The sequence below is a fragment of the Triticum dicoccoides genome, chromosome 5B (assembly GCF_002162155.2).
Source record: "Triticum dicoccoides isolate Atlit2015 ecotype Zavitan chromosome 5B, WEW_v2.0, whole genome shotgun sequence".
NCBI lineage: Eukaryota > Viridiplantae > Streptophyta > Magnoliopsida > Poales > Poaceae > Triticum > Triticum dicoccoides.
This window is the reverse complement of record NC_041389.1, coordinates 183243725-183315813: the sequence shown is the minus strand read 5'-3', so window position 1 is coordinate 183315813 and position 72089 is coordinate 183243725.

Here is a 72089-nt window from a genome sequence, read left to right as displayed (position 1 = left end):
GTTTTTATGGCGTCGCGGTTTTCCATTGCCATCCCTTATTTCGGATGTGCCTGGATCGCTGGTGGCGCTTCGGGATAACCAACTGTCCTCGCCCGTGCAAAAGTGGGTCATAAGAGTTGTTAGGGCTGCCATTGTCCTTGGCTTTTCCTGGCCGAGGTGTCTGGCAAGCCTTTCGTCCCGGACACTGTGTTTGAAAGCTGCTAGGGCTTCGGCATTTGGACAGTCGACAATTTGATTCTTCTTGGTGAGAAATCTGTTCCAAAGCTTACGGGCTGACTCTCCGGGTTGTTGAATTATGTGACTTAAATTGTCTGCATCCGGAGGTCGGATGTATGTCCCTTGAAAATTGGCCCTGAAACGTCCTTGAGTTCCTCCCAACTTCCAATGGAATTTTTGGGGAGGCTTTTCAACCAGTGCCGCGCTGGTCCTTTCAACTTGAGGGGTAGGTTTTGATGGTGTGGAGATTGTCTCCGTGAGCCGTGAAGAATAAAGTCCTCAATCTAGACTGCAGGGTCTGTCGTTCTGTCATATGCCTCGATGTTTACGGGTTTAAACCCCTCTGGAAATTCATGATCCAGCACGTCATCGGTGAAGCACAGGGGGTGTGCAACGCCCCTGTACTTGGATGTGTCGTGGCATGGATCCGACGGTTGTAGTGCTCGCTGTTGATTCCAAGCTGGTAGTCGATCAGAATAGTCGATTTGGTGGTCGTGATCCTGCGTAGGAACATGTTTCCTAGATCCATAGATGGACCTGGCCATACCAGCTCTTTTGTCCAAGTGCTAACGTAGGTCGTGTGTTGACTTGTGTGCGGTGTCATTAGCCGCTCTGTCTCGGCCACGGGGTGGTCAGTCCGGTAGATCGGTCGTATTGGTTTTCGGCGGAATGGGCGCGATAGCCTCGTTGTCGAATTCAGGCAGCAGCTTGCGTTTTGGGTAGCTCTTTGTGTGGCGATCACCGCCGTATATTTCGTCAGTGTCGAGCACTTTGTTCCATCTGTGGTTGAGCGTATCCTGCACGGCTTTAAGCCGTTGCTTCTGCCTCTTCAAGCTCCTCGCGGTGGCGATAAGCCTGTGGAGGTGCTCTTGTTCCAAGTGCTTTTCTGGGATGATGTGTGCATCATCGTCCGGACTGTTCTCCTCTCCGGAGACAGGTTTGTAAGTTTTGTCTTCGGCATCGCTGTGCTCGGACAGCGGCCCCAGATTGTGTTCGCCATCTCCTTGCCCGTCCTGCTTCATCGGTGGGTCTGCGGGGTCGTCGTTGTCTTCGGCATCGTCTGGGGTGTTATTCTTTCTTGTACCAGTGTCGCTATTTTTGCTATGGCGGGGTTTAGAGTGGCGCCGCTGCCGTTGATGCTTTGGCTGCTTCTCAGGAGTTGTTGTATCCTTCTGCTCCTCGCCATTGTTTTCTTTGGGTGTGTCCACCATGTATATGTCGTATGATGAGGTTGTTGTCCAGCGCCCTGTGGTCGGTGGTTCCTGTTCTACCCCGGTATTGTCATCCATACTGTTGATGTCTTCGGAGTCGAAATCAAGCATGTCAGTTGAGTCATCGACAGTGGCTATTAAGTGGGTGGTGGGTGGGTAACAAATTCCTTCGTCATCCTCTTCCCATTAAAGCCGGACACAGTTCGGTCAAGAGTCTCCTGACAGGGAGAGAGATTTTAATGAATTTAGCACATCGCCCGAGGGCGAGTGCTGAAAAATTTCCACAGAGCTGAACTCCATGATCAGTGCACAGTTAGATTCGATGGGCACGAATGCACGCAGTTCGGAGCCTATGACCGGAGAGGAGTCTGAAGGTACGATGGCATAGACCTCATTGGAAGTGGAATCTGTGTTTGGCTCTATCGCTGTTGAGTGTGCGGCCTCCGCAGAGGGGTCCATCCACCCGTCCCCGGATGGCATGATCCACTCTGGATTTAAAGCCAGGGCATCTGCAGGTGTGATCTCCTGAACACCGTCTGAAGGCGGATCTAGGTCATGCTCGTCGCGACTGTAGGGTGCACCTGTCATGGGATCGAATTCGTCAAAGATCAAGGCTCCGCGGATGTCGGCAGTGTAATTCAGGCTTCCAAACCTGACCTGATGGCCAGGGGCGTAGCTATCGATCTGCTCCAGGTGGCCAAGCGAGTTGGCCCGTAGTGCGAAGCCGCCGAATACGAAGATCTATCTGGTGAGGAAAACCTCACCCTAGACCGCATCATTGTAGATGATCGAAGGGGCCATCAAGCCTTATGGTGACGACATAGTGGAACTCTCAATGAAAGCACCAATGTCGGTGTCAAAATCGGCGGATCTCGGGTAGGGGGTCCCGAACTGTGCGTCTAAGGCTAATGGTAATAGGAGGCGGGGGACACAATGTTTACCCAGGTTTGGGCCCTCTCTATGGAGGTAATACCCTACTTCCTGCTTGATTGATCTTGATGATATGAGTATTACAAGAGTTGATCTACCACGAGATCGTAGAGACTAAACCCTAGAAGCTAGCCTATGATTATGATTGTTGTTGTCCTACAGACTAAACCCTCCGGTTTATATAGACACCGGGGGGGGGGGGCTAGGGTTACACAGAGTCGGTTACAAAGAAGGAAATCTACATATCCGAGTTGCCAAGCTTGTCTTCCACGCAAAGTAGAGTCCCACCCGGACACGGGACGAAGTCTTCAATTTTGTATCTTCATAGTCCAACAGCACAACATAGGCATATAGTCCGGCTATCCGAGGACCCCCTAATCTAGGACTCCCTCACCCTCCCATTCTTCAAGCCGATGAAAAGGATGGGCCCGTTCAAGTGGACTCCAGAGGCCAACGCGGCTTTCCAAGACCTCAAGAAGTACCTCACCAGTCCACCGGTGATGGTAGCGCCTCACCCTTTTGAACCCTTGGTGCTTTACCTAGCCGCCACGCCTCACTCAGCTAGTGTCGTGCTCGTGGCGGTCCGCAGTGAGCATGCATCAAGATTGCATGGCACGGTGCCACACACCCGTCCAAGGAGCCGTGACCTTAGGACGGTGCGCCTGACGCATCGGCCGTACCATCAGGAGATGGGGATCCTAAAATCGGGGCCCCAGAGGCAACAGTGACCCTCCTAGATGACAAGGCTCCTAAGGCTCCGCCGCCTCAGGAGGAGTAAGACTCGGCGGACACTTCCTCCCTCATCGAGCATCCCGTTTAGTTTGTCAGCACCGTGATGCGTGATGCACGGGTGCGTTACCCCATGCCACAGAAGCTCCTCCTTGCACTCCCCATCGCTTCCAGGAAGCTGCATCACAACTTCCAAGGCCACCCCATCAAGGTCGTCTCATCCTACCCCTTGGAGAGGGTGCTCCGGAGACCCAATGTCGTTGGAAAGGTCGCCGAATGGAATATTGAGTTGTAGGCGTTCCAGCTGGAACTCAGCACCACCCGAGTCATCAAGGGCGCGGCCCTCGCCGACTTTGTGGCTGAATGGACTGTTGCATCGAGCCAACAGGTAGGTGAGAACCGCTCTCTCACCCCGGGAGACGAGGCACCAGATGGCTGGGCCATGTACATGGACGGCACGTTCGCGCGCCACGGCACGGGGCCCAGAGCCGTGCTCATCTTGCCCACCCAAGACAAGCTCTACTATGCCATCTAGCTCTGCTTCTAGCATGGCAAGAAGGTCTCCAACAACATTGCCGAGTTCGAAGGCCTGATCGCCGGGCTCAAGGCTGCGGTTGCTCTGGGGGTCAGGCGCCTCACCATCAGGGGCGACTCCTAGCTCCTCATCAACTTCTCCTACAAGGAGTACATGCCAAAGGACGAGCACATGGAGGCATACCTCGAGGAGGTACGCAAAATTGAGAGGCAATTCTTATGTTTGGAATTGCAGCATGTACCACGCGGCACGAACAAGGAGATGGACAACATCGCCAAGAGGGCGTCCCAGTGCCTCCCCCAAGAGCCCGGTGTCTTCGAGGAGCGGCTCTTTAGGCCATCTGCAGTTCCCCCCGTTGCCGAGCCGGCGCCTCCTCAGGAAGAGCTACCCACGGCACCCACCACAGGCGCCCCAGCCTCAGGGGCCCGTCTGCTCCTCGCGCTCGAGTCTCAGGAGGGGTCCTTGAATGAGGAATTCAAGGCGTACCTGCTTGAAGGCACCCTGCCGGAGAAGGAAGAAGATGCAGAGCGGGTGGCACGCCGGGCCACCGCATACTGTATCCAGGACGGCGAGGTCTACCGAAAGCGCCCGAACTATGTCTCCCTGCGATGCATCTCCAAGGAGCAGGGGTGCGAGCTGCTGGCCGACATACATGGTGGGGATTACGGGCATCACTCCTCATCGCGCACCCTTGTGGGAAAGCTGGCAAGGCGTTCCGCAGCGGATTCTACTGGCCCATAGCGCTCAACGACGCCCCTGAATTGGTAAGATCTTGTGAAGCCTGTTAATTCCATGCTAAGTAGATCCACCAGTACGCTCCGGGCCTCTAGACCATCCCGCTTTCGTGGCCATTTGCGGTCTGGGGGTTGGACATCTTGGGCCCGATTCCTCGAGCTTGCGGGGGCTACCACTACCTCTACGTCCCATCGACAAGTTCACCAAGTGGGCAGAGGTGGAAGCTGTCTTCACCATCCCGGCCAGCTCTACGGTCAAGTTCATCAAGGGCCTCGTGAGCAGCTTCGGCGTGCCCAACCGCATCATCACCGACAATGGCTCTCAGATCACGAGCAACCTCTTCAAAACATATTGTTCTAACCTTGGGCCGCAGATATGCTACGCTTCAGTGGCCCACCCGCGGAGAAATGGCTAGGACGATTGCGCCAACGCGGAGGTCTTGAGGGGCCTCAAGGCAAGGAGCTTCAAGAAAAAGCTCAATGCCTGCGACAGGGGCTGGCTCGAAGAACTCCTGTCCATGTTGTGGTCCATCCGCACCATCGCGACCAAGCCCATAGGTAAGACCCCATTCTTCCTCGTCTACGAAGCCGAGGCGGTTCTCCCTCACGAGGTCAGTAATTGGTCCCCGCGGGTCCTGGCATTCGACGAGGTGCGTCAGGATGCCTCGCGGGGGATGGACCTCGTGTTGGGGGAGGAACGCCGCCACCAAGCCTCGCTTCGAGCTGCGAGGTACCAGCAGGCGCTACAGCGGTACCACTGTCGCAGCATCCGTTCCAGGACCCTCGAGGTGGGTGACCTCATCCTGAGGCGGGTGCTCTCCACTGAAGGGCTTCACAAGCTCTCCCCCATGTGGGAGGGCCCATTTAGGGCCGCCCGTGTCTCCAGGCCTGGCGCCGCGCGCCTGGAGACGCAGGACGGGGTCGCCATCCAGAATGCCTGGAACACCCAACACCTCCGGAAGTTCTACCTGTAAAAGAAGGCTCCGCGCCTGTGAAGGTCTCCGCCCATGACACTCTCACGTAATAATGAGTTGGGGTTGTACACACCCGGAGTCTCCTGAGCATCACCCTTGGGCCTCACGTGGGCTCCCACCCACGCCCTAGTGGCAGCAATTAGCTCTGCACTGGTGAGAAGACTAGCATAGGTGCCGGACGTGACTGTTCTTTTGCTTGCTTTCTGTATCTGATTTGCAACTTCTTGAATGAAACTTGGAGTTTCATCGTCTCTTTTTAAAGGTTGGGAATTTTTTCTTCTCCTTGCCTCGTTCGTTCTCTCAGGCCTTGCCTCAGGAGGAGTGGCAGCTGCCCGTCGCTCCTCCTTCGCGTGTTCCGCGCGCGGGGGCTGGGCATGTGTGTGCGCTCTGGGCTTGCCCGCGAACACACCTCGCCAAAGCCTCAATCCCCGGCCTTGTGGCGTATTCGTCCTCGCACAACGCTCTCGAACGAGCTCACAGGCACTGCGCCTCCGGGGCTTTCTAGTCCTACAGTTCCAAGGGCGCCCCTGAGGCCTGGCGACCCCGAGTCACCTCTTGGCAAGGTGTGCTCCTGCGGCATGGAATTTCATCACAGGAACCCTAAGCTAAGTTATACCAATCAGAATCGATGGCAACATTGAGGCAACATAGAAATAATAATATAACGGCACAAGCGCCATAGTCCATTACACGCCCTAGTAGGGCCTCCTACTTCTTCTTTTTTTGTAGCAAAAAGAAAGGAACAAAAGCAAGTACGGGACGACGACAGCTCCTGAGGCCCGGCCCTAGTAGTGCTCGGGCTCACCCGGAGTCCTCCTCTCGCTTCATCGAGGCGTGGCGGCGATGCAGCTTGTCTCCCCTCCCCGTCCGGGCTCGGCGACGCGGCGGCTCATCGGAATCGTCGTTGCTAGAGCTTTCCGCGGAGGAAGAGCCGCCACCGCTGGAGGCGGCACGACCATCGCCAAGGGCGAGTTCATCACCGACGATGCCACCTCCCCTCCGTCCATCGTCATCATCACTGTCATCATCGATGTCGCTCTCGGGGCATCACCCTACGCATGGGCTGTCCTCCCCGAAGATCCTTAGATAGAGGGTCGTGACACTATCATACCTGAAGTGGAGGGTGCACCTCCCGTGCAGGTCCCATGCGCGGGAAAACAACTGCCATCCGTGGTTCAGGAACACGTTGCCGGCGGCTGTGACCTCAGCGTTCACCCATGAGGCCTTGCTGCAACAGCCATCAGCCTAAAAGCTAGAAGCCACCAGGCTCCCGGGCGGCAGCGCGCTCGCAAAGAAGCACGGGAGCCAGAGCCAGGCGCATGCGGGCCTCTCTGCCCACACCACAAACACTGGGAGCGTGTCGCCTGAGTGGACCGTGGCCGTGGCGGCCGGATGGCTACTGCGCACCTCACCTCCTCGCAGCGGCTTCCCTGATCGCGACGACTTCCACCACAGGAAGACGTGCCCCCAAGACCGCCAGAGGCAGTGCCATTCTTTGAGGGAGGACACCCACGCCCGCGGGGAGCCGCTGCCGGCATCACAACATACTTGTGGGGGCGCCCGCGGCCACTCTTGGACGGAGGCGAGTCTGGTCCCTCCTTGGGGGCCTTCCCCTTCTCCGCGGCGGAGAACCTCCTCGTCGTCACCATGGATGCTCTAGTGACATGATGGAGCAAGAAGAAGGAGAAGCAAGAAGCGAGAAGACGGAGATGGGCAGGGGGCTCCACCCGCTCCCCCATTTATAGCCGAAGGGAGGTCAATCGTCGGCCTCCCGCGATCTCGAGTAATGATGGCTTTCTCTGCATGCAGCAGGCATTTGTCAAAACAGACGATTGTCGTGGTAGCGTGGGGAAGCGGAGGTACCCACGTCCCATCAAGTGCCATGCATCGACTTGGTCCGCAGGCGATTGGGGCCCGGAGCACTCCGCACTTGCCCTTTGGCTTCACCTTGAAGCCAAGTGCGAGCGCGCCTTGGGCCCAAGGGTTACTCTCGGCGTTTTGGGAACCAGGGTACCCAGACTTTCCTGCCTGCGGCCTACGGCGTGGGTCCATCGACCGCCTGGTATGGCCCATGTTCAGCCATGACAAGATAAGACCCTCATGAGGGGCCGAGCCTCGCGAGGCGGACGACATCAAAACCTCCTGAAGGAGCGGCCTCCCCAGGCTGCCTCCTAAGGAGCAAAGATTTCTGTGCAAGCACTCACTTCATGAGGCTTGGGTGACGCCAGCCATGACGACTAAGGCCAGGCGCATGCCAGTGGGTGCAGAGTGGCAGGTTTCCTCTTTAGTCCTAAGGAGGCAAGCGCAGGTGTTGAGTCCCAAGGAATCAACCAAAGGTTGCCGTTTGCGTGCAACAAGACCAAGAACGCTAGAGCGGCAGGATAGATGTCATCGTCGAGCCCACCACGACGTCACGATCAGATGCTTTGCAGGAGAAGACCACCTTTCATCAGGACAAGATGTACTACTTGTCCCCTTTCAAAATTGGCCACCGTGTGATCCCTTCCCGCCTAAGTTTTGGGGGAAGAGGACCGAGGCCACTATAAGTATAGCCTACCCGCCACCATAGAAGGGATCGACCCCCGAAGACCGAATCCCTAGAGCTCATCACAAGAACAAGCATCCTGAGGCTGTTCTTCTCCGTGTACTAGTTCATCCTCAGCCCCCACGAGGCTAATCCACCACAAAGCAGGAGTAGGGTTTTACATCGCAAGGTGGCCCGAACCTGGGTAAACTGCCGTGTCCATTTCCTTCTCGTTCATCAAGCTAGGCCGTGAGGGCAGCGAGTCGATCGACTAAAGAGGTTGAGTTCTTCGCACATGCCCCAGAGTTTGAACCTTTCTTGGGTCTGCAAAGCCCGGAATGCAACAATTCTTTTTGATGTGCTTCAACTTTTTTGACTCTCATGCAATACATGAGCGCAAGCCATGGATATAACACTATAGGTGGAATAGAGTATGATGATGGAGATAATTTGGAGAGGACAAAAAAGGAGAAAGTCTCACATTAACGAGGCTAATCAACGTGCTATGGAGATGCCCATCAATTTATGTCAATGCAAGGAGTAGGGATTGCCATGCAACGGATGCACTAAGATCTATAAATGTATGAAAGCTCAAAAATAAAACTATGTGGGTGTGCATGCAACTTGCTTGCTCCTAAAGACCTCGGGCATTTGAGGAAGCCCATCATTGGAATATAAAGGTGAAGTTATATAATGAAAAATTCCCACTAGTTATATGAAGAAAGCATATGATTCTCTCTATATGAAAAACATGGTGCTACTTCGAAGCACAAGTGTGGAGAGGATAGTAACATTGTCCCTTCTCTACTTTTCTCTCATTTTGGGGCTCTTTTTGGCCTCTTTTTTTGTGAGCTCTTTTTGGCCTCTTTATTATTATTATTATTATTATTATTATTATTATTATTATTATTATTATTATTATTATTATTATTACATTTTTTCGTCCGGAGTCTCATCCCGACTTGTGGGGGAATCATAGACTCCATCACCCTTTCCTCACTGTGGACAATGATCTAATAATAAATATGGTGATCATCACACTTCTATTTACTTACAACTCAAAAAAATTACAACACGATACTAGAACAAAATATGACTCTATGTGAATGCCTCTAGCGGTGTACCAGGATGTGCAATCATCTAGCATAACATGTATAAAAAATGATGAACGGTGGCTGAGCCACAAATACCATGTTAGCTATATGATCATGCAAAGCAACATGACAATGATGATGTGTGCCATAATAATGGAACAGTGGAAGTTGCATGGCAATATATCTCAAAATGGCTATGGAAATGTCATAATAGGTAGGTATGGTGGCTGTTTTGAGGAAGATATAAGGAGGCTTATGTGTGATAGAGCATATCATATCACCGGGTTTCGACGCTCCGGCTAAGTTTGCACCACATCTCAAGGTGAGAAAGGGAAATGCACGGTACCGAAGAGGGTAGTAAATTGCGGAAAGGTGAGAGTGAGTATAATCCATGGACCCACATTAGTCATAAAGAACTCACATAGTTGTTGCACAAGTTTATTAGCCCTCGAAGCATACTATTACTACACATGCCCCTAGGGGGATAGATTGGTAGGAAAAGACCATCGCTCGTCCCCGACCGCCACTCATAAGGAAGATAATCAATAATAAATCATGCTCCAACTTCATAGCATAATGAGAGACTATACGTGCATGCTTCGGGAATCACAAACCTTAAACCAATATTCTTACTAAACCACAATTACTCACTAGCACAACCCACATGTTACCACCTTTATACCATAAAACTATTTCAAGGAATGAAACTTATCATTTTCAGTGGTCTACATGCAAGTTTTTATTATATCTATTTTGAACACCTATCATATTAGGACCAAATTCATAATTGTACTTGCCATTACTATTATAAACTCTCAAAAAGATATAAGTGAAGCATGAAAGTGAAACTATTTCTTTAATATATAACCACCGTCGTGCTTTAAAAGACATAAATGAACCACTATTGCAACTGCCTAGCTCCATAGATATAAATGAAGCACATACAGTATTCTAACAAATCACGAATAATGTGTGTCCCTCTCAAAAAAGGTGTGTCCAGAAAAAATTATTGTGGCAAACTAAAAATCAAACAAAGCAAATACTAATATAATACATGATGCTCCAAGCAAAACTCGTATCATGTGATGAATAAAAATATAGCTCGAAGTAAAATTACCAATAGTTGGTAGAAAAAAGAGGGGATACCATCTGGGGTGTCCCCAAGCTTAGATGCTTGGGAGTCCTTGAATATTACCTTGGGGTGCCTTGGTCATCCCCAAGCTTAGCCTCTTGCCACTCCTTAGTCCTTCATCCATCATGATCTCACTCAAAACTTGAAAACTTTAGCACACAAAACTCAACAAAAACCTTCGTGAGACCCATTAGTATAACAAAGCAAATCACTACTTTAGGTATTGTTGTAAACCCATTCATATTTTATTATTTCATTATACCTAGTGCATTCTAACTTCACCATAGCTTATATCCTCTGATACAATCCATAGATTCATCAAAACAAGCAAACAACACAATGAAAACAGAATCTGTCAAAAACAGAACAATCTGTAATAATTTGAACAATGACAATACTTCTATAACTCCAAAAATTCTTAACAATTAGGACAACATGGTAAATTTGTATATCAATGATGTGTAAAAATTTAGAATTTTGTTACGCTCCAGCCAATCTCAACAATTCTGCTACTGGATGAAACAGTTTCTGTTTTGGCGCAGAATCAGAGCAACTATCATCCATATCATGCCAAAGGCTCTACTTGGCACAAACACTAATTTATACACAAAAGTGCAACCATAATAGTAGCATAATTCTGTCCACACAAAAATCTAAAATTATAACTATTGGGATGTCTCCCAACAAGCTCTTTCTTTATAGCCATTAAGATAGGCTTAAGATTTTATTGATGCTCACATGAAAGATAATAATTGAGACACAAAGTGAGCATCATGTAGCATGTGAAGAAAACATTTAATTCTAACATACTTCCTATGCATAGGCATTTTATAATTAGACAAATTATCAAGGGAAACAAAAACTAGCATATGCAAGGAAGAAGAAAGAAACAATAGCAATCTCAAGTTCTCAACATAACGGGAGGTAATTTAGTTACATGAAAATTTCTACAACCATATTTTTCTCTCTCAAAATAATCACATGTAGGATCACGATACAATTCAACAATATATCTATCATATAAAAATTTCTATTCATGACCCACATGCATAAATGTTTTATAATCTTCCAAGATAGTGGGATCAACATCAACTAAAGTCATGACCTCTCCAAACCCACTTTTATCAAAAAATTCATAAGATTGAACACTCTCCAAATATGTGGGATTCTTTTTAATAAAGTTGACACCCTTCCAAACGCACTTTCAATATTATTGCAAACATTATTATCAATGACATATTCATCATGAGGCTTAAATCAATTTTCAAGATCATAGGAAACATTATCACCCCAATCATGATCATTGCAATAAGTGGTGGACATAACAAAATTATTATCCCTAAGCTTGTAGTTTTGCATATTATTAACACAACTGAAATTAATAGAATTTATAATAACATCATTGCAATCATGCTTTTTATTCGAGGAGCTATCATGCATCACTTTATAAATTTCTTCTTCTAACACTTCATCACAATTTTCAGATTCACGATCTTCAAGCAAAACTTCATAAAGATAATATAGTGCACTTAACTCACTAGCAATTGGTTCATCATAATTGGATCTTTTGAAAAGATTAGCAATTGGATGAGGATCCATATGTCTTTACTTTTCATGTTCCTTTTCTATTTTTTGGCGTGTTGACATGAAGGCGATAAAAGCAAGCAAACGAGCAAAAAGGCAAACACTTTTTTTGCGTGAAAATGTTTTAGAAGTGGGGGAGATGAAAACGAGAGGCAAGTGGAAAACAATGCAAATGCAAGGAGATGAAATTTATACAATGGTACTTGATAGATGTTGATGATGTCTCCCCGGCAATGGCGCCAAAAATTCTTCCTGCTACTTGTGAGCTGCGTTGGAATTTCCCCAAAGAGAGTGGATGATGCAGTACAGTAGAGATAAGTATTTCCCTTAGTGAAGAAACAAGGTTATCAATCCAGTAGGAGAACCAAGCAACACCTCGTTAGCAGTACCTACACACAAAATAACAAATACTTGCAACCAACGCCAACAACGGGTTGTCAATCCCTCGGCCATTAATTGCAAGTCGTAGTGATAGATAGATAGATAAAATACAAAATAAATAAAGTAAAGAAAATTGTAGCAAAGTATTTTTGGGATTTTAATATATGATAAAAATTAGTTCTGGGCCCTAGTTTTAACTAGAGGCTTCTCTCTTGAAAATAACATACGGTGGGTAAACAAATTACTGTTGGGAAATTGATAGAAAAGCGAATAATCATGACAATATCCAAGGAAATGATCGTGTATATAGGCATCATGTCCGAGATAGGTAGACCAACTCTTTCTTGCATGTATTACTATTACTCCACATATCGACCGCTATCTAGCATGAATGTAGAGCAATAAGTTCATAAAGAACAGAGTAACGCCTTAAGCAAGATGACATGATGTAGACGCAGTAAAGTCATGCATGAATAAACCCCATATTTTTATCCTTAATGGCAACAATACAAATATGTGTCTTGTCCCTTTCTATCAGTGGGATATAGATCACCGCAAGATTGAAACCAATACAAAGCAAGTCTCCCATTGAAAGAAAAATCAATCTATCTGGCCAAACCAAATCAACAGATCAGAGAGAAATACAATGCTATAATAATCATGCATAAAAGAGTTCAGAGAAGACTCAAATAATATTCATGGATAATCTGATCATAAACTCACAATTCATCGGATCCCAACAAAAACACCGCAAAAAGTGATTACATCGAATAGATCTCCAAGAAAATCAAGGAGAACATTGTATTGAAGATCAAAGAGAGAGAAGAAGCCATCTAGCTACTGGCTATGGACCCATAGGTCTGTGGTAAACTAATCACACATCATCGGAAGGGCGGGAAGGTTGATGTAAAGCCCATCCATGGTCGATTCCCCCTTCGGCAGAGTACCGAAAAAGGCCTCCAGATAGGATCTCGCGAGAATAGAAGCTTGCGGCAGCGGAAGAAGTGTTTTGGGTCGCTCTTTGTTGGTTTCCCGATTTTAGAGAATTCATAGAGGCGGATTTAGGTCAAATGGATGTTCATCGTCCCTACAAGCCATGAGGGTGCGCCGACCCCCTTGGGCATGCCCTAGTGCCTTGTGGGCAACTCCTTCATCACCTGGCCCTCTCACGATACTTCGAGGGTCTCTTATATCTAGGAAAATCTCCAAACAGTTTAGTGGCAATTGGACTTCATTTTGTGCTGATATTCCGGAAAACCAAAAACAGGCAAAAAAACAACAATTGGCACTTGGCACTAAGTTAATAGGTTAGTCCAAAAAATGATATGTAATGACATATAATTGCATATAAAACATCCAAGATTGATACTATAATAGCATGAAACAATAGAACATTATAGATACATTAGAGACATATCAAGCACTGGTCCACCCAGATATCAAATTATCAAAGTAGCAAACACGAACCAACTAAACATGATGAACGTGACTAGATGACAATATCCATGTGTCCTCGAGAACACTTTGCTTCATATAAGAGATCTTTCTGGATTCCCCTTTGCTATACAAAAAGGATTGGGACACCTTGATGCACTTTGTTACTCTTGCTACTTGTTACTTGTTACGAATTATCCTACTACAAAACTATCTATCAGCACTACTTTTAGTACTTGCAGAGAATACCTTGCTGAAAACCGTTTATCATTTCCTTCTACTCCTCATTGGGTTTGACACTCTTGCTTATTGAAAGGGCTACAATTGATCCCCTATACTTGTGGGTCATCAGTAGTATAGTAGCAGAAAGTATTTCCCTTTGTAAAGAACCAAGGTTTATCGAACCAATAGGAGATTCACACAACTGATGTTTAGCAATACGTACACACACAAGAGCAAATACTTGCAACCAACATGGGCAAGAGGGTTGTCAATCCCCTTGTACTCGTTAATTGCAAGGATTAAATCTTATAGTAGGAGATATATAAACTGCAAAATAAAAGTAAAGTAAATAAATTGCATCAAGGTATTTAGGGTTTTAGTAAAATGATTTAAGTAGACCCGGGGGCCATAGATTTCACTAAAGGTATCTCTCTCAAGAACATAGCAAATGGTGGGTACACAAATTACTATTTGGCAATTGATAGAATGGCGCATGGTTATGATGTTATTCATGGCATAATTAGTATAATGGCATTATGTCCGTGATAAGTAGATCAAAATGATTTTGCATCTCCTACTATTACTTTACCCTTCAACCGCTATCCAGCATGCATATGAAGGTATTCAGTTCATAACAAACAGAGCAATGCTTGAAGCATGATGACAAAATGTAGATAGAATAAAACCAATAAATATGATCAAACCCCGTCGGTAGCGCAATAGAATACGTGCCTCGCTACCTCTCGTGGAATTGTCACGGTAGATGCCCTGGCATAAGGACTTAGGTGTGGAGCCATCGCAACATAGTTAGCTTGAAGGGGTTAAAACGGGACAAGGGACACAAAGAGTTTACCCAGGTTCGGCCCGTCGCAACGAGGTAAAAGCCTACTCCTGCTTTAGGTTGTATTTCTTAGGTTTCGATTGCCAGGGAGCGAATACGCTTGACCTAGTTCTTGACTTGCTGTTTCTTGCCCTAACCCGCCGCCGAGTCACCCCTTTATATACACAGGCTGATGCCCGGTGGCTTATAGAGTCTCGGCCGACTCATACACAATGTGTCCGGCTCGGTGACAGAACTAAACCTTCCTTATCATACAAGTTAAACATATGGCGGTTTATGCCCGTGGGCCCTCAAGTCTCCTCCAGGTCTTGGTCCTTCAGTAAGCTTGCTTCATGAACTGTCATCTTCAACATCTTCTTGGGCCTTCTCATTACGACCCGCTAGTGGCATGACCCGGCCCCTCCTGGGTGGGTCGTACCCAATAGTCATATCCCCAACATTAGGCCCCAGGTTGATGTGAACTTGTTCATATCAATCTTCAACACTTAGAAAAAAATCATTCCTCGTTAGTCCTTGAAAAATCTTATAACCCGCTGTGACGTCAGCTCATAGAATCACGGTAAGCCACCATGACGTCATCTCGTATTAATATCACACGAAGCCCAAATCTCAATATGCCTTCACTTTTAATGAATCTCCCAAAATCGAGGCATCTTCATTATCACAATGTTTTTTTGGCCTCCTCGATTCCCGCACATGCCACTTATCCTTCTGCCTTATAAATAGGGCCAGGGCCCCCTTTCATTTCCCAACCTTGCCTCCTCGTCTTCGTCATCTTCCTCACAAGACCTCCAGTGCCCAAGCTCCGCCGCCGCCGTCGACCTTTGCCACTTCCTCAACCTCGGCCACTGCATCAACCTGAACGTACCAGAGCTCGTCTGCGCACCTCTGCTGTTCAACAGCCCCGGTAAGCTTTTCTCTTCCCTCGCCATAGATCTGCATTAGGGTTTTCTTCGAGTTATTCAGAGTTCATCTCCGTTCCTCTGTTCCTCCCTGTCTTTGTAGTTTTGATGTGAGGTTAAGTGCTCATCTTGCGTAGCATTAGTTTTAGCACTCATTTTTGATACTTGAACGCCTCCCCTCCGTGAGAGATCCCATCTGAGCACATGAACTGCTCTGCTGCTGCAACATAGGTTTAGAATTTCCTTCATTATTTGAACTGTTGTAGATCCAAAATTATAGCATAGATCTGTGAAAGCTGTTTTTGCAGCACTTAGCAATTTTTCCACTCATAAATCTGAAAATTGATAAATGTGTGGGCGGCTTAACTTATAAACCATAACCCACCAGGTACCATTAGTCCCATGTTAAGCCGCCAATAGTTTTCCTTGCATAACTCCACCACTATCCTCCGGCTTAACACAATGCTTGTAATTCTTACCCTTAAACCAATGGCCGGCTTAACAACATAATATTGAACCGGCAAAATTTTGTTTTTCAGACCATGATCAACAATGACTAAGACATTCACTCCCTGCAACTGGGCATCATCCTGGATCACCGAGGAAGATTTGAACAATTTTGCTGAAACTGGCATCTTAGCCAAGAAAGCTGACATCCACTGGAGGGTCCTAGTCCTCGAAAATCCTCCTGAGCCCAAGGAAGGAGAAGTAATTGTTTTTACTGATCATATAATCCGGGGGTTTACCCCGCCCGACTCAAAATTCTTTCGAGATATGCTAGACTTTTTCCAACTTCATCCTCAAGACATTGGGCCTAATTCCGTCTCCAATATTTGCAAAATACAAGTCTTCTGTGAAGCTTATCTCCAAGAAGAGCCCACAGTTGAGCTGTTCAGAGAGTTTTATTACTTAAACCGGCAGACAGAGTTTACCGACGGGCCCAGTTTGGAACTAGGCAGGGTTTCAATTCAGAAGAGTAAAGAGGCCTCCTTTCCATATGCCAAACCGCCCAGTCATCTCTAGGACTGGAACAAGACTTGGTTCTACTACCAAGATACATCTCCAGCGGGTGTGAATTCCCTGCCGGGTTATCGTGACCACCAGCTTAGCAACACATATCCACTCCTGCCACGGATCAGCACGAAGGAACGGGCCAAGTATGCGTCCAATTTTTCAAAGATCAGAGCCTTCATGGCTAACGGCTTAACCGACATCAGCCTTGTTCGGTGTTGGGTCTCCTGGAGGATCCTTCCCTTAAGCCGCAGACCCGGCTTAATGTGTGAGTACAACGACAACTTGAAAGATCCCCAACGTTAGTGTGAAATTCAACTATCTGATGCCGAATCACTGAAGCGACAAAGACTTAGTTGAATGAAAGCTGGGCAGAATGCAGTAAAACCAGACTTAGTCCTTACTGCACCTTCAACCAGCCGCCAGCTGTAAGTGTTACACACTATGTTTCCAGTCTGAATCATGTTTTCGTTAATACCATCCACTTATGATCATCTGACCTCAACAGGACGATTCTCCGTTTTGGAAGAAGAAGCCGCAGGATAAGCCGGCTAAGCCGACCCGGACCAAGACCAAGGCCACAAAGAAGCCTGCCAAGAAGAAGACCGATCCCTCCAAGTAACTAAACTTGGATGATGATGGTGATGATGATGATGATGAGTCGGAGGTAGAACCTGACTCTCTTGGCTCATTTTTTGTACATCTCATTGACAATGACTGTTATCAGGAGGAAGCGGAAGCCAGCCGTGCGGGTGACGAAGAGGTAATTGTTCTTTCCTCTAGCTCAGAATCTGTGCCAAAACAGAAAACTCGCCAAGCAAGCCGGAAAGTAAGGTTTTCTCATCCTTTGGCTTAGTTGGATCCCAACTTTATTTTGAAGAAGCAACAACAAGAAGCTCGCCGCACCACCCAGAACAGCAGAAGCGGAATCCTTTGCTCCGGCTTACCAAACACTCCGACTCCCCGCAAGCGTCGTCTAGAGGTCTCAAAAAACTCCGACTTAACTTATCCCAGGGCTGGTCTTTTTCGACAACCTCTTGATCCTTCCGATTCAAATTATCAGGGAACGTCTCATTCCTCCTCTAGAGACTCAACGGGGACTCACGTCCCAGTCTTCAAGACTCTTCCAGGGTAAAATATTTAACCTCTGCTCTCAATCATATATTCAGTTGTTGTACTATATTTAATCTTTGTGCTCTACTCACAGAGCTATGGCAAAGCCCAACAAGAAATCAAAGGTGACAAAGACCACTGACAATCCTCTTGAGCAGGAGCAGCAGTCAACAGAGACCGCCCACCATGGCCCTGAAGTCACAACCGATGAACTGCCAATGGTCGACCATGACATCTCCATGGATCAAATAGATATTGACCCAGCCGGCACCAAGCCGCCAAGACCCATAAAGCCGCCAAGCCCCATAAAGTCTACTGAAGAAAAGGCTGATAGCGTTGTCATCACTGGGCTTGGCTTTACAACACTAGGCAACCCCACCGCCTTGGCCAAACATAGCGCCAAGGAAGAAACTTCTGTTGCTAACCAAGGCAAATGGTTAGTCAACTTAGAGAGTTATGCCCACTTTAGTTCCCAACAGATCCACTCTAGGTACTTGAACTGCCTGCACACAAGCCATGATTTTGAAGCCGGCTTAGTGAACCTAATGAAAGAGCGCTTTGAGGTAAACACTATAGCTCTCTTCATATGAATATACTTCCATTATCCACCAAGTTTACTGGACATGATAGAATGGAATGTTCTGTAGGCCTTAGATAGCTTTGTAGATCAATTCTAGTAGCCCCCAAGGGTCGGCTTAATCTGTCAAGATGAGCCGGGACTTTGAATAGTAATGATTCAATTTCACCTGTAGCCCCCAAGGGCCGGCTTAATCTGTCAAGATGAGTCGGGTCTCATTACCATAGTTTTCCATAAAATCCAAGTATATGTAGCCCCCATGAATCAGCTCTAGTCATCATAAAGCAGCTGGGTCATCATAAACTTGTCTTGAAAAAGAGCAATGGGCATTAGCCCCCAAGTGCCAAGTGAAATACTTGTATTGTGCTTGGGCCTTTATAAATAAAATGATTGTAATTCGCCTATTGTTTATATACTGCAGGCTGAACTTACTGCAAAAGAATCCCAAGTCGCTGATCTTCAAGAAAACATCAAATCTCAGCAATTTGAAGCCTCCAAGGCCAAGGCAGAATTACCTACCGCCTTGGCAGAGATGGAAAAACTGAAGAAAGACTTCAGGGCTGACCAAGCTAGCTGGGATACAGAGAAATCATTTCTATTGAAGAGAGTAGAAGAAGTAGAAGCAGCTCTTAAGCCAGTGGCTGAAGAGCTTGCCGGTTTAAACCATCAAGTAAATGCCGTGACAGCTGCCATCTTCGGTAAGTAACTTTATCTCAAGTTGATACTACAAAGCATTGCAAGAATCTTTCATCCAGATTATAGATTTATTTATTGATATAGGCTCCAGGATCGCCCACCTCGGCTTAGATATGCGCAAGAAGCTGAAAGCCACCTACACCCTTGTAGAGCAATTATATACTGGCGCACAACGAGTCATTTGTACAGCTGCGCATAAGAAACAACCACCAACCCTCATCAAGGACACACTGGAGGAAGCTATCTGTGTCGCCCCTGTGATTCGAGGAACTGAAGCAATCAACTGCAAGAGCCGGTGCACTCACCGCGCTAACCTGGGCCAAAGCATGGCAAGCAGATCTTGACCCGGAAGACTTGGCTAACGGCTACCCCAGCGTGAAAGAGGACGGGTCTCCCTTCAGAGCAAAGGACTTTGCTTCAATAGCAAGGGAAATGCGTCCTCTAACAAGCAAGCTAGCTGAAGATACCGACCTGTCACATTACCAGGCGGTTTACGACGTTGACAACAAGAACGTCAAGGCGTCAGTCCATGATTCACAGGACCTTACTCCTCAAATCCGTAAGCACACTTTTGCTCCTGACATTGACCCGTCAACACTTATTAGTGATGAGGTTGTATTCAGAGCTTTGACTGGGATCAACTGGGCAACCTCTGATGATAGAGGCAAAGGTGTCCCGTCTTTCGATGAGATGGTGGCTATCATTCTGGAGGAAGTCGACTTTGACGATCCGACTACGAACGTGCGAGGACGTCGTGCCTTAGCAATTGCTAAACCAATTCCGAAAGGTTATTGACCACGCTGGAGCACGATCAACCTGACCACGAAGGTCTATTTCTTGCAGGAAAATGAAGAACAAGCAAGAAACTAAGATTGCAATATGGATATTGCGAATATAAGAGGAAAGCTTTATTGATTAAGGTGGGGTTGTGTGACGCCTTTGTCTGGTTGTTGAACACAAACGAAGTATGCGAAGTTGCAGCTATGGAGAACTTTAATATAAACAAAACCCAAAGTCTAAACGACGCCCTAAGGGTTGTATATATGGAGGAAGAGGGGGGAATTTTGTGGCCCTTGGAGGAGGGGTCTGAAATCAACCCTAACTCTTGTTTCCCCACACATACATTCTCTAAAAAACAACCTATACTCAAGTATTTCGAAATTACATGGGCCTGGCCCAATAATAAGGTGACGCAACACCTATAATAGCCTCTAGACAAAATTTATCAAGTGGCATCTTGTATATTTCGTCCAAGGCTTCACACACTCATTATGGTGGCTTCAAAGTCCTGAAATCATCACTTGTAACTCCGTTCTTGTTCCCCTTGCGCATGCCATCATCTCCATGCTTGATCTTGCTCCAATGATCATCCTTCTTGTCCAAGCTAGGCCCTTCATTTGTAGGAAAGACAAATGTATCCAATTTAGGCAACATCATATTCTCATGAACATTAGAATCATTACCAAGCAACAAAAGTACCTAGTAATTTAATTGGCGTGCGCGAGCTCTTGTAATTGGTCCTGTATATGTATCAGTAGGGGCTGTGGGTGTAACCTTGTTAGTGATGTCCTCATCATCCTCCCCTTCTGGAATTTAAGTCGTCCTCGACGGAAGCACATCTTCCTCACCCAAGTAACATTTTAAATCTGTAATGTTAAAAGTGGGACTAACCCCAAAATCTGCAGGCAACTCAAGTTTATAAGCATTATCATTTATTTTTTCTAACACCTTAAAAGGACCATCAACACGTGGCATTAGCTTTGACTTGCGCAAATTAGGAAACCTATCCTTACGCAGATGTAACCAAACAAGATCTCCAGGTGCAAAGACAACACGTTTTCTACCCTTATCTCCAACAAGTTTATATTTAGCATTCATGCGCTCAATATTTTCCTTAGTTAACTCATGCATCTTTAAGATCAATTCAACACGTTTTTTCGCATTTAAATTAACCTTCTCCGAATATGGAAGAGGCAACAAATCAATAGGTGCATGAGGTAGGAAACCATACACAATTTCAAAAGGGCACATCTTAGTAGTAGAATGCAGCGACCGATTATAAGCAAATTCAATATGAGGGAAGCATTCTTCCCACATTTTCTTGTTATTCTTCAAAATATCCCTAAGCATGGTAGACAATGTTCTATTGACTACTTCAGTTTGTCCATCAGTTTGGGGATGAAATGTAGTACTAAAAAGCAGTTTAGTCCCCAACTTATCCCATAAACATCTCCAAAAGTGGCTAAGAAATTTGGTATCACGATCTTAAACAATAGTATTTGGCACACCATGCAAGCAAATACTTTCACGAAAGAACAAATCAGCAACATTAACAGCATCATCACTTTTATGACATGGTATAAAGTGTGCCATTTTTTAGAACCTATCCACGACAACAAATATGCTATCCCTCCCCTTCTTTGTTCGAGGTAAACCTAAAACAAAGTCCATAGATATATCCTCCCAAGGAACACTAGGTACATGTAAAGGCATATATAAACCATGAGGATTGAGTCGTGACTTAGCTTTTTGACATGTAGTGCAGCAAGCAACAAAACGCTCAACATCCCGTCTCATCTTTGGCCAAAAGAAATGTGTAGCAAGTATGTCCTCCGTCTTCTTCACGCCAAAGTGTCCCATTAATCCTCCTCCATGCGCCTCCTACAACAACAAAAGACGAACGAAGCTAGCTGGAATGCATAGCTTGTTAGCACGAAACACAAATCCATCGTTAATGACGAACTTGTTCCAAGTTCTCCCTTCCTTGCAATTCTGCAATACATCCCGAAATTCAGCATCATGCACATATTGATCTTTGATGGTCTCCAAACCAAATATTTTAAAGTCAAATTGTGAAAGCATAGCATAACGACGATACAATGCATCAGCAATAACATTTTCTTTACCCTTCTTGTGTTTAATGACATAAGGGAAAGTCTCAATGAATTCAACCCATTTAGCATGTCTATGGTTCAGTTTTGCTTGAATTCTAATGTGTTTCAAAGATTCATGATCAGAATGTATAACAAATTGCTTGGGCCATAAATAATGTTGCCATGTTTCCATGGTCCGAACAAGAGCATATAATTCTTTATCATAAGTACAATAGTTTCGACTAGGCCCACTCAATTTTTCAGAAAGGTATGAAACAGATTTGCCATCTTGTAATAACACACCTCCTAATCCAATTCCACTGGCATCACATTCAAGCTCAAAAGTCTTATTAAAATCAAGAAGTTGGAGTAAAGGAGCATGTGTTAACTTATATTTCAATATCGTGAAGGCTTCTTCATGTGCGGTACCCCAAACAAAAGGCACATCCTTCTTTGTAAGCTCGTACAGAGGTGCAGCAATGGTGCTAAAATCTGTAACAAAATGCCTATAGAAACCATCGAGGCCAAGAAAACTCCTGACTTGTGACCGTTTTGGGCTACGGCCAACTCTCAATGGCTTGGCTTTATCAACTTCAATTCCCTGTGGAGTAACAACATAGCCAAGAAAAGATACTCGGTCGGTGCAAAAGGTGCACTTTCCAAGGTTACCAAACAAACGTGCATCACGTATAGCAATAAAAACAGCATGTAAATGTTCCAAATGTTCCTCCAAAGATTTACTATAAATCAGTATATCATCAAAATAGACTACCACAAATCATCCAATGAAAGCACGTAAAACTTCGTTCATTAATCTCATGAAAGTACTAGGTGCATTAGTTAACCCAAAAGGCATGACTAACCAGTCATATAAACCAAACTTAGTTTTAAATGTAGTTTACCATTCATCTCCCAATTTCATATGAATTTGATGGTATCCACTGCACAAATCAACTTTGGAGAATATTGTAGAGCCACTCAATTCATCAAGCATATCATCTAGCCTAGGAATAGGATGACGATAACGAATAGTAATATTATTAATGCCTCTACAATCTACACACGTACGCGATGTACCAACCTTTTTCGGCACTAGAATAATAGGAACAACACAAGGACTAAGGGATTCGCGAATATAATCTTTGTCGAGCAGCTCCTGGACTTGACGCATAATCTCCTTCGTCTCCTCTGGATTGGTACAGTATGGTGCACGGTTGGGTAATGATGCACCGGGAATTAAGTCAATATGATGCTCAATCCCTCGAATGGGAGGTGGCACGTCTTGTGGAAAGACGTCAGCGAAGTCCTACAAAATGTTAGTGATAGCAAGAGGCAAAGAGGAAGGCACGTCCTCGAATGAAAATAATTCCTCTTTGCACACAAAAGCATAGCAAATAGATTTGCTGAAATCTAGCTCATCAATATCAGATTAGGTGGCAAGTAAACATGCACTTTTGAATTTAATTTCAGAAGCAACACTAGATGGTTTATTATTAGACTTCATCTGTTGCTCAAATTCTTTTGCCACAATATGATTTTCACTCTTATTTTTCTCCTGTTTAGCTTTACTAGCTCTATTAATATCATCTTTTAAAATGGAATCATGAGTCATAGGAAGCAAAGTAATATTTTTATCCTTATGAACAAGTGTATACTAATTGCTTCTACCATGGTGTATAGAATTTTTATCAAATTGCCATGGTCTACCAAGTAATAAGGAACATGCTTGCATAGGTACCACATCACAATCAACATAATCAACATATGTAGAGATACTAAAATGCACACGAACAGTACGTGTTACCTTAACCTTGCCGCTGTTGTTGAACCATTGGAGTGAGAGACATCTTCTCCACCATCTCCATGCTAGCCAAGTTGTTGCAGCTCCCTCCATCTATGATGACGCGAACAGAACGTTCCTTCACAACTCCCTTTGTATGGAACAAATTATGCCTCTGATTTTGCTTAGCTTGTGTAACCTGCACACTCAAAACACATTGAGCAACTAAACATTCATACCCGTCAGCATCTTCAGGAGCCATGTATTGCGTCTCATGATCAGAGCCAAAGTCTCCTCATAATAGTCACTAGCGGACTCATACCCACCATCCTCAGTAGCAATCATCACACGCTGAGATTTGCATTCTCGCGCATAATGTCCTCTTCCCTTACAACGATGACAAATAATATCACTTGTGTGCCTGTTGATGCCATGGAAGAAGAAGAGCTCTGTGCAGGCCCGACAGGTGTGCTCTTGGCAGATAGTGGTGGTTGTGCCTGCTTTCTTGTATCACGGCTGGAGGTGGCACCTGATGCAGGTGCTGGTGCAGTCAAAGTAGAGGATGCACGCGGTGTCCATGATGAAGGTTGACCTGCAGAAAAGTTAGTTTGCGCCAATGCCTGTCGATACTACACTTCACGTTCAGCTTTACAAGAAAGATGGAATAAACGAGTGATATTAGTGTACTCCTTATACTCTAGAATGGTCTGAATCTCTCTATTTAATCCACCCATAAAACATGCAAGCATAGCTTCATTCTCCTCAACAATACCACATCTAATCATGCCAGTTTGTAATTCCTGATAATATTCTTCTACAAAATTTTTTCCTTGTCTTAAATGCTGCAATTTTTGAAGCAATTCACGTTGATAATATGGTGGAACCCATAGAGTACGCATAGCAGTTTTCAAAGCATCATAAGTAGCTGAAATAGGATACAATCTTCAATGTTCAGACCACCAAACACATGCAAAACTAGTGAAAGCACGAACAGCAGCAGGAACACATCTCTCCTCAGGATATTATAAACATGTAAAACGTTGTTCAGTTTCTAACTCCCAAGTAAGATATATATCAGGAACATATCTACCCTCAAATGGTGGAATATTCAATTTTAGTTCAGGAAAATGGTCATGATCTTGTACCTCAGGTGGTGGTGCAGCCCTACCGTTGCGATGATATGCATGAGGACGACCTGGTGGTGGTGGTGCTGGTTGTTGCACGTAGTTCTGATTTTGATCAACCTCATCCTCGTACTGGTCCTCCACCTCTGTAGTAGCAGCAGGAGCTACAGAAGTATCAACAGTAGGTACAGTGGCACCAGAATTTTGACCAGGCTCAAGGGGAACGCGCACTGCTTGTCCCACTTGATTTGGAAGGCAATGTTGTTGTTGTTGTTGTTTTTGTTGTTGTTGTAGAGGTGCAATAGGTGCAGCGGATGGTGGTTGTGAAAGACGCCCGGGAAATTCATTAAACTTGTTATCGAGCTTTGTTTCGAACGCCTTCTCAATGTCGTCTATCTTCTCCATGGCCTCTTCAAATCTGCTTAGCACATCTTCCACCTGTCCACTCATCATTTGCTGAAACTTATCATGAAGCTCCTTGTTCATCAAGTTGTCCCAGTCAATCTCGTCGGCTTGTGATCCTGCCATGGTTAGCTGCAATAAAAACACACAATAATATGATCCTAGAGACTACTAACAAGTGGTGGTGGTGGGTGTCACTAATCCGTCAAGAAAATCTCAAATTCTTACCAGTTCTTACCCAGCAGCAGGCGGTGATCGGCAACCGATGTAGTCAAAACTCTCAAAGCTTGGATAGAGCGATTACCAGGGAAAGTCGAACGCACGACATAGATGTATGTGGAGCTGGGAAGGCTTATAATATGGTAGCAAAAAGGGTCAGCAATAATCAAATCAGAGATACAAAGTTGAATAAACACTCAACGACGGTACTGTGCTGGTCCTAGGCTAGACCGTGCTAGAGATGCAAGCCTAGAACACTAACAAAATTACGGCGCTGCACGCAAACAAGGGAGGAGCACACTCTGAATTTTTTTTTTCACTTTTTTTTGCTCCGCAACAATTTTTTTTCGAAAAAGTCTACAAATGGCCTAAAAACTGCATAGCCCAAATTTTCCAGACTTGAATTTTTGAAGTTTTTTTTCTTTTTTTTCACTTTTTTTTTGAAACTGGAACTATTTTTCTTGTATGGGTAGCACGGAAGTTGGGGAATCCGACCTGTTCACGACTCGTAGTATCGCGTGCTCTGGAACTCGAAGATAAAGGAACAAATACTGGACTCGGACTAGGACTGGTGGCGGAGATGAATCTGGTGGAACTCGTACTGGTGATGGTATATGACGGTGGTATATGTGGACTCGGATTGGCAGTGATATATGAACTCGGATTGGTGGTGGTATATGGACTCGGATTGGTGATGGTATATGGACTCGGATTGGTGGTGGTATATCGACTTGGATCGGTGGTGGTATACGGACTCAGATCGATGGTGGTATATGGACTTAGAGAAGTAGCGGATAAGCGGTGGTGGTATATGGCATGGCGATGATGATGGTACGGCGGCGGCGTGACGACTTGTGTACAGAACTCGAAACTCTAAAGAACTAGACGCTAAGACCAGCAACTTACACGACGAAGCAACCGCAAATTCAACAATGCAAATATAGAAAAGATTATGCAATTGCTCAGATTGGTTTGGATATGATGAACTAACCCTAAAAAAATTTGTGGCTTTTTCATGGACTATAGTATGAAGAACAAACTCGATCTAAACTACGAAAAACCATAAAATCTCACCGACCAACCTGAAAATCTGATACCACTTGATAGAGGCAAAGGTGTCCTGTCTTTCGATGAGATGGTGGCTATCGTTTTGGAGGAAGTCGACTTTGACGATCCGACTATGAACGTGCGAGGACGTCGCATCTTAGCAATCGCTAAACCAACTCCGAGAGGTTATTGACCATGCCGGAGCACAATCAACCTGACCACAAAGGTCTGTTTCCTGTAGGAAAATGAATAACAAGCAAGAAACTAAGATTTCAATCTGGATATTGAGAATATAAGAGGAAAGCTTTATTGATCAAGGTGGGGTTCTATGACGCCTTTGTCTGGTCGTTGAACACAAACGAAGTACGCGAAGTTGCAGCTATGGCGAACTTTAATCTAAACAGAACCCAAAGTCTAAAGGACGCCCTAAGGGTTGTATATATGTAGGAAGAGGGGGGAATTTCGTGGCCCTTGGAGGAGGGGTCTGAAATCAACCATAACTCTTGCTTCCCCACACATACGGACTCTAAAAATAACCTATACTCAAGTATTTCGCAATTACATGGGCCTAGCCCAATAATAAGGTGACACGGCACCTATAACAGTCTCTTGACGAAATTTATGAAGTGGCATCTTGTATATTTTGTCCAAGTCTTCACACACTCATTATGGTGGCTTCAAAGTCCTGAAATCAGCACTTGTAACTCCGTTCTTGTTCCCCTTGCGCATGCCGTCATCTCCATGCTTGATCTTGCTCCAATGATCATCCTTCTTGTCCAAGCTAGGCCCTTCATTTGTAAGCAAGACAAATGTATCCAATTTAGGCAACATCATATTCTCATGAACATTAGAATCATTACCAAGAAACGAAAGTACCTGGTAATTTAATTGGCGTGCGCGAGCTCTAGTAATTTGTCCTGTATATGTATCAGTAGGGGTTGTGGGTGTAACTTTGTTAGTGATGGCCTCATCATCTGACTTCCAGCCAATGGGTGAAGAGGAGGAGGATGAACCGGTTCTGGATGACCCACAACCCTCAACTTGCCAAGGCCAAGACCAGTGAGCCGCAGGCTGGCTTAGCATCTGCCAGCTGTGATACTTTGCAAAAACATTTATTCTTTTGGGCCGTCTGTTGCCTTGTAATAGGCTAGCTTTAAACAATTATCTGTCATGCCATCACACATGTTGATCTGCATAACACTGATGAGTTGTTTTGATCTTCTTTAAAGCCCCATATAACAAGCCACTGGTGACTGTAACGTCCATAACTAGGGCCGGTTTATCAAAACCTCATATAATTATAACAAAATAAATATCATACCTGTGTATTGCCGGCTTACCAGGACATATGCCATAAGGGCAACAGTCCCAATACAGAGCACAACACTCTTTGTAATTTATTCATGCCGCCGGCTTACAACGCCTTAGACAGCAAATGGTAACATCCCCCAAAATTTGAGAGTACAAGACTCCAAACATATGATCATCATACACTGGCGACTTAACGTCCAAAACCAAGCCGAAACACCAGATGTTATCAAATAAAGATCCAAGAATCATGGCCTGAATCGAATTTCAACCATATATAAATATGGCACAAACATAAATCACCAAAAAGATTCAAAGGCAAAAGAAAACAGAAGATCAAGGCATTCAAAGGTTGCCAAGCCTCAACATCAAGTGCTATTCAAGGGCCGCACAACCACTGAGTTACTCCTTAATTCAAACCTGTAAGCCGGGCCACACATGACCAATCGTCGTTTTAACTTTGACAAGTTCAGGGTCTTTAAAAGATTAACTGTCAAGAGTACGACGAGTCATTCCAGGATTACCTAGTCGGAGTGGCAAGCATACAAAGGCAGGATAACCCAGATTTTTGGTGAATACTCTTGGCGTCCAAGCCTATTACGAGGGACAACAAAGCTTTTGTTCATTTAACAAGAAGCCCCCAAGTAATATTTCGATCCAAGCATACAAGCTGGACCAGTAGGCTAGTCATAGCTATGTGCAATGAGCAGGAAGCCCCCAAGTGATCTTATGAAGTAACAATAAAGACTTAGGTTCTCAGAAATGAAGCGAAAGAGGCCCTGAATTATCCGGGATGCTGGCTTTATTATACTAATCATAATATATACAATGACAAAAAATATGTACTTCACAAGAGCCGGTGGCTCAGGTGTAATAAGGCCGAAGATGAGCAATATTCCACGGTCGGTGGGTCTCCTCCTCTGACGTGCGTGAGTCCTTATGGTCTCGAACATCAATAAGGTAGTATGACCCGTTGTTCATATTTTTGCTGACCACAAAAGTCCCTTCCCAAGGTGGGTATAACTTGTGCATGTCAGTTTGATCCTGGATGAGCCGGAGCACCAAATCTCCTTCTTGAAAGGTCTTGGTCTTAACCCGGTGGCTATGATAACAACGCAGATCTTGCTGGTAAATTGCTGAATGAGCCGTCGCAAGGTCATGCTCTTCATCCAACAGGTCAACAACATCCTGACGTGCTTTCTCATTATCAGCTTCAACATAAGCCGCCACGCGAGGCGAGTCATGACGTATGTCACTAGGGAGAACCGCCTCTGCTCCGTAAACCATGAAGAAAGTTGTGTAACCCGTAGATATGTTGGGGGTGGTATTGATACTCCAAAGCACTGACGGCAACTCTTCGACCCAACAACCCGGTGTCGTCTGCAAATGGACCATAAGCCGGGGTTTGATACCTCGCAAGATTTCTTGATTGGCTCTTTCAGCTTGACCATTAGACTGGGGGTGAGCCACTGACGATACATCAAGCCCTTAGACAGAATTCTTTCATCGCACCCTTAGACAGATTAGTACCATTATTAGTAATGATACTATGAGGGTATCCAAAATGAAAGATCACCTTTTTGATGAACTGAACCGCCGTAGATGCATCGCATTTACTGACCGGCTCAGCTTCAACCCACTTTGTAAACTTGTCAACAACTACCAAGAGATGAGCCTTTTTATCCTTGGACCTTTTAAAAGGTCCAACCATATGCAGCCCCAGATTGCAAACGACCAATTAAGTGGAATCATCCTCAATTCTTGAGCCAAAACATGAGCTCATCTTGAAATATTCTGACAACCATCACACTTACTGACCGATCTTCTGTGTCAGCTTGAGCCGTCAGCCAATAAAACCCATGATGAAAAGCTTTAGCAACAAGAGATTTAGAGCCGGCGTGATGACCACAATCTCCTTCATGAATCTCCCTTTGAATTTCACGGCCCTCCTCAGGAGAAATGCACCGTTGAAACACTCCTGGAACATTGCATCCGTGCAGCTCACCGTTGCCAAATAGTCATCGACTTAGACCTCCGGGTTATTTGTCTGGCCAAGGTTTCATCCTCAGGTAACTCGCCCCGGGTCATATAAGCCAAATATGGAACAGTCCAATCAGGGATAACATGGAGAGCCGCCACCAACTGTGCCTCCGGGTCAGGAACTACCAAATCTTCCTCCGTAGGCAACTTAACTGATGGGTTATGCAAAATATCGAGGAAAACATTAGGGGGTACCGGCTTACACTGAGACCCCAGCCGGCTTAAAGCATCAACAGCTTCATTTTTCCTGCGATCAACATGCTCCACTTGATAACCTTTGAAATGACCAGCAATAGCATCAACCTCTCAGCGATAAGCCGCCATGAGTGGATCCTTTGAATCCCAAGTTCTGACACTTGCTGAGCCACCAAATCTGAGTCGCCAAAGAACCTTACGTGGCTTAGATTCATCTCTTTATCCATCCAAAGGCCATGGAGTAAGGCTTCATACTCAACTGCATTGTTAGTACAAGGGAACATCAACCTTAAAACATAACAAAATTTATCACCTCGTGGGGAAGTCAATATACACTACAAAAAAATACACTTCCGTGATGATACGTGTTTGTCACAGTAGGTCGTGTTTTCTGTCATGCATGTACATCCATGACGTTTTTATGACAGAATCAAGATAGTCATACCTGTGCTGTCGTAGAAGTGTTCCATGACATTACCAAAATTATCATCACGGAAGTGTCCACTTCCATGACGATAAATCGCGCGTCACAGAAGTGCTTTCGTCAAGGGTGACCGACACATGACATCCACCATAACGGAATGCCATTAAGCTATCGGGTCGGCTTTCGGATCCGATAACCTGTTAACAGCGCCGACCAATGGGAATTTTCCACGTGTAAAATCGTCATTGGCTGGAGGAAACACGTGTCGGCTCATCGTTGGGACATATGTCATCCACTCATTGGACAGAAGGTGCCTATGATACGTCGGCACGTGGCACGGCCCAACAGAGGGCCATTCCTGTGAAAAGGCTGGCCCGTTTGACTTGGTCAAAAGGTGGCGGGTCGGCCCATGGAAAGCCTGTTAACGACCTGTTCGCATATAGCCCTCTTACAGCCCTTTACGCCCTATCCTAATTAGGCCCAGTAGCGTCATCTAGGCCATCCAATATGATTCCAGCCCGTTTTCACTTCTGGGCCATGTATGGCCCATGACGTCTTTCGGCCCATATGAGGCCCTTCATAACTCTTGGCCCATTAATGGCCCACGGTGAAACTGGCCTGTAATGAAGACTGTATCACTTTACACCCATTAACGGCCCGTGGTGAAACTGGCCCGTAATGAACAGTGTATCACTTTATACCCATTAACGGCCCATTATTCCATTGGGCCGTTTCCAGCCCATGTTATCTTTCGGCCTTCTAAGAGCCCATTTATTCTGGGGCTCATTTCCAGCATTCGTTTACTTACGGCCCGTTACTGTCATTTTCTGCTTGTGGGCCAAATTCAGCCCGTGGTTACAGTTGGCCCATTTGTGGCCCGTTAATACGTTGGGCCGTTTTCATAGCATCATCAAATATGGCGTATTAACGATGGCCCGTTATGGTCGGCCCATGAACGGATGATTCCAACTCTAGCCCGTTTACGGCCAGGCCTGTTATTGGCCCATGTTTGGCCAATCGATCATACGACCCTTATAAGGCCCATTGATGATACGACCCGTAGAAGGCCCATTGTTTCTATGGCCCGTAGAAGGCCCATTGTTGCTACGGCCCGTAGAAGGCCCATTGTTTCTACGGCCCATAGAAGGCCCATTGTTTCTATGGCCCGTAGAAGGCCCACTGTTTCTACGGCCTGTAGGAGGCCCAGTGTCACTACAATAAATATTAGCCCATGGTTATTGTGGCCTAGTTTTAAAAAATAGGTTATTGCATCCACTAGCAAACCGCGGAAAAAGAACTACACTGACTACAAGCAAACAAATAAACAAGACAACAAGGAAATAAATAAGCAAGCAACTTATGCTAGGCTATCACGGCTATTACACATATTACAACCATTGGGCATCAAAGTTCGCCACAAGTGCAAATATAGGGAACAAAGCAGCATATAAATGCCGCAGCAAAACAAGTCCAGAACTGAAACCACTTTAGAAGAGTTCAACAAACAATATCCTGGGTACCCATAATGCTGGCAAGATGCTTAGCAAGATTATTAACTTTCTCTTGTTTGGCGCTTAAATCCTCGAGCGCTTGCTGTTGCACAAGAAAGTACGCATCTGAATTCGGCAGGGACTTCCTCAGTCCTTCGGCTTCTTGCCATAGCACAACTGTTTGATGCCTTTCAGCTTGTAGCTGAGGCTGAAGAAGCCGAAGTGATTCAGGCAGCGAGTTTGAAGAGCTTGTGCCAGTGACACTGGCCAGTAACTCGAACACTACATCAACGTAGGACTGTGGGGGTTTTCTCAGTGTCTACCAGATCGTTTTTATCACCTTTCTTGGAGACCAACAGGGTTGTCTCACTATCTTGAACCTTATCTGCATTACTTTCTCTACCATTGCATAGTGGGGTGCTCTTCTCCAATATTCTGTTTGCATACTACAAGAGAAACAAGCAGACACATCACAGGTTTAGCTTGTAGTATACGAAACTCATTTTGGTAAACCGGTTCAGTAGTAAGGTGGACAGGATAACAGCATGACACAAACATATATCTATGTACTATGGTCACTGTATTGTCCATATCATTCTAGTTTATGTTGCCTAATCAAGATAGAGACACAGTTCAACTCATATATTTTTAAGACACAGCAGCATAGACAGAATATAAGTGTGAGAAACTACACAGCATTGGCAGCACTTGTAATGTGCATCACATGAGAACATAACTGTTTTACAACTTAAACTAAAATCAACATAGAGCAAGAAGTTAGAACAGCAATCCAGTTAAAGAAATAGGTTTAAAACGTACCTGTTGCGCCATTGGACTTTCAATTGGATCCTTCAAATTTGAAAGTAGATTACATCAAGGCATCAACAATATGTTTGGTAAAAGCTTTATTTTGACTATAAGCATGAGGAGAATTCAACACGGATTGCAACAAGGAAATACAATATATTAAAGAACAATTATCATAATAAATTCCTTGAAATCCATAATAGTGGGTTCAATGCTATTTAAATTCTTGACCTCTCCAATCCCACTTTTACCAAATTTAGCATCAAGATCTAAAAACTTTCAATTATTGGGACGCCTTTTAACTAAATTTGACTCATCTCCAGTCCCATCATTACCAAGATTCATATTGCAAAACAAGGATTTAATAGGGATACATCAATAACTTTTAGATCTTCATCATTATTTTCATGGAAACTAGAAGAACACGCTTTTACAAAGCAATCTTTCTTAGCATGCAACCTAGCGGTTCTTTGTTTGCCCTCATTAATGGAAATTCTCATGGCTTTGAGAGAATCATTGATATCATGCTTATGCGGAATAGATCTAAGTTTCAAAGAACCAACATCAAGCGAAAGCCTATCAACGTTCCTAGCCAAATCATGAACTTTAAGCAATTTTTCTTCAAACAAAGCATTAAGATTCTTTTGTGAGATCATAAATTCTTTAACACTATTCTCAAAATAAGAGGGCATCTTATTAAAATTTTCATAAGAGTTGTTGTAGGAATTACCATAATTATTAGAGGAATTACTAGGGAACGGTCTAGGATTAAAGTTTCCTCTATAAGCATTGTTACCAAAATTATTCCTACCAACAAAATTCACATCCATAGATTCATTATTAATCTCAATCAAAGTAGACAAAGTCATATCATTAGGATCAATAGGAGCACTCTTAGTAGCAAACAATTTCATAAGTTCATCCATCTTTCCACTCAAAACATTAATTTCTTCTATAGCATGCACTTTTTTACTAGTAGATCTTTCGGTGTGCCATTGAGAATAATTAGCCATAATGTTATCAAGGAGTTTAGTAGCTTCTCCTATGGTGATTTCCATAAAAGTGCCTCCCGTGGCCGAATCTAAAAGATTTCTAGAAGCAAAATTCAATCCAGCATAAAAAATTTGTATGATCATCCATAAGTTCAAACCATGAGTAGGGCAATTGTGAATCATTAATTTCATTCTTTACCAAGATTGGGCAACATGCTCATGATCAAGTTTTTTAAAATTCATAATATCATTCCTAAGACAGATGATCTTAGCGGGAGGAAAATACTTAGAGATAAAAGCATCTTTGCACTTATTCCATGAATCAATACTATTCTTAGGCAAAGACGAAAACCAAGTTTTAGCACGATCTCTAAGTGAAAACGGAAATAACTTCAATTTAACAATATCATTATCCGTATCTTTCTTCTTTTGCATATCACACAAATCAACAAAGTTGTTTAGATGAGTAGTGGAATCTTCACTAGGAAGGCCAGAGAATTGATCTTTCTTAACAAGATTCAACAAAGGAGCATTGATTTCACAAGATTCAACATCATTAAGAGGAGCAATAAGAGTGCTAAGTAAATCATTACTATTGGTATTGGAAAAGTCACACAATTTGGTATTATCTTGCACCACCATGACAAACAATCCAACACACAAGCACACAAAAAGGCAAGCAAAAGAGAGAGGGGATTGGGAAAGAGAGGTCAAATAAAACAGCAAGGGTGAAGTGCGGGAGAGGAAAATCAGAGGCACATGGCAAATAATGTAATGCGAGGGAGAGGAGTTTGTTATTGGTACTTGGTATGTCTTGACTTGAGCGAAGACTTCCCCGGCAACGGCGCCAGAAATCCTTCTTGCTACGTCTTGAGCTTGCGTTGGTTTTTCCCTTGAAGAGGAAAGGATGATGCAGCAAAGTAGCGTAAGTATTTCCCTCAATTTTTGAGAACCAAGGTATCAATCCAGTAGGAGGCTCCTCGGAAGTCCCACGCACCTACACAAACAAACAAGAACCTCGCAACCAACGCGATAAAGGGGTTGTCAATCCCTTCATGGTAACTTGCGAAAAGTGAGATCTGATAGAGATAATAAGATAAGATAAATATTTTTGGTATTTTGTGATATATATTGGAAAATAAAAGATGCAAATAAAAGTAGATGGAAAACTTATATGATAAAAGATAGACCCGGGGGCCATAGGTTTCACTAGTGGCTTCTCTCAAGATAGCACCAGTGTTACGGTGGGTGAACAAATTACTATCGAGCAATTGATAGAAAAGCGCATAGTTATGAGATTATCTAGGCATGATCATGTATATAGGCATCACATCCGTGACAACTAGATCGAAACGATTCTGCATCTACTACTATTACTCCACACATCGACCGACTCCTGCCTGCATCTAGAGTATTAAGTTCATGAAGAACAGAGTAACGCATTAAGAAAGATGACATCCTTGATGGCAACAATACAATACGTGCCTTGCTGCCCCTGTTGTCACTGGGAAAGGACACCGCAAGATTGAACCCAAAGCTAAGCACTTCTCCCATTGCAAGAAAGATCAATCTAGTAGGCCAAACCAAACTGATAATTCGAAGAGACTTGCAAAGATAACTTAATCACACATAAAAGAGTTCAAAGGAGATTCAAATATTTCTCATAGATAAACTTGATCATAAACCCACAATTCATCTGATCTTGACAAACACACCGCAAAAAGAGTTACATCGAATAGATCTCCAAGAAGATCAAGGAGAACTTTGTATTTAGATTCAAAGAGAGAGAAGAAGCCATCTAGCTGATAACTATGGACCCGAAGGTCTGTGGTAAACTACTCACAACTCATCGAAGAGGCCCTCCATGGTCGGTTCCCCATCCGGCGGAGCGCCGGAGAAGGCTCCAAGATGGGATCTCGCGGATACAAAAGGTTGCGGGGGTGGAAATAGTTTTTCGTGGTGCTCCTGGATGTTTTCGGGGTACGTGGATATATATAAGAGGAAGAAGTAGGTCGGTGGACGCTCGAGGGGCCCATGAGGGTGGGGGGCGCACCGACCCCCAGGGGGCACGCCGGGCACCCTCGTGGTCGCCTCGTTTGTTGCTTGACGTCCACTCCAAGTCCCCTGGATTGCGTTTGTTCCAAAAATATCGCTCCTGAAGGTTTCATTCCGTTTGTATTCCGTTTGATATTCCTTTCCTTCGAAACACTGAAATAGGCAAACAAACAGCAATTCGGGCTGGGCCTCCGGTTAGTAGGTTAGTCCCAAAAATGATATAAAAGTGTAAGTAAAGCCCATAAACATCCAAAACGGGTAATATAATAGCATGGAACAATCAAAAATTATAGATACGTTGGAGACGTATCATATTACAAAAAACATATCATTATAAATTTCAGACGATCTATTTTCAAAGGGTATAATTTTTGTGTTATATAGTTTATATTACGATGAAAAAATTGACAACCTAGGTATACGTGCAAGACTTTTAAACTGAAATGGAGGGAGTACAAAGAAAGAGATAGAGAGAAGTAAAAAAATTACTCTTATAGCCAACCTTACAGCAAACCTTGTTGTATGAGTGACTAAGTGATGAGTATGTATGACATGCCAACATCAGATTGCCTAACGCACCTGAACGGGGGAAGTAGTTTCATGCATGCGAAGTAGGCCAAAAAATGCTCATTTATAGCCGTCTGAAGTATCCAAGGGCGCGACCGCGCGAACGAGGCAACGGTCGTGGTAGGCGCGACCATGATACGGCCTGCCGACAGCCCTTGGATCTAAGATCGAACCGTCGCATGCTAAGTTGCTGAAAATTTTCAGAATAACCCTCCAGGATAGGATATTCTCCCATAGGTCTAGAATCACGCCATGCAACCGTTCAATCTTAGATCCAAGGGCTCTCGGAAGCCCGTATCATGGGAGCATGGAAGCCTTGCCATTCGCAGGCCCCACTCGGCATTTTTATAATCGGAAAAACGCTAGCAGTTTGCTCCTACTCGTCCCCAGCCGTCCTTTAACATTATGGTAGTTCGCTCCTAGTCGTCCCGTCCATTCACATTACAGCAATTCCACTAATCCTAACCCTCCTCCCAAATCCATGGCCTCCCAAATCTCCATGATCGGTGGTGAGTACAATGTTAGAACCATCACGGGCGATGAGTTCAACATCATCACTGGCGATGAAAGGATGCCTTGCTCGCTTCAGACGCATGTTCAAAAACTCAAAGGCAGAGTGGGTTGTTGGGCTAGATGTTGAGTACACCACAGTCCTGGGAAAAGAGAAGAATCTAAAGGAGGAATAGAAGAATAAGCCCGCCATGATCCAGTTTGCGTGCATAACTTGTGCTTGGTCTACCACATATGCCATGCCGATGTTGAGTGCAAGGAATTTAAGAACTTCCTCGCGGCGCTCTGTTGGAAAAGGCAGTGCCTAGGAGGCGCTTAGGCACGCCTAGGCGCTAGGCAATGGCCAAACGCCTCGCCTAGGGCATAAATGGAGGTCTAGGCGGGGCAAGCAAGGAATTGCCTACCCAAGCACGAAATCATGCCACATACTGCACTGATATTCCAAGCTGGTTATATTCCAATGGCAGTAGACGACAATTAACTTATTTATATGCCCTAAACTAATACAACACCCACATAATAATCACAAATACACTATGAGTAAAAACTATATTACCGCCTAGGCCGCCCCTAGGGCGCTTAGGCACCGCCTAGGCACTAGGCGAAGGCTAACCGCCTCGCTTACGCCTACCGCTTTTTCCAACCTTCGCGGGCGGCCTAGTCAAATTCATTTCTGTAGACTTTACGAGCGACAACAAAGTCTTGGGTCGGATAGGTCTTGTTGTAGGCCAGCCCTTCGATCTCCATAGGAATGTTCTGGTGTCCTCCCATCAGCCTTCAATGCTGACCCAGGCACCAGCCATGGTTGATCCTTCGTACGGTAAACTGACGAAACTTACAAGTTTCATCGTGCATGGTAGTGGAATGTACTAGATAGAGATCACATCAATTACGCTGCAATGGATGCCTACCTTCGTTTTAATATCTACAAGGGTTGGATGAAGAGCGAGAGCCAAGTGTGCGGTTCAAGCAAATAAGTATCGGCCAAGAGGAAGAGGGACAAGGACGAAGTCGAGCACATGGACGAGGAGTCCGAGTAAGGTGGCAGTGTTGTTGCTCATGGTGGTTGTAATGCAGTGTCTACCGGATTAGTTTCTTAGTTTAATTTTAGGGCGCTTCGATTTATTTGAGGGGTGTGTTGTGCTGAGCCCCCAGCAGAACTATGTTATGTTCCTTCTCGTTACTTTAACTCTTCAGTACGTACATACTAGTATTTCTTATAGTTCATCTTGTAGTTGGTAGTACTACCACTCGTTTCTTCACATTATATATGTATAATATATATGGCCAACATCATATAGCCAACAGTTTAGTTGTTAAAGAATTTCAGGGTGCTTAGTTTTATTTGAGGGGTGTGTTGTGCTGGACATGATTATTGTGACTCAAATCTCTTTTTCCATGTTATAATGACATAGTAAATACATATGGACCAACATGCCAGCTCTCCCTCTATCTCACTATAGTACAATAAAGTGTGGGGCCTACTTGATCCCAACGGTGTTCTTATTTTCCTATAAAATTATTCGCTTGGTTACTCCTGACAAGCGGGGCCACACTTATCATTGTGAGATAGAGAGAATCGACATGTGGGTCTAGGCTTATTTTTTGTCATATAACATGGTCAACGGGTTTGACGTGAAAATAACAATGTCTAATGGCATTTTTGAGCAAACATCTAACAGAATGATGGCATTTTTGAGATATCTAATTGCATTTTTTGAGCAAGCATCTCACGGATCGAGGGCATTTATGAGTAGTTGTAACTTCTAATGGCAGAACTGAGTAGTGAGATACAACTAGTGGCATAAATAATAAAAACCCAAGAATTAAATAGGTATGCTAATTTCTTTAATAGAATTTAGCACCCCCTCTAAGCACATACTTTCTTATTTAATATTACTATATGCATAATTTGGCGACGAGCACTCTCTATATGTACCACATTTTTTCTTTAATTTCATCTTTTAGTTTTTCTCCATGGCGCAATCCATCGATACTACTACTGTACAAAAGTATACATTTAAAAGGCTAGAGGGTGGGGTAGTCTCACTTGGTCGGTTTCAGGAGAGGCGAGGGCCTTTCTGATTTGACGGCTCATTACTGCTGGAAGGCGGGGCCTTGTGATTTGACTGCTCGTATAAACATTGCTGACGACCTAAGGAGGAGCAAAGAACCGAGCGGTATACTCAAGTTATCCACTAGAGTAATAATACGACGGAGGAGCCCAAAACACGGTAGCCTAGTGTGATATGGCGATAAAAAATGATCTAATTTGCTAGTCATCGATCCCACGGTGCCACTCATTGTTAGCATTGTTCTATTCATGCCTCGCAGAGAACATGACACATGCGGCGAAACAACCAAAGCGAAAGAAGAAACACAGGAGAAAAAGAAGAAGGAAGATTATCACCCCAAAAAAAGAAGGAAGACACACACACAAGTCTGGGGCGCTTCTCTCTACTAGTACATGAATGGTTGCTGGCCGCGGAGTCGTAACTGCTTCTTCATCGCCTCCACAACCTCCATCTCCTTGCGCGTCTCCTCCGCCATCTTATTCATTCTGTCCATGACGCAGGATTTCTTGATGCAAGCCTTCATCATTTGTTCCACGGCCGCATTACGTACCTTGACAACAGTCGGGTCCTCGATGCGGAGCTTCGCCAACTCCTCCTTTTGTTCCATGACGAGGGCCTGCAGCATCTTATCGAGGAACTGCTCTTCTCATGCAGCTTCTTCTAGCCGGCATTCTCCTCCTTCAGCAGGTCGAGCTCGTGGCAGAGCTTCGCCTTGTCCTCCGGAAGTTGCAGGATTTCGCCGGTCGTGTTCTTATCCGACGCAATGCTCTTCTTCAGCAACATCATTAAGCCTGCGGTCAACCCCCCTGCTCATTGAGATCAGCGGGCATGTCGTCGAGGCTCTCCTTCAGCAGCTCTACCAAGCCATCGATGAACTCCTCCTCCTTATTGAGCTGATCCGGCATGTCATCGAGGGATAACGACTCCAGCGCCGCCAGCTTGGCATGTTCGCCTCCGTGGCTAGGGCACTCCTGGGAGCCCTCGCATCCACGGCTAGGGCGCTCCTGGGAGCCTTTGCCTGTCTCGGCCAGGCGGCAAGCCCTCTTTTTTTCCGCGGCCTTGGTTGCCGCTCCCTTGTTACGAGTACTTCTCGACCTAGAGCTCTGCACACCGGCCATGCCAAGGACGGACGAACAAGAAAGACTTACGAGGAGGAAGAGGTAGAGTGATTTTCGGCTAGGTACTAGTTCCCCTTTTTATAACCTAGTCCTAGCACAAGTACTAAAACCTGCATAGTGGGAACACTTTCAGGTTTGATACGTACTACTAGGTGTGAGCAGGTTTGCACTTATAATTATACTATAAACTTTGGAATGTGATGGGAACAAGCTAAAGATTAATTGGTGGTTTAGGTTTCGAGGCCCGAAACGGCTCCCGACAAGTTTCCTGGAACACAAATTTGAAGTAATACTGCCCAAATATGGCCGCACAAGTCAGTGATGTAACTGGTCGTACATGTCAGACCAAGCCGATGTGTGTCGCCTGTCTGACCAACCGTCTATTGGTGCGACCGACCCTAAGTATTACGCGATCGAGACTTCTGGATGTGGCTTCGGGTGATTGTCATGACCAAGCATTCAAAAACTGGTGATAAATCAATTACCATCTTTTTCCAAACGACCAAGTATTTTCATAGGAATACAATACATATAGATGGAGTGATTGTCACAGTTGCAAACCGCCATGGCGCAGTAAGTTCACAGCAGCAGCAACCAAGTAGGTCACTGCAATGCCGGTGGGGAAGGAGGGCAGCTCACCTCGCCTACGATGCATGCCCAGCGGCGCCGCTGCAGCTGGTCCCACGATTTGGCTTCTCCTACCGCCCATTTAAACAGTTGCATCGGCTACTCATGCCATTCCGCAGGCATGCGCGTTCTTTCCTTACAGTTGACTTCGTGAATATGATCTCTGCCATTAGCCCTAGCTCGAAATCAACGCGACGCTGCCAGATGTTGACATCCCTCAGCATCTCTCCCCTGAGATCGACCTGCGCCTCTACCTTGCGCCAGGCGTAGCTCCTTCGAACTTCTCTCCAATCGATGCGCTGCTTTTTCGATCCGATTTGCCCTTGCTGCCCACCACCTGAAATGCAGCCCTGGCATGTCCTCCGGCGCCACCGATCTGTGATTCCAGAGCAATGGATCCCCTCTAAAACACATGTGGGTTTCACTCAAAGGCGGCAGTGCTGCGGGCCGTAGCGAGAGGGCAGCCCACGGGATCCTAGGATCTAAGGGATTATCCATGGTGGAATCCTCCATGGCGGATCTGGTGAGCGAGGCGGGGAGGCGAGCCTAGGCGCTGGGAGAGCCCTACGAGGCTAAGATAAAGATAGTACTACTACTCCACTCCATCCATATTTAAATACAAAGGCCACCAACAGTAGCCCCGACAAAAATTGATCATGCTGCCTGCGTCCTGGTTTATTGGCCCCCTTTTTTTGTGCCACTTTTTATGACATGCATAAATATATGTTGGTACTTAAAAATATGGTCAAAAATTGGCACAAAATACGAACGAGACCAATGGAAGTAGCAACCCATGATTTAACTACTCGCATGCATGTAGTGGAGTAGTAATGTCTTTCTCAACTACTTCCTCCCTCATGTCCACTCAATTTGCATGTGTTGTATTAATTGACCATCAATGAAGTGAAGGAATTTACACGCATCAAATTATCACATGGGGTGGATGTTCGCACAAAAATGCGTTCCACCATGTACCCGCGTGTGCGTGCATGCACATCTTCGCTTCGTGCATGTACTGCCAGTGTGCCTGAGAGAGGACGAGTACATTCTTCTGGAACCGGCAGCACGTCACTGTGATCAATCCACACAAGGAGGTCACGACAATGCCTCCACATGTGTAGCGTGGCTTCATGAACTGAAAGAGAGACATTGTGTAGTGTGCCACTAGAATTCTAATTTACGTGTTTTGCACATACTAGAAGTACTAGTAAGGTACACGTGTATTGCACGCATTAGATTTGGCAACCAAATTATGAATAAATAACACACTATAGTATGTAAGCTTTGAGTGATATATGCATGATGTAGATGTTCATTTAATTCTTATGGTTCATCTCAGTCAAAATCAATTAGTTTTTATAAAAAAGTTAGGGCCTCTTTGATTCGTAGGATTTCCAAAACGCGGGAATAGGAAAAACATGGGATTATAGTAGAATGTTGTCTTGAATCCTACAGGATTGTACAAGTGTTTGATTGTGCATAGAAAGAAACAGACGATTCTTTCAAAGAGGTTTGCGTGGATGGAAAGTTTCCTATGAAATCTAGTGCAAATGAATCCTATGGAAAAATTCCTATGGTTTACAATCCTACGAATCAAACAACCAAGATAGGAAAAATTCCTAAGGATTAGAATCCTCCAAAATTCCTTTGAGAACCTTTGAATCAAAGAAGCCCTTAATCTATTTTATGATTCATGGAATTGTGCATTGTAAAGAATAAAGTAAAACACAAATAATGGCAATTCAACTAGAAAAAAAGTTTGGGCAGTTATGATACAGAAGATTCTAGAACAAAGGAGAAGCACTTGTGTTTTGAGGTTTGTGCATTATGCTTAAGTTCAACCATGGAGTCTGCTAGATTGTACATGTGGCAAAATCCGATGGGGGCTAGAAGATGGAGCGAGGGGCCAAGTGGAGGGAGACTATGAAGGAGTGCACAAGTGCGAGATCGATATTTAAAGAGAGGGGGCGAGAACGTGCTCTGTTGCACGCAGTGGTGGAACCATGAAAAATAAATTAGCTAGGGGGCCAAGCATTGCCAATCCTTTACGAGAAGGGACAATTCATCAACTTAAACCATTTTACCATCAATTGATCTACTGATCACATTCATATTAGCCTCAATATATAGTGATGTTAGGGAGAGCAGGGCCCTTGCTGCCCCCTGTCTTCGCCACTGTGCGCGCATTTGAGAGATGAAGGGGAAGGCATGGATGATGAGAGGGGGACATTGGATATATAATTAATGTGGGTGTATTAGCTATGTAATCATATATAGAGAGGTATAGATTGATCGATGTGTACATGGGAAAGAGGGTGAGACCTCACTAGATATATAGATTGATCGGTTTGTGTGGAAACTGGGAAAGACCTAGCTATATATACACACACATAGAGGAACATCGATCGTTGCGAATGCACGTGAGAGATAAAGTATGCCCGATATGATGAATAGGGGGACCGACCTGAAGAAAAAGTTTGCATGTGTGCGATGGATAATGCCGAGTGGTAGTGTGTGCATGCATGCACGAGAAAAAGTTAGTTGTACAATTGTAAAGAGAAGACGACTGTGTGGGTGTAAAAGACTAGGTTAGGTCATAATCAATGTAAATTTGAATTCAATTATTTTAATAAGAGATCATGATGTTTGAAACACATGCATGCATGAATATAACTAAGATATGCACGGTATGGTTTGGAAACGAGCATGATATACTGTATACACATTGAACAAGGTCAGACTGATTTGAATTTGAGATACCGATGGCAGCCATCGTTTGGCCACATTGCATCCGTGCATGGACGCACTATTCTAATTGGAGATGATGGGTGGCTTTTTCATCACATATCTATATCTATACCCCTATATTATACTATATATTTTTTATATAGTGTGCGAATAAATTTAACTTTGAAAGATGGTCGTTGGATGAAGCCCACCCGACGGTGCAGAGATGGCAAATTCGAGCACTACTGGCCGTTGGATATCATCTTCATTCTACCAGATTTTGCCACATGTACAATCTAGAAGACTCCATGGTTGAACTTAAGCATAATGCACAAACCTCGAAACACACGCACTTTTTCTTTGTTATAGGATCTTCCGTATCATAATTTCCCAAATGTTTTTCTACATGACTTGCCATTATTTGTTTTTTACTTTATGCTTTACAGCGCACAATTCCATGAACCTTAAAATAGATTAGCTTTCTTATAAAAACTAGATGATTTTGAATGAGATGAACTATAAGAATTAAACAAACATCTACATCATGCATATATGACTCAAAGCTTACATGCTATAATGCGGTACTTATTCATAATTTGGTTGCCAAATCTCATGCGTGCAATGCACGTGTACCTTACTAGTCTTAATGGTGTTTGTGTGTGTGTTGTGCATGTTAAACACATTGTACGTAGTATCATACATGGTTTAGATTCCGAACATCTAGCTAGAGTGTAGGATCGAAAGTATGTCTAGAGGGGGGTGATTATACTACTTGACCAAATAAAAACTTAACCTTTTCCCAATTTTAGTTCTTGGCAGATTTTAACAACTTAGCACAAGTCAAGCAATCTTAACACAATTCAGGCAAGCATGCAACGAGTATATGAGCAGCGGAAAGTAAAGCATGTAACTTGCAAGAATGTAAAGGGAAGGGTTTGGAGAGTGCAAACGCAATAGGAGACACAGATGTTTTTGTTGTGGTTCCGATAGGTGGTGCTATCGTACATCCACGTTGATGGAGACTTCAACCCACGAAGGGTAACGGCTGCGCGAGTCCATGAAGGGTCCACGAAGAAGCAACCTTGTCTATCCCACCATGGCCATCACCCACGAAGGACTTGCCTCACTAGGGTAGATCTTCACAAAGTAGGCGATCTCCTTGCCCTTACAAACTCCTTGGTTCACTCCACAATCCTGTTGGAGGCTCCCAAGACACACCTAACCAATCTAGGAGACACCCCTTTCCAAAAGGTAATAGATGGTGTGTTGATGATGAAATCCTTGCTCTTGTGCTTCAAATGATAGTCTCCCCAACACTCAAATCACTCTCATAGGATTGGATTTGGTGGAAAGATGATTTGAGTGGAAAGCAACTTGGGGAAGGCTAGAGATCAAGATTCATATGGTTGGATTGGAATATCTTGGTCTCAACACATGAGTAGGTGGCTCTCTCTCAGAAAATGGGTAATGGAAGTGTAGGCACGATCTGATGGCTTCCCTCACGAATGAGGAGAGGATGTCGGGGTATATATATCCTCCACACAAAATCTAACTGTTACACACATTATACCAAACTCGGTGGGACCGAACAGAAAACTCGGTCGAACCGATTTAGTACATATGTGACCGTTAGGCAATTTCGATGGGACCGACATGTCATCTCCGTGGGACCGATATCATTAGGGTTAGGGCATAACTTAATCTCGGTTGGACCGATTACTCAAACTCAGTTGGACCGACTTTGGTAATAAGCTAACAGAGAGTTGGTCAGGCAAACTCGGTGGGACCGAAGCATTACGAAAATAAAATAGAGAGTTTGCATTGCAGACTCGGTGGGACCGATCGCTCATCTCGGTTAGACCGAAAACGTTACAAAGGGAAACAGAAAGCTTGCAACCCCATCTCGGTGAGACCGAGATCCCTATCTGTGAGACCAAAAAGACTAGGGTTTCGGGCAGTGGCTATGTCAAATGAACTCGGTGGCGCCGGATGGATCAAATCGGTGGGGCCGAGTTTGACTTTTGGTTTGGGACATATGTGGATATGAGAAAGTGGTTGAGGGCTTTTGGAGCATTTCACTAAGCATTTTGACCAAGCAAGCCATTAAGCAACACCTCATCCCCTTTTAATAGTATTGGCTTTCCTATAGACTCAATGTGATCTTGGATCACTAAAATAGAAAATGTACAGTCTTGGACTTTGAAACTTGAGCCAATATTTTGTCCTTAGCATTTTGAAGGGTCCACATTCCTTATCCATGTCATGCCAATCATTGAACTTTCCTAAAATATTTATCTTGTAATGGCATTAGTTCAATGAGCTATATGCCGTTAATCATTACCAAAACCACCCAGGGATAGTTGCACTTTCAATCTCCCCATTTTTGGTAATTGATGACAACATATAGTTTTAAGCTTCGACAAATGATGATAAGATTGAAATACATTGTCGCCTTGAGAAGTATGTGACAAACAAGAGCTCCCCCTAAATTTGTGCATTATTTAAAATTTGCTTTGGACTGCTAATGCACAATGTGTTAGGATCATGGGTCACTCTTCCATGTCACATACATCTTGGTGGAGCGCTAAAAAATGATAATAATTGAAAACATGCACTCATCACCAAGCAAAGTGAATGATCATAAATGGATATGAAGCATAATATCATTCAAGCACACATTAAAGTAGCATATGATCAAACACATGATCATCCAAGTATCTCACAAAAGACATTATGTAACAAGCAAACACACAATAAAGTTCAAGCAAGTAAAATGCAAAGAGAGACAAAACAACACACTCTCTCTCTCTCTCGGACTATGATCTATACATATTTCTCCCCCTTTGGCAACAAGTACCAAAAAGTTAAAAATATGCATAGTGCTATGCGTCTCTCAGGCTTGGTCTTCATGAGGCAGTGTAGAGATGACTCCAAGGAGGAAAGCGTCTGTAGATGTGGTTGGAGCTGGTGGAGTGGCTGTTGGAGCTGGTGGCACTGAAGTTGTGGCTGCTGGAGCAAATGTAGTAGCTCTTATGTCTGGGACATGCACTACAGCAGACCTATGACTTCTGGGCACTCTAGTAAAAGCATCTGTAGTAGTCTTTCCCTTCTTCTCCTCCACTTCCTCCCGAAGTTGTTCAACTACTAACTGAATCTCAGTTACATTGACATCAAGATCATAGAATTTCTGCTCAATGATCCTCTGCAAGCTCTCCTAGTTTTGAGTCAAGGTGGCCAAGCCCTTCTCAATCCTCAAGGTGGATTGGATCAGATATCCAAGCTGATCTTGTTTGCTCTGCAAGAACACTTGAGATGCCTCTTCAGCTGTTGGCATCTTTGCAGCTTTCTCTGCCCTTGCCTTCTCTCTCTTCTCATGTGCTTGCAATGAGGATGGATCTTCCTCGGTCATGACAACAATGTTGTCCTCAAAGTCTAGCCTGAGGGGTAAATGCTCCTTGTCCAATAGATATGTGCATGTGCCCATCTTGGAGTTGATTAGCACCTGAATTTGTGGAGCATACCCACAAGATCTCTTATGATCTGTAGTTGTCCTCTTGATTGCTTCCACAATCAGACTCATCACTTTGAACTTTTGAGGGACATCCAATATATGAAGCAAGTTGATGGAGTGTCCTCTGATCATTCTGTGATCTCCAGATTTCGGCAACAGAGTGTGCCTCAGAATGGTATTGATAGTAGGCAGGCCTAACAGTAAGTGCTTCACTGAGCCAAACTTGTGAGTCTCCAGGTCTGCATTAGGAATCTCCTTGTACATGCTAGCCATATAGTTGTGATCCTTCTTCTTCTTGGCATAGACATCCAAGTCATCTTCATGAGCTTCTGGGGCATTGATCAATCTAGCCCACTCATCAACTATAGACTCGTACCTTGTTTCCTCTGACATCCATACAATTCTGCCATCTGGATAGAAATGAGTAGTAGAGTAGAATTGCATGATCATCTCATCATTCCACTTTGTGAGCTTCTGGCCAACAAACTTGTCAACTTCACAGGCCTTGAAGCTGTCATAAACACCTGGGAAGTGATCTTCATTCTCTCTAATGTAGGTCGAGTCAACCCATCTCATGTCACACACTATGGGCTTCTTGTCAAGCAGGATTGTCTCATAGAAATCTTGTTGTTCCTTTGTGTGGAACCTATAGTCCACAACAGTTCTCCTCCTGATAGCATATGGGTCAGCCCCTCTCCACTGTCTCAGTCCTGCATCCTTCCTTATCCTCATGTCTTCTGCAACAGGATGTGCATCATTATGGTTTGGGATCTTTGGCTTTAGCTTCCTTAGCACTTGGGCTTCAGCTTCCTCTTCTTCAGTCTCAGGCACTGGGGCCTTGTTCTTCACCTCAGCAGGTATGTTCCTGGTACTCCTATTGGGTGCATTCTTGGGAACTGGAGCAGCAGCTTTGGGAGCAGTTTTGGGCTTAGCAGCAGCCCCTGACTTTATAGCATCTCCCATGAGCTTCTGTGCCTTAGGTGCTGGAGCAGCATCCTCTTCCTCTTCATCATCAGATCTCTCCATTGAGGACTTTCCAAGAACTTTAGTTGTTTTAGTTCTTGCTCTCTTCTTCTTCTTGTCCTCACCAGCTGCCTCTCCTTCAGATTCAATGGTGAACTTCATAGTCTTACCTGTGGCAACTTTTCTTGGCTTGGATGTAGGAACTCTCCTAGCTGGTGCCTTTCTGTTCATGCCTGGCTTTGTTGATGCAGTAGTGCCAAACTCTTTCTTCACCACCTTGTTCTTGGAAGTGGCCTCGTCCTCTGCTGCAACATAGTCTTTCTCCTCTGAATCAGAAGTTCTCTTCTTCCTTGTTCTAGTAGCTGCCTTGGGCAAGTTAATAGGCGTGCTCCTGCTGCCCTCATCATACCTGCTAGAGGGACTAGTGCCCTCACTCAATTGTCCTTGCTGTTCAGATCTGTTCTGGCTGTCACTCTGGTCAGACATCTTGCAGGCAACCTGTCAGTAGACCCTGTGAATAGGTTGGAGATGAGGTAGAGTAGATGAGCATCAAAAAGTATAGAGGTTTTGCAAACAAATTGAGTCAAAAAGCTTAGTTTTAGTTCTCTACAGAAGTGATCTCGGAGCTACCGAATTGACAAACTCGGTGATACTGAAGCAACATTTGGAACCTAAACTAGTGAACTCGGTTGGGCCGAGTCACAGTTCGGTGGCACTAAGATTGCTAGGTTTCACAGAATACTGAACTTGGTCACACCGATTTGCATGTTTCGGTCAGACCGAAAAGCGCATGTGCAATGGCCTAAGCCAAATTGGTGAGACCGATTTCTACATTTCGGTCGGTCCGAGATGAGTTCTGCGGAGGGCTAACCCTAAAATTTTCCAATCAATCTAGACCTTATGGAAGATTTCGCTGGATAGATTAATCTCATTCATGGCAAGAAACATGGCATTGTCCTTGTGCTAGGAATCAGAGTGAAAAAGACAGCACAAAGGGACGAATGCGTACCCTAGAGCGGAGAGTGTTTGCTACGGCGGCGGCGGCGGAGTAGAATCCGTCGATGGTGGCAGAGTCCAATGGTGGGAGGTCGTTGGCGGCGAGGAGATGATCCGGAGACCCGAGGAGGCAGAGCAGGTGTCAGGACCCCGACTCAATGTCACATCGATCTAGCCGGTAACACCTCATATCACTTTGCGGCCTCACGCACGGTATCCCCACGGGTGTCGCCTTACCTTTGCCCGGGACCGTTTGCGCCTTTTGGCTCACGTATATGATAGTGTCGCTAGCATCCATATGATAAGGAGCCCGGGCTGACATGACTAGTCGTAAACCCAAAGTGGCACAGACTTACAGGGACAGGCATCCATGACCCAGCTTCGAACGTGTCGGTCATCAGCAAGTGGGTCCGGGCTGTAGCACTGGGCTAGCAGGACTCCGGTAAACCGGGCTATAGCGGGCTAACAGGACTCCGGTACTCAAAGCGTGACATTTCCCCAAAGGGACAGACACAGGAACGAAGAAGGACACATGCCGGCCAGCCTAAGTGTTCCAGAGCAGTAGCAAGCTACCATGGCTCAGCGGTAACACTAGGAGACATTTCCCGGTAAGAGAGGCTACTAAAGATAAACAACTAGATAGTCAGATCCCACACATACCAAGCATTTCAATCATACACACAATATGCTCGATATGTGCAAATACAACGAAGCATCACAACATGACTCTATGACACAAGTACTTTATTTAAGGCTCAGGGAGCCATACATAACATACACAAAGGTACGGGTCTCACGACCCAACATTCAAGTCATACAGTCATACAAACCAGCAGCGGAAGTAACTTGTCTGAGTACACACAACTAGTAAAATAAAAGAGGCTTGGAAAGCCTAGCTATACTACGTGGTCCTTCACAAGCTCAGGGTCACCACCTGGGCCTTTAGCCTACTCGTTGATGTCAATGTCTACATAGAACCCATCAGAAGGGGTTGCAGCGTCTTCTGTAAAAATGTAAATTATAGCAACATGAGTACAAAGGTACTTAGCAAGACTTACATCAGATCCTACATACATGCATATTATCAAGAAGGGTTGGTGGAGTTATTGCAGCAAGCCAGCTTTGACTCTTGGCTAGACTATCCTACGATACTCCAACTTGAAAAGGTTTTGCGCACACGAGTCCACTACTCACCAACTCAATACACTACCGAGGATCCGCCTCCGTCTTCCTACGGAAGAGCCATCCTCGGCACTCACACTTATCTTGAGGCTTTTAGCAGTTTCCATTTACTTGTCTATGAACTGTATAGGCAACCAAGTAGTCCTTTACCGCGGACGCGGCTATTCGAATAGGTTATGATAACCCTGCAGGGGTGTACTTCTTCATACATGCTCTCACCACTTACCGTCGTTTACACGACATGTACTCGGCAACCTTCAAGCGGAAGCCCAACGTGGGTGTCGGCCACGACCTACCTAATCACCTAAGCCTCCAGTCCAGGTTTATCGCCTATCCAGGTTCCATCCGCAGGGAGTCCGGCCGAGGTTTCCCATACGGCCCCGAACGATGTGAACAGGGTTCCCGAGATACCTAACGGGTATTCGGTACACCCGGCCACGTACCTACCGCATCACAGCCCACCCCTACGGTCAGCGCTGTCCACGGCCTCCAGTAGGCTACAAACACCAGAAACTACTTGCAACTCCTGGACGGAGAGCTAGGGTGAATAAGAAGTCGAGAGGGTCCATTGGTTTCGGGCCCAATGCATGGTAGTAGCTGATTCTTAAATCACACATACAGATCTCAGTGCTTAAGGTCGGCTTCAATGAAACAACCCACCATGTACTCCTACATGGCCTCTCATCGATACCTTTACCAAATCGTGTTCACCACACCACTCTCATTACCGACATAATCATTTCACTCTAGCCCATCACCCAGATGAACCAGACCTGACACGACTCTAAGCATAGCAGGCATAGCAAGGTAGGAACAACACATACATATGGCTCAATCAACTCCTACACATGCTAGTGGGTTTCATCTAGTTACTGTGGCAATGACAGGTCATGCAAAGGAAATGGGTTCAACTACCGTAGCACACAGCAGTTTGAAACGCGTTGTCTTAATGCAGTAAAAGAGAGCAGGAGCAAGAACATGGGATTGTATCGATATGATCAAATGGTTGGTTGCTTGCCTGATGGTTCGATGCACTGATACGGTTCTTCGTTAGGGTAATCACGGTACTCCTCGGAGGCAGAACCTGTCGCAAAGGACACCGATACACAACCATCACCAAACAATGTGCAACAATATGATGCATGCATGAAACATGGCAATATGAGTGTGTTGGGCTAATGCAACTAAAACTAGAAGGGTTTGAACCAATTTGAATCAAAGATTCAAATTTCAAACTCATGTATGGCCTTTTAAAGTGCTTTTCCTTGTTCTGCTTAAAACATCAATTTAACTTGTTTGATCATGCATGAAAATAGTACAGATGGATAGATTGGATTTTTCTGATCATTTTTCATATATAATTTGTCTAATTTGGAGTTACAGAATAAAAGTTATGAATTTTTGAAGTTTAAATAATATTCTGGAATTTCCTGATTTAAATTAAATCCAGAAATATATATATTGCGCCAGCATTACGTCAGCATGACGTCAGTGGTCAACTGCGGCTGGCTGGGGTCAAACCTGACGTGTGGGGTCCACACGTCAGTGACAGGGGGGTTAAACAGGGTTAGTTTAATCCTAATTAGGAATTAGTGGCGCTGGGGCCCACTGGTCAGTGTCAGGGGGTTAGCTAACAGTGATTAGCACTAATCTGACCACCTGGCCGACGGGGCCCACACGTCAGTGACCCTGGGGGGGTCAAACCCCAGGTCAAACAGGTCAAACCCACCGGCGACATGACGCCGGCGAGGCCCGAGACGGCGGCGCGATACGGAAACGCGCTACAGGGCACGGGCGAGGCCGTGCTTGGGCTCGTTGGAGAGCCCTTGCTCCCGCGCGTCGAACGGTGGTGGTGGCCGGTACCGACGACGGCGAGCTCGTGAGCGGCGGCCGGAGTTCGGCCAACGGCGGGTTAGGCGATGCAGGGCGCTAGGGGAGGCGTTGGTGCGTGCTACGTGCTCCTGGTGAGGTGTGGAGCACGATGGTGTGCTCGGCTTCGAGCTACAACGGCTCCAGCCACGGCGGTGACGAGGCACGGCGGCGGCGAGCTTCGGAGCTCAAGGGGACGGCAACTACAGGATGCTAGGGACGACGGGGCAAGGGGGAATCGGTTCAGCGGCTCACCGCGGAGCTGCAGGGATGGTTAGCGGGCTCGGGGACGTCCGGTAGCTCTCGAATCGACGACGAGGATCCACGGCGGCCGGCGACGGAAACGACGATGGTGGCGGCGTTGCAGCGCGTCCGGGGCCTCGTGGCTCGGTGGAGAGGAACAGGGGGTCGAGGCGGAGCCTCTGGGCTAGTCGGGGGAGCGAGGGAAGGGCGGTGGCTGCAGCTACGGCGAACGGCGTCGGCGGCTGCGCTCTGCTTCGGGAGAGGGGGCGAGGGAGGCGAAGCAGGGAGAGAGGGAAGAGGTGCACGGGAGAGTGAGGGGGGTCAGGGGGATCGGGACGGCCTGCGGAAGTCGTCCACGCGGCTAGGAGCTCGTCGGCAAGCAGGAGGTGGCCGCGCGGCCGTGCGCGTGCGAGCACGCAGCAGCTTCGGGGCGAGGGGAGGAAGACGACGGAGGGCTGCAGTGGTGGGCTGGGCCGCCTGCTGGCTGGGCCGGCCAGCTGGCTGGGCCGGACAGGGGGGAGCCTAGGTAAGCTCCTCCTTTTATTTATTTTTGTTTTTCTAATTTCTGACATTTGTTTTGATTTAAATAAAATATTAAATCATTTTATTTCCTTATGCCAATTTTTGCAGGAGCTAGATATATTATTCCAGAGCTCCCCAACAGGTGGCATAGTTTTTGGACATATATTAATATATATAACTAATATATTTCCAATGCAAATATTTATGCATTAATTCCAAATGCCCAAAATAAATACCTATGAGCTCTTAAAAATATTGGTTTGATTTTTATCTCTGTCCAATATTTTCAGAGAGCAACATGAGCATTTTCTTGGACCCTTTTGGAGAAATTTTTATTTGGGTCATTTTCAAAATGATTCTGAGGGTTTCACAGATCCCCATTTCAAATTTCTGATGAAAGAGTAAACATGATGCAACACTCTAATGCATGACTAGCTAGGGTGTGACAGAAGGACACGCGCGGGCTAAGAAGATTTGAAGTGATTTCCAAAATCTCACCCGTGGGTATTTATATCCCGACCCTGTCGGTGTGACCGAGTGGAACAACTCGGTGGCACCGAGATTGCAGAATCGCAAGCGGTTGCTGCAACTCGGTGTGATCGAAGTGCTCAAATCGGTTGCACCGAGATGAAAACCTAGATCAACTTACTGAACTCGGTTTGACTGAGATGGATTCCTCGGTCAGACCAAAATGCACAAAGAGGTTTTGGAAGTTTAAGTCTATGACGAATCGGGGACTCCGAGTTCTCCTCACATAGAGTGGTTCAAATATGACTTGATCAACCTTTGTGATGTAGCATGAATAGAGTTTGAGACGAGAAAAACATAGATAGCTAGAGAAGGTTATTAGGCATTCTTGCCCATCCAATTGGCAAAAGAAAAAGATCAAAACAATCAAAACAACAAGTGGATGTCCTCAAATGAGTAAAATATGCAACCAACATGCTCACACAATAAAATCGCATATGAAATATGTGGCAAAGCATGCATAACCAATTCTAGCATCTATCAAACAATTGGCGATGATAGGTCATCTATATATGAGTATATTGACTTAGTAGTCAAATGAGAACATTTGATCATAGGTCATACCCATCGTTTAAGCACAAGTCGGGTTACCACTTTTACATAAAGCATTGTTGTGTTCACACCATTAGAGTTGCTTTAGCTCAATTCTTTAGAGTAAAGCTCCCCCTAGATGTGAGATCCCCCCTAAGAGGGATGAACTAACCTTGGGTTTTGTCGATGATGACTTCATGTAGCTGTTGAAGATGTGGATGCTCAATGTTGTTGATCATTTGGAGCAATCCATTGGAGTGAGTTGCACTTTCAATACCTACACGGGTTAGTCCCACAAGGAACAGGCAAGGATATTCATAGACATAGAGTGATGTACACACAAGATGATGTCCATGAAAGCATTAGGTTACCTTTTCCCTTGTCTTACCAACAAGAGGAACTAGTTCAAGATGTGGAAGTTGATTGCACTTGTCCTTGCCATAATGATATGAGTGAGGTATATTGGCGGAGTCACCCTCAAGAACTCTCTAGTCCTCCTTCTTTGGGATCCACATCATCTTGATGGGAATACTTGGGGTAGTAGTGGAGCTTGATGAAGTAGAGCTTGATGTAGTCTTGGGAACCCACTTGACCAAGGCCTTGGGAGCTTCTTCAAATGCATCGATCTCCTCTGGAAGCTTGTCCTTGCCTTTCTGCTTTTGGTCTTGTGGTGGAAGATCATCTTGACCTTGTGTCCCTTGGAAAGAAGTAGGATCATACTTCTCTTGTTGGGGAACAAACTTTGTCTTGGGGTATTGATCTTCTTCCCACTCAACTCCATTGGCATTGAACTTTCGTTCAAAACCAACACCTTGATTCTTTCGGTGCCTTCCTTGCTTGCGTACAATTTCCTCAAATTGCGTACTCCCGGCAAGGCTCTTGTAGACACCCTTATCTATAATTCCCTTCAATAAGCTATTTTCTTGCTCAAGTGTAACTTGGCTAAGAGAATCATTAGTGGAATCAAGAGAACTACTAGAAGCAACAACATTGGATTTAGAATGATTATTGTTACTACTAAAAGAAGAATCTTTCTTACTCTTCTTACTAGACTTGACTTGTGGCATGTAAGTAGATAAGAGTAAACACTTGGCAATGTAAGAAGAACTTTTCTTGCGAAGACCATCATTGATTGCCTTTAAAAACTCATGCTCTTGCTCAAGGTTGAGCTTTTCAAAGTGTAACTTCTCATGAGTCTTTAAAAGTTCTCGATGATCTTCCAAGATAGTTTCATGAGCTAACTTAAGAGTGTTTAGTTCTTTAGTTAGGCGCTCAATCTTCTCCTTATCATTGTCATTCGTTTTATCTTGATTAGCATCATTAATTGACGTTTCATCATAGTATTCATCACTAGAGTTGTCAACAAGTAAATCATCACCACCTAACAAGTCATCTTCATCACCATTGAAATCAACATACTCGGGGTGTGATACCTTTGGGCCTTTAGCCATGAAGCATCTTCCAATTCCTTCATTTGGTGAGTCAAATATTTCGTAGGAGTTGGTTGACACAAGTGCTAGACCGGCAACACCTTCATCTTAAGTATATTCAGAGTCAGAGTGATAGCTACTCTCGGAGTGATGGTCGGAGTCGGAGCTGGATACCCATTCTCCAACATGAGCTTGATGTCTTTGCTTTGTGTAGCTCTTTGATGATTTGTCCTTCCTTTCTGAATCCTTGCTTCTCCGGGAGGTTTTTCGTTCATGATGATCATCTCTACTCCTCCTCTCTCTTGGTGGTGATTCTTCTCTTCTACTTCTTCTTTTGGGTGAATCTTCTCTCCTTTTGTAAGGAGCCGAACACTCATTGGAATAGTGTCCAGGTCTTCCACAATTGTAGCAATTACATTCATGACTCGAAGATCTTTTGTCATTGTAGGACCTTGACTTGGAACTCCTTTCCTTGCTTCTACTCTTGTAGAACTTGTTGAAGTTTTTCACCACTAAGCTCAATTCCTCATTTAAGGTTTGTTTCTCACTTGATGATGTAGGAGCATCACATGAGGCTTTGTAAGCACCACTTGACTTGTTGTGAAGCTCTTCCTTATCCTTGAGTGACATCTCATGAGCAACAATTCTTCCAATGACTTCCGTTGGCTTGAGATCTTTGTAATTTGGCATCATTTGGATCAATGTGCACACGGTATCATATTTTCCATCCAAGGCTCTTAGGATCTTCTTGATGATGAATTTATCGGTCATCTCTTCACTTCCTAAGCCGGCAATCTCATTTGTAATGAGAGCAAGCCTAGAGTACATTTCAGCGACACCTTCACCATCCTTCATTTTGAACTTGTCAAGTTGACTCTGAAGCACATCCAATTTGGATTTCTTGACGGAGTCGGTACCTTCGTGCATGTCAATCAAAGTATCCCAAATTTTCTTTGCATTATCAAGGCGGCTGATTTTGTTGAATTCTTTGGGGCACAATCCGTTGAAGAGGATATCACAAGCTTGAGCGTTGTATTGCAGCATCTTCAACTCTTCCACAGTAGCTTCACGGTTCGGTTCTCTCCCATCGAAGAATTCACCTTGCAAGCCAATACACAAAATAGCCCAAACGGCGGCGTTATGTCCAAGAATATGCATTTTCATCTTATGCTTCCAACTAGCAAAATTAGTACCATCTAAGTAAGGAACTCTATGATGGTAATTTCCCTCGCTAGATGCCATACTCTCCTAGGTAGTGAAACCAAGGATATGATCACCAAAAGCTATGGAAATCAAGGCAAATGGAGACCAAAGCTCTGATACCAATTGTAGGATTGAAAGTATGTCTAGAGGGGGGTGATTAGACTACTTGACCAAATAAAAACTTAACCTTTTCCCAATTTTAGTTCTCGGCAGATTTTAACAACTTAGCACAAGTCAAGCAATCTTAACACAATTCAAAGCAAGCATGCAACGAGTATATGAGCAGCGGAAAGTAAAGCATGCAACTTGCAAGAATGTAAAGGGAAGGGTTTGGAGAGTGCAAACGCAATAGGAGACACAGATGTTTTTGTCATGGTTCCGATAGGTGGTGCTATCGTACATCCACGTTGATGTAGACTTCAACCCACGAAGGGTAACGACTGCGCGAGTCCACGGAGGGCTCCACCCATGAAGGGTCCACGAAGAAGCAACCTTGTCTATCCCACCATGGCCATAGCCCACGAAGGACATGCCTCACTAGGGTAGATCTTCACGAAGTAGGCGATCTCCTTGCCCTTACAAACTCCTTGGTTCACTCCACAATCTTGTCGGAGGCTCCCAAGTGACACCTAACCAATCTAGGAGACACCACTCTCCAAAAGGTAATAGATGGTGTGTTGATGATGAACTCCTTGCTCTTGTGCTTCAAATGATAGTCTCCCCAACACTCAACTCACTCTCATAGGATTGGATTTGGTGGAAAGATGATTTGAGTGGAAAGCAACTTGGGGAAGGCTAGAGATCAAGTTTCATATGGTTGGATTGGAATATCTTTGTCTCAACACATGAGTAGGTGGCTCTCTCTCAGAAAATGGGTAATGGAAGTGTAGGCACGATCTGATGGCTTCCCTCACAAAAAAGGAGAGGGTGGAGGGGTATATATAGCCTCCACAAAAAATCTAACCGTTACACACATTATACCAAACTCGATGGGACCGAATCAGAAAACTCGGTCGGACCGATTTACTACATATGTGACCATTAGGCAATTTCGGTGGGACCAACCTGTCATCTCAGTGGGACCAATATCATTAGGGTTCGGGCATAACGTAATCTCGGTTGGACTGATTACTCAAACTCGGTTGGACCACCTTTGGTAATAAGCTAACAGAGAGTTGGTCAAGCAAACTCGGTGGAACCGATTCGCTCGTCTCAGTGGGACCAAAGCGTTACGAAAACAAAACAGAGAGTTTGCATTGCAGACTCGGTGGGACCGATCGCTCATCTCGGTTAGACCGAAACTTTATGAAGGGAAACATATAGTTTGCAACCCCTTCTCGGTGAGACCGAGATCCCTATCGGTGAGACTGAAAAGACTAGGGTTCCTGAAATATTTATCTTGTAATGGCATTAGTTTAATGAGCTATATGTTGTTAATCATTACCAAAGATAGTTGCACTTTCATAGAGTACATGTACTATGATTTGAGTTCAACATAAAATGGATACATATATTTGAATTTGAGATCATATGTACATGTAGTTTGTATTTATATAGGAATTTACTACTCCTATATTCATGTCATGTGTTGTGAAGATAATATTTAGATGGTTGTATAACTAACCTGAGTACAACCCCATTCAAATAGGGAAAATGTACTCAAATTTTGTTCATATGCTAGACAACACGAATTGTTTTTTATTGTTGAGGCATGTGCAAATTGATTTGGTACTGTACATGTTATATTTGTTGTCACGATTTTTTTAGTTTTTTGTTGTTGTACTTGAATGCATTTCTAGTAATATAGTAAAACGGGATATGGCTCTCACTAGTGATGAGGTGCGAATTATATATTTTTGGACACGTTAAGCTTGTTCTCCCAAAATTTCAAGCCGCGCCTTGTTATGCCGAAATTTCAACCTAACATCTTTGTCTATCGTGCTGAGAATTTCCCGCCTCTTCAACTCGCGCCTTATTACCCCGAAATATTTAAGATATATCTTTGTCTTGTTGTGCTCCAAAAACTCCCTCCATCTCAACCCTAGCCTTGCTATCCCAAAATTACAATGTGCACGATAACTCCCACCTCCTGCGAAATCCCGTCACACGAAATGCCCGTGAAACCCCTGAACCGAAAGAACCGCCTAGCTCAAATCGGTGGGGGTACTTTCGTAACTTACCCCACATTTCGGACAAGCGCGTCCCTAACCCATGGTTCCCCTCCCATCCCATCCGCCCACCCATTCATACACCAAGGCCGCGAAAACCCGCAAAGCCCCACACCCACCTCCATCCGCCACCTAGCCGGAGCCTCTTCCCCGACGACAACGTCCACAGCAACACCTCGACGTCCCTCATCCACACCACCGGATGAGGATCCGTTGTTGATCTCATCATCCTGCCGGTTCAGCCACCCTGTCCTCCACCTCCAAGGAGTTGCCCCGATGTTCCCCTCGGCTTTTGCACCACCTCCATTCCCACACCACCGTCTTCACCTGCACCACCGGAAGAGCAGCATCATCACCTTTTCCTCGGATGAAGCTGAGGCCTAATCGACACCATCGAAGAGGTTCTGCACTAATCACCACGTTTTCTTCTTGATTCGATCTCACGGTGTTGTCGGCGCTCGGTGCCAAGGCGACATGGCGCGGCTCCATCCACGACGGCATCTCCGGCCACTTCCTCCATGGCGTCGCTCACTCGGCGACAACGTCCACATCAGTAGGACCTGTTGCTGATTGTCTCTCGCTCACGCTACTGCTCTGCTCTTGCTCTTGGTCCCCTGCCTGGTCTGCTCTTGATCTTTGCTCTTGCTCACGCTACTGCTCGTGCTCTTGCTCTTGCTCGCGCAGCTGCTCTTGCTCTTGCTCTTGCTTCTGCTGCTGCTCCTATTTAGCTACACTTCAGTCGACTGAATCGACTTTTGTGTCAGTCAATTTTCAGGGGGGCTCACCGGTATTAAGGAAGAACCAGCCGCAGCAGGGAGGGGGGCTCGTCGGAGTGGTGCCCCACTATCTATCTTAGGGTTCAGGGTGGGGGCGGTGGTCGCCAGCGATGGTGGGGCGGTGGCGTGGGGATCATCGAAGAAAAAGATCGGTGCGGGTGGGCCAAGAGGGATGGTCTGGGCGGCGACAGACTGGCGGTGGGAGTGGTTTCGGGGCGGCGAGGCGGCACGGAAGCACCGCCGGCCGGCGGTTTGGCCGGTGGTGGCTTGTGGCTCAGGGGGTTGGGGGTTGAAGATGAACTGCAGGCCCTTGATTTTGTATCCAATGGCTGGAAAATCGACTGACCAGAGATGAAAAAGTCAGTCGACTAACGTGTAGCCTCACCCTGTCTGCTGCTCTACCCTTGTGCGCGCTGCCGCTGCACGAGCAGTAGATACTGCTCTTGCTCGAGGCCCTGCAAGTTCTACCCGAGATGCTGCTACACGATGAGCTGCCCCGGCTCTCGCACGGGCTACAGCTCTTGGCGCTGTTGCTGCTACTGCTTTTCTTCTACTAGTGCGTTCAGTTTCGACAGTAAAATTCAGTTTCAATAGCAAAATTCAGTTTCGACAGTTAAATTCAGTTTCAATAGTTAAATTCAGTTTCGATAGTTAACTCAGAGATGAGCGGCTGATGTATTTTACATCTAGCACTTTGTGGGTATGTATTTTACCTCATCTATTGGAGATGCTATTAGAATTCCACTCAGGTTAACATTGTCTCTCTTGTCCTGCTTCTGCCTTGCCATCGTACAACTCACCGGAGCTGCTCCAATGACAAAGCCCTCCATCATAGCGGAGCAGTATGCTGGGCTCCATCTCCAGATGCCTAAGATCTTCTTCCCCTCCTCCGACAGCCAAATCAGATGGGGCATCCTCACCGACCAACCCAATCACGCTGAGATCGACATGGCTTCGCCTAAGAGGTTGTACACTTGTTGCATATCTTTTGTACTCTACATGTTATATATATATTGTCCACTGAGCACACATAGTAACGTGAAATACGATTAGTTTCTCCTACTATATGACAAGAAGTGAGGTACCAGGCAACTTAGCTATCCGTGATGGACTCTCTTGAACACCATCATTATTTACCTCTGCGCGTTTGAGCTGTGCATTTGTAGATGGGCCTGGGAGTTGAGCTAGTAGGGAAGTGGCATGGGTTTAAAGTAGTAGAAGTAGCACAAAAACATTTTTTGAGTGTAGGCTTTTCCCTGCTCAAGCCTGCCTACTAGAATCACCACTTCTTGAAAGGAAAAGTGAAGGAAAAACATAGGAATTGGAAAGTTTCATATCGTACTACTATTCATGCATTTGGTTCAAAGGCATGGAGCAAAGGAAAACTGTAGGATTTGTTCATTTAGTGTCTCCTTGAAATAAAAACGATAGGAATTTTAATATCCACTTGTCCTCCTTTTCAAATATCTATTCATGAAGCACAAGACTAAGAGATAGTAGCATCATAGCATTATAATCGTACATTTTGTTGTGGTTTGACTTAATCTCACCAATTCTTGTGAACCAAACACCCAGATTGGCAGAAGTCCTGTGTTTTTAAATTCTCCGTTTTACACGTGCATTCCTATCCTATTCATGTATATTTCCTCTCCCTGCATTGTTAGAATCCTCAAATTCAAACAAGCCCTCACACAATTACTTCTGTTACGGATATGTGTCAAAAAAACTTGTGTGGTTTGTTCCGCTCCTGTTGTGTTGCGTTCCACCCCAGCCCAGCTGCTCCAACGACGGAAGGGTTCACCACAACAGGGATCCGCTCTCCAGACTGTCTTTCACTGCCTTAGATCTTCTTCCCCTCAACCGGCAGCCATGACAACTGCATTACCATCATCAACTGAGCAGATGGCCTTGAGGACTACACGGGTCTGCAAGAGAGGTCGCACTCTTTGGTGTCTACTTACGTTATGCATCGCTTAATATGATGACATGCTACTTTATCGTCATGTTCACCTATTAGACTCTGAGTCAGGCCCGAACTTATGCTGAAACTTGAGTTTCTAAATGGTTGTGGGGTACATATTGGGGCATCAATTAGTACTATCTGTCTACTATCTATTTAATCTCGGGTGTCTACTATGAGTTTCATCTTGGGTGCAAACAAACATTAAAGGAGCCATTATCTGTATTTTTTAACTAAAGCTATTATCTACCTGCTATCATTGGTTTTGGGTCTATCCACAGTTTGCTACCATCACTCTGGATTTGTGCATGCACTCCTTACATAATCTCACTATGTTTTATTCCTATGCATGTTAGTTATTATACACAATGGAACTAAACATGTAGAGCAAAAGAGACGAGCCTTGCGTGGCAATAAAATTTCATGCAGACGTCGCTCCATGGTGGGCGCAAAGGCAGGCCCCCTCCACACATTTCAGATTGTAATCAAGAGGAAGATAATTGTTCTGAGGGGGTTCAGAAGGAGAAGACCACTCCTATTTACCCCCTAAGGTCTTCGCCCTAACTTGGCATGTTGATGTTGGTAATATCATGCATATGGTGCCTTGCATTGCTTACTTTATACATCAAATATGTCATTTGCTTAGTTTAGACATGCTTTGTGTGAATGCCATCTATTTAGTTTCTTTATCGTATATGTGAATCATGCAATGCCATCTTGTTTAGCCAGGCATCATATATGTGAATTTTGCAATGCCATCCTACTTAGCCAGTCATCTTATATGTGAATTATATCATGCCATCATTTTTTATTACATATTAAATTTGTCAACAGTTTTAGTACATTCAATTACTCTTCCTGTGCATCAGCCATTCGACGCGGCCATGGAAAAATCTGGAGTGGAAACAAGGTCTTTAGAGCAGACAATGCTATCTGACGAAGCGCATGTCTTGCTGTTTACGGATAACTCCTCAGAGGAGGATTCAGAGACAGATGACCAGTCCAATTTCCCCCCGAGCTGCATGCTCTAACTTGGCAGGGTTATGTTGCTCATATCGTGCGTATGTTATCTTGCATTGCTATGTCATTTGCTTAGTTTAGACATACTTTGTGTGAATGCCACCTGTTTAGTGTCTAATTACCATATATGTGAATTATGCAATGCCATCTTGTTTCAAGATATTATATATGTGCATTATGCAATGCTATCTTGTTGAAAGGCATTATATATGTGAATTATGCAATGCCATGCTATTTAGCGAAGCATCATATATGTGAATTATATCATGCCATCCTTCTTTTGTATTTCCCATTGCATTTGTCAACAATGTTTGTATATTCAACTGCTCTTCCTGTGCATCAGCCATTTGAATTGGTGATGGAGAAATCTGGAGTGAAAACAAGGTCATCAGAGCAGACAATGCTACCTGCTGAAGCAGATATCTTGCTGGTTACAAATAGCTCCTCAGAGGAGGATTCAGAGGCAGATGACCGTTCCGATTATCCCCCTGAGGTGTATGCTCAAACTTGGCAGGGTTATGTTACTCATATCATGCATATGTTTTATTGCAATGCTTAGTTTTTACATCATATACACAATATTGAATGCCATCTCCTTAGTTGACACATAATATATGTGATTGCCCTCTGCTCACTTGCTTAGTATATAAATCATATATTTGAATTATATCATGCCATGATGTTTACATAGACAATATGTATCTGAATTATGGCATGCCAACCCATTTTCTAAAGACATAATATAGTTATATCATCTCATCATGTTTACATAGTCATCATATTTTGAATTATGTCATTCTATCCGTGAATTATATCATGCCATCATGTTTCCATCGACAGCATGTTTGTGACTTATGGCATGACAACCACTTTAATAGACACTTCGTATAGTTATATCATGTCATCCTATTTACATAGTCATCATATTTTGTAGTATGTCATTATATCATGTTTAGTTAGCCATCATACACGTGAAATTGTGTCATGCTATCATGTTTAATTAGCCTTCATATATGTGAAATTATGTCATGTTATTCTGTTTGGTTAGACAACATAAATGTGAATTATTTCATGCCCTGTTTCCTTCCCTACTATCCATTGCACATGTCTGTCTTACAATGTCTGTACATTCAATTACTTTTCTTGTTTGTCAGCCTTTTGAAATGGAGGGGGTGATGGCAATATCTGTGGGAGTAAAAACACGGTCTTCAGAAAAGATAATGCTACCGGTTGATGCAGATAGAACCAAGGTTGTACTTGCCCAAGAACCAGCCCCACCACACATAACCCAGACTCACGCAGATTGTACCCCTACCCTGTTGGACAGAGAACCAGCTACACCCCTTCTAACCCTAACCCCAGCAGATAGTAACCTAGTTCCAGTTGACACATCACTGTCTCCACCATAGAGCACCCGAACACGAGCAGTTAGTAAGGCAACTGCAGTGCCCAAAGCATGAGAACCACCACTCCGAACCCCAAGTCAACGCTTAAAGCAGAAAACGAATTGTTCTTAGGTCAGGTTCTGTAGCTATGGCTCATACTCCTTTGCTCTTGCATCACTGTATTTACTCATACAACTCATTTCAAATTTGAAGGATGTAATTGAAACTCCAATGGCGCAACAGGTGTGTTTTAATCCTGTTTCTTCAATGTGTTTGCTGTTGTAACTTGCTCTATGTTGATTTCAGTTTAAATTGAATAAACAGTTATGTTCTCATGCCATGCACATTACAAGTGTTGTTATTGCTGTGTAGTTTTCCACACTTATATTTTGTGTATGCTGCTTTGTCTTAAATAGATATGATTTGAGCTGTCTCTATCTTGATTTGGCTACGTAAACTAGAATGATATAGACCATACAGTGACCATACTACATAGATATATGTTTGTTTCCTGCTGTTATCCTGTCCACCTTACTACTGAACTGGTTTACCAAAATGAGTTTCATATACAACATGATAAACATGTGATGTGTCTGTTTGTTTCTCTTTTAGAATGCGGATAAAATATTGGAGAAGAGTACCCCATTATGCAATGGTAAAGAAAGTAATGCAGATAAGGTTCAAGATAGTCAGACATACCTGTTGGTGTCCAAGAAAGCTAATAAAAACTATATTGAAGACACTGAGACAACCCCAAAGTCCTATCTTGATGTAGTGTTCGAGTTACTGGCTACTACTGCTGGCACTAGCTCTTCAGACTCGCTACCTGAATCAGTTTGGCTTCTTGAGTCTCAACTTCAAGTTGAAATACATCGATCAGATGTTATGCAACAGGAGGCCGAAGAACTGAGGAAGTTCCTGCAGAATTCAGATGCATACTTTTTGGTGCAACAACAAGTGCTGGAGGATTTAAGTACCAAACAAGAGAAAGTTAATAAGCTTGCTAAGCATGTTGCCAGCATTATGGGTACCCAGGATATTGTTTCTTGAGCTCTTCTGAAGTGGTTTCAGTTCTGTACTTGTTTTGCTGCGGCGTTTATTTGCACTGGTCGCCAACTTTGACAACCAATGTATGTGGTATGCTTCTTCGTTCCTTTATTTGCACTGGTGGTGAACTTTGATGCCCAGTGGATGTAACATGTGTAATAGTCGTGATAGCATAACGTAAGTTTCTTGCTTATTTATTTCCTTGTTGTCTTGTTTATTTGTTTGCTTGTAGTTAGTGTAGTTATTTTTCCCGGTTTGCTAGTGGCCGCAATAACCTATTTTTAGAAACTAGGCCACAATAACCATGGGCTACATATTTACTGTAGTGACCCTGGGCCTCCTATGGGCCGTAGAAACAATGGGCCTTCTACAGGCCGTAGAAACAATGGGCCTTCTATGGGACGTAGAAACAATGGGCCTTCTACGGGACGTAGAAACAATGGGCCTTCTATGGGTCGTATCATCAATGAGCCTTCTATGGGCCGTATGATCGATTGGACAAACATGGGCTAATAACAGACCGCATTATGGGCCGTAAACGTGCTAGAGTTGGAATCGTCCATGCATGGGCCGACCATAATGGGCCGTTGTTAATCGACCATTTTTTATGACGCTATGAAAACGGCCCAACGGATTAACGGGCCAAAAATGAGCCGACTGTAATCACGGGCTAAATTTGGCCCACAAGCAGAAAGGGACAGTAACGGGCCAGAAGTAACAGAATGCTGGAAATGAGCCCATGAATAAATGGGCCCTGAGAAGGCCGAAAGATAACATGGGCTGGAAATGGCCCAATGGAATAATGGGCCATTAATGGGTATAAAGTGATACATTGTTCATTATGGGCCAGATTCACCACGGTCGTCAATGGGCCAAGAGTTACAAAGGGCCTCATATGGTCCGAAAGACGTCATGGGCCCTACATGGGCCGGAAGTCAAAACGGGCTGGAATCATCTTGGACGGCCCAGATGACGCTACTGGGCCTAATTCGGATAGGCCTTAATGGGCCCTGGGTTAGCGGGCTATAAATGGGCTATATGCAAACATGCCGTTAACAGGCTTTCCTTGGGCCGACCGCTACCTTTTGACCAAGTCAAACGGGCCGGCCTTTTCACAGGAATGGGCCTCTGCTTAACCGTGCCACATGTCGACGTATCATAGGCGCATTTGGTCCAATGAGTGGATGACATCTGTCCCAACGGTGAGCCGACATGTGTTTCCTCCAGCCAATGATGATTTTACACGTGGAAAATCCCCATTGGTCGTGGCTGTTAGCGGGTTATCGGATCCAAAACTGGACCTGATAGCTTAACGACGACCTATTATGGTGGATGCCACATGTCGGTCACTCTTGACAAAAGCACTTCCATGACGCGCGATTTATCATCATGGAAGTGGACACTTCCGTGATGATAATTTTGGTAATGACATGGAACACTTCTACGACAGCACAGGTATGACTATCTTGATTCTGTCATAAAATCGTCATGGATGTACATGCATGACAGAAAATGTGACCTACTGTGACAAACATGTATCATCACGGAAATGTATTTTTTTGTAGTGACATGAGCCCCCAAGGCCCTCAAAGGTTTCGGTCCCTCCTTCCGATGGAGGAGGGGTTGAGGTCCCGCCACCCGTGTCGAACACCAACAACCAGGCGGCGGCGGGCTGGCCAGACACGATGAAGGAGTTGGTGAACAACTCCATTATCGTCGATGAGCACCGCGCCCTTATGGGTGCGATTCTATGGGGTGTTCGGTTCATCCATTCCAGACTGAATGATGCCGTCCAGGGCCTTTTGACAAACTTCGAGGTGAGTCAAGTAATATTTCCCGTAAAACGGATTTAGCCTTGGGCTTAGAGTTTGAGTAGGCCTTGTGCATAATAGGCCCTGGCACTCTATGGGGTTTGCGAAAACCTTACAGAGGGTTGAATATATGTAGGCCAGTATTTGAAGTGTCATGATTGGTTTGATATCGCAGGTATCGTCACTACTAGGGAAAAGCCTAGCAGAAGCGCGGGTTTTGGCCCTCTCAGTAGCGCGGGTACCGGCGCTACTAATAAGGCGCTACAGCTAACGTATAGCAGTAGCGCCTGTTGACCCACGCTACTGCTATACATGAATAGTTGTAGCGCTCTTTAGAAAAGGGCGCTACTGATATTATCTACAGCGTTGTTTACAGGGAAGCGCTACTGGTAAGGCGGCGCTACTGCTAAATTTCCCCCCCTCGCTACTACTAGTTTTATTAGTTTTTTCCCTGCATATTTGTTTTTTATTTGTTTTGTATTTGAATAGGATTTATACAATAATCTTTAGCATATCATCCACATACAAATGTAATCATAGCATATACATACAATTAGTCTCATCAAATCATGTCATCATCATAATCATCATCCAACACAAAGTGGTCTCTCGTCATCAATCTCGAAAATAGCGATACAAGTCTTGATTACTTGCAAATACATCGTCATCCGTCTAAACAATGATATACGCGAGAATAGCTATCACTTTGAGTACATGAGTTCGTATCCCTCTCTCGCAATAGCGTGAACCTAAACTAACTACTGCCTGTCGCTCGGAAACCGAAAACCGGTACACCTGGGCATGACACTCCAGCCACTTGTCGTATATATACTCCTGGTGTAGCACTTCTTCGCCATCTATGATCTATGCACCTGCATCGTCACATGAGTCGATGATATGCAACATATATAGTTGAGCAACAAAAAGAGACAGACTTGGCAAAAATAGAAACAACATGTCATAAGCATAAATAACAAAGTGCATCGTACCCAAAATGCCCTAACTAGAGTGATTTTCGCTAGTCGAGGAGGAGGACGGTTTAATTATCACAAATAAAGTTTCACCATGCATAACTCAAAGTTTTGTCATAAAAGAAAGTATGGACTAAACGGACACATTGTCATATATCGACAATCACTCCGTCATGTCGTGCCATCCATCCATGTCAGGGAGATAGTCCTCGAGCTTAGTGAAAGGCTTCATGTCGAGACGCTGAGAGGCTATCCATGTTCGGACGTCTTCCCGCGACATTTGTCCTTCTGCGTAGAACATCCCTGTTTTTCCGACGACCTCATTCATGATAATTTGGGCAAGTTCGTGCTGGATGTTATAGAACTTAGCTCGAAGTCGATGATCCTCGATATCTCCTATGTCCTTTGCCCATTGCAGAATATGGGCATCGCCAGATCTAGGTGACATGTGAAGGTTCTGGTGATCCCGTCTGTACTCCAGCATGTGGTGTAGGACATAGAATCCATCATTAAGAGAATCGTTCGGTTGCTGGATGCAGCAGAAGTCGGTCTTATGGCTGAAGGCGGCCCTGCCGCCCCTTCTCTTCTTGTCCCTAACCTCTCCACCCTTTGCTTGGTAGTAAAACATAGCACTGTCGAGAACATCTTTGATGTGGGTGTAATCCTTTTTGTGAATGTTCTTCGACGAGTCCAAGTATAGAGCCTGGGAGAATCGAGGGTAGAGGATGATGAGGACGGCGCGCCCGCTGCTGCGCAAAATAAGTACACCTCAAATTAATTAGCCTCCACCATGCAAATGAATTATTGAAATCGAAGGACTGATGATGTAATCCCTCGCGTATTCACGCTGCTCTGCACAGACTCCCAAGAAGACCTCGTGCATGTAGTACGGGTCAGCAACACAGATATGACATATCTGCTCAACCCCAATGTTGTAGTTCATGTGCAAGGCATAAAGGCGGACAAACGTAAAATCCAGCTTCTTCACGTGAAACATGTCGAATATGTAATCAAATCAGAGGAAGAACTTATCTGCGGGGAAGTTGTCGATGTACAACATTTGCCGCGGAACGTTAACCACGTAGAGTGGGTATCCTGGATCTTTCGAGGCAATGAGGCCTTTCTCTACCCGCAGCACATCGTCATGAAGTCTCCTTAGATCTCCGAATCTGGCCCGTAGCGTTGTTTCAGGTAGGATTGGTTTATCGGGGATATGCCATTTATCCGCATCGGGGATATCTATATGGTCTTGAAGCCGAGGCTGCTGAGGCGGCTGGATCATAGAATCAGCTTTTTTGCCTTTCCTCGCTCTCTTCCTAGACTTCTTTACTACCGGAAGGTCGTCAATAATACGTTGAGACGGTAATTCAGGCACCGACTCATGACGCTCAAATCCTGAGGAGGCGCCAGTATAGACATACTATTCAGCGCCATCGTCATCCTCATCCTCATCCATGGCGATGTCATCAGCGACTAATGGAGCCTCCTCCTTACCCCATCCGCTATCACCCAACCCGACACCCGACGCTAATTGGGTAGGTGGGGTGTTGATGTTCATACCTTGCTGAGGCTGCGTGCTCGTGGGTGTGCTCCCGGCCACCTCCAGACAAAGCAGACTCTTTGGCCACCACAGGACCCACCCATTGCAACAATCACCAAGCCGCCGCGGCGTCTCGTTGTCATCCCCCACTAGTATTAGAGGAGGCAAATTCTCGTGGCCCGGTTTGACACTGGCCACGGAAACCTTGAAGACGTTCGGGGGGATCGGTTGGCTGTGGAACAATGGTTCCTTCGGCTCCATTATTGTCGCCTTCCCCACGTCCACCTTCTGTTCGCCGATAGTGTACAATATGGTGCACGGGGTTTCGTCGGCCTGCAAAGAAAAGTCTGCGACGTGAGACATCTGAAAGGCAACAAAAACGGGAGATTATACATTTATATTGAAGGGGGCCGGTGTGACAGATACCGTGAGGGCGTCGAGCTCAGCCAAAGAGGAGGCACCACCGAGCACGTCCGGTGCGGGAGCCGGTGCGGGAGCAGGTGCGGGAGCCGGTGCGGGAGCCGGTGCGGGAGCAGGTGCTGGAGCCGGTGCGGGAGCAGGTACGGGAGCCGGTGCGGGAGCAGGTGCTCCCAAGAAGTAAGCAAGGGGAAAGTCCTCTACATTTTTTCTGGATTTTGCCTTGTCCAAGTGAAAACGCCCGTCACCAAGGAAGTAGATATATCTGCAATCGCCTGTTTTGCGGCAGCTACCGCTGTTGCGACTGTCTGAGATGATTTCTTCTCAACCGCAATCTCAACCTTCTTGTCGATGTTTTCTTCAGTTAACCTCCGTCTTTCCTTTCTCTCCTTCGTGGTCTCACGGTACTACTTCTTCCACGTGGCGCCGTCTCCGACAACGTGCATGCGTCCATGCGACGGTCGAGTATCCACCGGTTGTTATTTCAATATATTCAACGCCCGGTTGAATGGAGTGTCCCACTTGGGCCTCGCCAATGCCTCAGACGGCGAGTCGCTTTCGGCCGCAATCCGGTGTAGCTCTCTCTGCAAAAGGCACAAGGATCGTTTACAAATATGACTAACGTGTGCAGTCGAATTGATCAGAAACTAAAATTACCAGCAGTCTCATGAACTCCGTTATGACCTGTGTTGTCTCGTGAACCTTCTTCACTAGGTCCCAACGGTGCCGGGCCGTCGGGACGTCACGCTCCTGCGGGACGGTGAAATCCGCCAAGGGGTCTGGGATGCCCAAACTCGCGGCTTCCGCGTCCTCCTTGGCCCATTTGGACCTCTTTTCGCCGTAACCACGGCTTCCGAGGTGGTGGCTCCCAATGTTCCTCTTTTGAAGCCCCTTCATGTACTTAGACTTTTTTTTGGCAGCTTCGGCCTCGCAAGCCTCCTTGAATATTTTAAACTGCTCTTCCGTGATTGTCGGATTATCCTTTACAATCTCGGAGTAGGGTTCCCCGTCGTTGATCTTTGCTTTCACTCGATTTTTCCAGGCGGCCAACGCGTCGCTAAACTTGGTCATGGCGTGTTTGTTTGTCTTCTTCATTGCTGGGTCCTTGTCTAGATCTTCATAATCCTTCTCATTTCGGCCCGGGAACAAGAATATCTGGTGAAACTTCTTTAGGAGGGAGCTCCTCATATTTTCTATCTTCTGTAGTTTCTCATCGTTGATGGTGGAGGTTGTCCGTACGATGCAGCCTATTTGATTGTCATAGCACGCGCACGCTTCCTCGGGCGCCTTTGGCTCAAAATTGCCGTCGTCCACCTCCGTGACCACCAGTCTAGTAGTCCTGAGTTTGTTAGGAACCCGTTGCCTCTTTGCTTTCGGTTCTACACCGGCTCCGCTCCCCGAGGCAGCACCGGTCTCAGCGCCGGTCTTAGCGCCGGTCTCGATGTCGGTCTGAATCTCAGCGCCGGTCTCAGTCTCAGCACCGGTCTGTGTGTCGGTCTCAGTCCCCGATGGCACCGGTGGGCCCAACAACAACATCGGTTGATCGTCGGTAAGGCTAAAAAATTCGTCTGTCACCCGGTAGACGTTGTCGCAATCACCAGAACCCTGTCCTTCATTGTTGCTAGCCATGTTTCCTATGATTAAATCTACTCAATTAATTCTAGACCTAATAAAATGAATAATGACATAAAAAGGACTATTGTTTTGCAGGAATGTTGACTCCTTCCTGGTGCGGCAAATCCCGGGCACTCAATATGTCCTAGTTTGTAGCACAAGTCATGCCGAAATTCACGGAAAGTTTCGGCATGAACTTTGCTAAAAAGTGGACAAATCGAGAACCTAAAATTTGCCGGAACAGAAATGAATCAACATTCCCGCAAAACATAGGTCACTCAGCATCATTCCCTGGAAACAACAAAGCCACTTGGGCACAATCGAACAACTGCAATGAAAAGATATAACATGACCACTTCAATGAAAAATAAAATTTGCCTAAATTCTTTTCCTTGAAAAATAGTGGTCTTTTCAAAAATCAAAAACCTTTGCAAAATGACCTCACTAAAAACTTCTCTGCCTAGGGTAGAACCCAAATTATGTTGATCTAGCTATTCCTCTCTCTCACACAAACACACATTATTATCTCTAACCCTTCTCTGCCTAGGACAGAACCCAATTAAATTGCAAAGGAACTCCATTTCTCTAACCCTTCTAACCTAATGCTCTAAAATAAAATTTTCCTCTAACCTAGCCAACCTACTTAACCTAGCTTGTTAATCCAACGAACCTAATTAACCTACCTATTTAACCTAGTTAGTTAATCTAGTTTACCTAGATAATTAACCCTAATTAAACTAGTTAACGCAGATAGTTCTCTGTCAAAGCCCAAAATAAATTTTTGCACTAATTAACCTAGATAATTAACCTAATTAAACTAGTTAACCTGACTAGTTCTCTGTCAAAGCCCTATCTAAATTTTTGCACTAACCTAGATAATTAACCTAATTAAACTAGTTAACCTAACTACTCTTTGTCAAAGACCTAACTAAATTTTTGCCCTAACCTAGATAATTAACCTAATTAAACTAGCTAACCTATGCATTAGAGAGAGAGGAGGGGCGGGGGCTTACAGAGGATGGCTCCGGTGGTGGCGACGGAGGCAGTGGTGGCGAGGGAGGCAGGGGCGTCTCCGGTGACAACGAGGGAGGTAGGGGCATCTCCAGTGACGGCGAGGGAGGCAGTTGTGGCGAGGAAGGATCTGGTGATGTCGACGGCGGCTCCGGCGGCGTTGACGAGGCC